Source organism: Brassica rapa, chromosome A02 (assembly GCF_000309985.2).
Source record: "Brassica rapa cultivar Chiifu-401-42 chromosome A02, CAAS_Brap_v3.01, whole genome shotgun sequence".
Lineage (NCBI taxonomy): Eukaryota > Viridiplantae > Streptophyta > Magnoliopsida > Brassicales > Brassicaceae > Brassica > Brassica rapa.
In genome coordinates, this window is record NC_024796.2 from 16,179,049 (window position 1) to 16,236,856 (window position 57,808).

The window sequence follows — 57,808 nt, forward strand, 5'->3', positions numbered from 1 at the left end:
AGTTGCACCGTAGTATCACGCTGCCTTGCCAGTCGTTCTTAGATGCACTTGCGCTCGGTGTAAAAGGATTTGCATCCTGGTTGGAGATGTATGACCTTTGATTCGGATGACTTGTAAGACTTTCTTCTTCTGCTTTATAAAGATGAGACGTTGCCCCCATGGTGAGGATAGGCCGGGGTTGGCCGAAAGTTTGATGGAGAAGCCGGGAACGTCGGCATAAAGGGTGATGCTTCTGATCATACCCCAGGTGCTTGTGCGGTTCTGTAGCTATACTCGGCCTCAGCTCAGGCATGGCTCTCTAGTTCCACGAATCGTGTGGAGGAGTGTATGGGTCAGTACCCAGGAATTCTGAGAGGGAGAATCTTGGCGAGGCTAAGGATCAGGAGGACGAAGAGGTTGAATAAGACCCGGAGGCCGAAACTGAAGATCCTCATGCTTGATTCTACTGGCCTTGCTTGTGCCTCTCGAGCTTGTAAAGGTTGTAATGGACTTTCGGGAGGGTCTCCATGCCGGTCTCCTTGTTGCGTTTAGCATACTTGATGCTCTTTGAGGTGTTGATGTTGTAGTTGTAGCTTCTTGCCTCGTCTCAGGATTGTACCTTGACTTTTGGTAGGTGGGACGTTCAGCATGTTTGTCTTGATGCCTGGAGATAACCTAGTTGATTCTTGGTGCCGGAGTAGATCTCTTGGAGTTTTTGTTTGAGGCGAGCAGTAATTTCCACGCCGACTAAGGAAGGTGGATTACTAGTTGAACTCTGCCATTGATTCTTGGCCACTTTCAACTATGTAGTACTTCAATCTGCCCCCGGCGGTAAGCCACAATCAATTATGGGATAACCTTGCGTTGTGCTCTCATGGAATCCGGGGGATCCTGGGCATGCTCTCCCAAAATCTGAAGGTTGAGAGGTACATTCTTCTGAAACGCATAGGTTCGAGGAATGATTCTTCTTAAACTGGAGGTTGTATAGATTTTCGTACAGGAACCCGGAGGCTGGATGGATTGTCGTCAAGGAATCTGCTGGTTGTGTGGACCTTCAAGGGGACCTTCTCGTATATCCTTTCGACTCGAAGTCGTCTTCGCCGGGTAGACTCCTATTGATTCCTAGGTAGGCTTTTTGGAGCAGTGTCTTCCTTTGCGTCGTCCAGCTACCCTTTGAAAAGACTTAAAGACGAAACCATATGTGTTAGACTCGTGAACCCGGAGTATAGGGATGCTTCACATTCCACCTTCCATAGATAGGGTACTCATGAATTTTTCCCAAGAGATAGCAGATCTCTCTTATGGACCCGGAAATTCAATAGACGAATTATGGGATCAAATAGAACCGTGATATTGCTTCAGAATCCAGAGATGTTGTTGGGACCCAAAGGTCATTTCTGGAGTCTAGAGGCTGCCCTAGACCCGGAGAACGCATTTAGAACCCGGACGTCGCATTTAGAACCTGGAGGTTGAGTAAGGACCCTGAGATTGTTTGGGAACCCGGAGGTTCCTCTAGACCCTGAGGTCGTATTCAGGACCTAGGGGTCGTTTAGGGACCCGGAGGTCGTTTGGGAACCCGGAGGTCGTTTAGGAAACCGGAGGTTCCTCTAGACCATGAAGTCGTATTTAGGACCCGGAGGTCGTTTGGGAAACCGAAAGTTCCTCTAGACCCTGAGGTCGTATTTAGGACCCGTAGATCGTTTAGGGACCCGGAGGTCGTTTGGACACTTGGCCCTTCAGGTCCGCGATATCCTCTTTAAGAACCGACAAACCATCGGTGGAAAATCGCTCCCTATGATGCTAAATCTGAGAAACGGTCTACGCAGAACATAGACCTCAATCAAACTGCAGGAGTAAAGGAGAATGCAGAAATATGATAAACTTACCCGAAGAAGCCCGCCTTGAAGAACCTGTACCACCTCCGTGGGATCCTCTATAGGAAGGACAGTCCCATCTTGGGAGAACACCTTCAGGTTCAAGTTAGACAATGCCGTAGCCAAACTCCCTGTAGAGCGAGCAATATCAGTTGACTGCTGCACAGACCGAGTCGTCATACCACCGCTTTTGGGCTTCTTTCCCTAAAGAGACGAGGACGGCTCCTGCTTCACCACCGCGTACGCCGGCTACCGGTGATCTTCACTTCATCCCCAGAAACGGTCCTACTGCTAGACCTCTTCTTCAGGGACATCACCTTCGTCGCTTCCTGGTAGGCCTTAAAAGGATCGTTGGCCACACTTCCTGACATGTCTCCTGCATAGAAATAATTGTTGAGATCAAAATCGGTCACGATGGAATCAATGTCTAAAATTTACGTTTCTGTACAAAAGTTTTCTCGACACACTCTTGAAAAAAGTTCCTAAGCAAAAGACTCCAGAGAAATGGATCAAAGAACCAAACAAGCAGTCCAACTCGTTCGTTCGGACCTTTTGAGGTGCATAACTGCACAGACGCGCTAGATGTTTAGCTATGGATGAAGACCTTCCCACGGTTTGATTGAGCCCATCTTTTGACACAAGATAAAGCTTTGAGTTAGCTTTCCAATGCCACTGGTCTGAGGTCAATCAGAATCCTGTAGCAGAGGTTAAGCCCGTTTTATTAAAGACTGACCGATCACACCGTCCAAATCGCCCATTTGGCGAGTTGAACCAAACGAACCCATCCAACTCGGCAAATGGGCGAGTTTGACCGACCGAAGACGTCCAACTCGCCCATTTGCCGAGTTGGACCGAACATGCTGCCTTCATCCCATTCTCGTAACTCCCTCTTCTGTGATCAGATAAAACTGACTCTTGTTTCGTCTCGATTGGAGTCACCATTGGAACTTTACAGGTTGGAACCTGCAAGGAACTCGTTTTCTCGAAGGAAATTCAAATTTCTCGTATAAAACGGCAACGGTAAACTAAACACCTCGAACTGCCTACGCTATACGAGAAGTTCAGATGTTCTTCGGAATCTACGTCGTTTCGAAAATGCTCTTTCCATTAAATCGTGAAAATCGCTTATGTTCGAGAACGGCCCGAAAGGGTCCAAAACGCGGCAAACAACCCACTTGTGATCTTATGCGAAATCAGCCTGAATCGTTATGACGATTTATCTCTTTTTTGCAGGAGAAGATAAATGTCAAGTTTGGAGGATAAATGTGAAGTTTCCGAAGATAATCATGAAGATCAAAAAAATAATGGAAAATTTCTGCGAAGCGATAAACTCGGCCGAGGGCAGAAAAGGAAAGAGCAAACTGCCTCTTGGAGAATATATAAGGATGTCGAAGTTGGAGGCACAAGGAGACAATTCTTTTTACTCTTAAAACTCTCTACACTTAGAAATTTTAAGCATTATTCTCGATATGTTATGTTTCTCTTGTTCTACTATTTCAATCGAACTACGTTCGGCTTGATCTTCGAAAGGGTATGTAAGCAACCCTTCATAAGGTTCAGTCCGAAATCGAATCAAAACCTTTTTCGTGTCTTTTTCATCTTTTATTATTGAGCTGCAACTCAACTAGGTTTAAAGTTTTAGGTTGATAGAACTAATTTCAGTATATTAGCAATAATTTATTTTTATTTAAAATTTTGGTACGTAACCCAGTTTAGCTATTGTTTTAGGAATCTTACCCAAAATATTATCATTAAACCAAATTTAGCTATTATCTTATTTTACAAATACCTAAAACGAAGTATCATTAAAATTTTACGTGTCATAATATGATGAAAGCCATGTCAAAATTTTCACTAAACCATGTCGTTATTTTCTTGAAAGTAACTGTGGTGATAACTGATAACACATAAAAAAAAAATTAATTCACTTTACACATAATGGCTAGGAAATTTACTTTTCAATTTTAATAATATAGTATTATTTTGGATATAAGAATCATATATTATTTTGTTTTTAAATAAGTACATTTTGGAAAGAAGAGTTTTAAAGGCGGAATAAAAAATAAATTATTGACATTTTATAGATTATATAATACTAGGGCTGTTCAATATGGTAAAACCGAACCGTACCAAACCGAACCAAATCGAAATAGACAATATGGTTTGGTTTTGGTATATACCATATAAACCGAATGGATATAATTTTATAAAAACCGTAGGATTTGGATATGGTTTGGTATGTAACCGATTAAACCGAATAAACCGAACAAAACCGATTAAAAGTAGAAACATGTAAATATATATTTATTTTATACCAATACATGAAAATCTATTTGTTACATAAGTTAAATTTGTGTTAATAACTATTACCATAATTTTATAGTAATAAAAAACCATAATTTGTAAAACACTTGAACTATAATTAAATAACAATACATCGCAATTCAGACATCTTATTTTCTAAGTCTTTTTTTGATCTTTTTGATTTATTTTAGTCTTCACTAAATTAATATGAAGATTATAAATTTGATGGACAATAATTAATGGAAAATTTTTAATTGAAAAAGCATGACTTTAATGAACACTAAATATGAAAGAGTGGAAAAACTTTTATTTCATGTTTCTATTTTGTTTCATATTTTTATTTTCAAAATTTTAAGCTTTGATTTTAGTTATAAATTTGATTATTTTATTTTATGGTAGGAGTATTTTTACTTTTTTGTTCATTTATTTGAACATGTAATATATTTTTAATAAATTACTGTGTTGACAATATGACTCTAAAATTCATATAATATGATATCAAACAAAATAATTATGTTTTTTTGGTATAAAACCGAATAAACCGAAAACCGACGGTATATAAACCGAACCGAACCGAAGTAAATATGGATTTAGAATGGTAGTTATATTTTACTAACCGAAATACCAAAAACCGAGAAAAACCGAACCGAAACCGAACCGATATCCGGATTGAACACCCCTATATAATACATAAACTGGTATCGGGGTACCTTAATCTTGTCATCGATCGCACTTGGTTGAACGTGCAAACGCGTTTTAGAGGAAAACCCCGGACACCGAAATTCCGTTCATAAACGCGAATAGACTTTAGAACGTGCATGGACGAACCCACCACTCATTATCCATAACATATCTCACAGATCGCAAGTTACAAAAAAAAAAGGTATATATATATCACAGATCACGGTAGTATTTATAATGGCGGGTCACATGTAATTGATTTATTATCACCATGGTAGCATAATCTCACGAATATGCCCTCCAATAACATTCATTGTACATGATATCTTACGTGACATAATACGTAAACGTGCAAATTAATTTAATTAAAAACATTGGGAAATTTTTCAATAATTTGTTTATTAATTACTTAAATACAGAAGAGGTGGTAAAACCAGGGTTGGGTCTCTGAGCACAGTTTAGTTAAACATTAGCATTCGTCTCCATAATTTTTGTAAAAAATTTATATGTAAACATAGACCTGTAAATTACTGTTGGAACTTATTATTCTGGATCCATATCAGATCCGAGATCCGCTCCGGATCCGTTCAGATAACAGAATATCTCGAGTGCCCGGATAAAAATCTGGATAGTAAAATATCGGATATGTCTTATCTTGATCTTGATATCTTGATTTTTAAGTCCGGACATCTCGATTCAGATCAAGATTTTTTTTTAAATATTAAATAGTAAATTTTATTAATAATTATAGTTGATATATTAATATTTATGCATAAAATTTAGTCTTATATTATTATATTTAATTTTTATAATCATATATATTATAAAATTTGTATAAAATTTTGTACATATTTCGAATTTTAGTATTTTTTTACAGATCCAAAACTTGCAGATAATATAATATCTAAATAGATATATGAAACCCGGAAATCCGGAAGGCACTGATCTAGATACTAAAATTATGGATCCGTCCAATCCCTAGAGCAAAGTGGCATATAAAGTCCTTTTGATATATATCTCGTTAAAACTATCTCCAGATCCTACTCTGCTTTACATAAGTTACAAACTAGAATTATGAAAAAAGTATTTTTCATTAAATATTTAATAAATGTTTATGATTCTCAGAATTTCATATCTGTCTGCGATGTAAGGAATCATTTCTTAACTTTACTATCCAGCATATACCGACAGCGCAAAATACTCTGGCGGACAAACTGGCACGCGATGCTAGGACTTCGCCATCTGCTATGGTTTATGTTGATTTTGTTCCCCCGAAGTGGCTCTCGGACCAAGAACCTTCCTAGTTTCTTAGCCATTTGTTGTAAAAAAAAAAAAAAATTACTTGAACTCACAATATAACCACACTGGAGAATAATTAACATCAAACTCTCTCAATAGTGGTTAATATTTTTTTGTTCTATATAAATTAAAATTTTGATTAGTTTTGTTATTTGCATTTAAACTGTTTTTTCTCTTAGATATATAAATATATATCATTAAAATTATGTAAACATTATATATATATTTTGAAAATCAAATAGAAAAGTAAAGTAAAGTGTTAGATCGATTAAAAAATACTTAAATAAATATAACGAGAATATTTTGAAATCTCATGCATATATGTTTCACAAAAGAAATAAACTGTAACAATTAGTCAATATTTTGTTTTATTTGTTAATATGTTTTGAAGCTTCCCGTAATTTATATGTATAAAAATAAATAAAACATTACTATAAATCATATGTTTTTATTTTAACTTTGATTTTAGATATAAGAAACTTGATTAGTCCAGATATACATTTTATGGTATATTGAGTGATATATATTCCTTTGAATTGAAGTATACTATTTTTTATTCTTATTAAGCCAAATCGGATTGGTTTTATTTATCGCATTAGTTCAGTTTTTCATCTTAGATTTGTAAATATATTTTGTAATATTTATAATAATTCGATATATGTTGATTTTCTAAAATATAATAAAAAAAATAGATGATCAGTAAAAAGTTGCTTAAAATAAAATAATTGATAAAATTTTGAAAGCTCATGAACGCATATCGATTTTTGTAATAATTAAAATATTTTGTAAGCTCTAAGTAATATTATATAAGTGAACATAGATATTCATAAGGACCAATGTGTAAATACTAGAGAACACAATATATACCCTAGTTTGTACAATGTATAATAAATACACTACTGCTGTGTTAATAAAGATAATCTTAGCATCTATATTATTAAAACTGAAGTACACTTTAGTAATGTTTGGAAACATGAATAGTACTATAACTGAAAATTGTTTGGAAACGAAGATAGCAGTACTACATTAATTGTATTTCCATATTTCACTCATATTAATTATATTGCCTTAACAATATTTCACATCATTAATTATATTACCATAATAATAATAGTGTAGATTTTATTTAGTAGTTAATCAATATTAGTTTTGTGTCAATTATAAAATCAAAAAAGCAAAATAACTGAGTTTTGCATAAGGTTAAGCGTTTGTTTTAATTTGTTTTACTATAACATTTTTTTTTTCAATCAGTGGAAAATTACGTAGCCAAAAACATAATTCAAAAACATGTTTAGTGAATAAAATCATAACTTAAATCAAAATAATAAAAATGAATTACATTCATTGTCACTTAATTTTTCACTCAATATAATTGCTTACTAAATAAAAAAAACTCTTTCAGTTTCACTTAATTTAGCAAAACACATAAAAAATATCATTTATATTAGTTTATAAAATCAGTTAGGCATGAACACTAAATATCCACTTAGGTACGAGTCGTTCCTTTCGGGTATCGTTTTATTTTGTTTTAAAATTACTCACTCCTTGAATATTATAAATTTATGTGTAGGTTTTGAGTTGAATTCTTTTGAGTCTGGATGAGTTTGGTTCTGATGTATATGATCCTAAAATATCTAAATAACCAATGTATTTGAAACGGGTTTGGATATTTGTACCAAAAATAACCATATTATCTGATTCGATCCGGATCTTTTGAATACAATTAGTTATATTACGACATATATAAAATATAAAACACTAATTATGAAAAACAAATATTAATGTATAAAAATATAAGTATAGTTTTATTTTAGTAATTTCATTAATTATATTACTTTAACAATATATCACATCATTAATTATATTTACCGTAAAAGTAATAATGTAGATTTTTATTTATTAGTTAATCAATATTAACTTTGTGCAATTATAAAAAAAATAAAAATGTAAGATAACCGAGTTTTGCATATGGTTAATAGTTTGGTTTAATATGTTTTACTAAAACTTTCTTTTGTCTTAGTTCCAATTGGTGAAAAATTACATAGCAAAACACATAATTCAAAGGCATAGTTTATATGAACAAGATAATAATTTAAATCAAAATAATTAAAAAGTATTACATTTATTATCACTTAATGTTTCACTTCATATAACTATTTTATTAAATAAAAAATTCTTTCTATTTTTCTTATTTTTGCCAAATATATAGAAAGAGTTTCCTTTTTAATCTATTTGCAAAATCAGTTAAGTATGGACATTCGGATACTCATTGAGGTACAAGTTGTTTCTTTCGGGATTAATTTTTTTGGATTTTTAAATTAGGCGCCACTTGGATATTATAAATTTATGTATGATGCTTGAGTTGGATCCTCTCGGGTCTGAATGATTTTGATTTTGATGTGTAGAAATAGAAAAATATTTAATTAACCAATGTATCTGAAAAGAGTGTATATTTGTACCAAAAATAATCTTATTACCCGATTCAATCCAAATATTTTGAATACAATTAGTTATACGACGACACATCTTAAATATATAACACTAATGATAAAATAACAAATAATTTATAAAACCGTAAAAATTAACACCCGCACGGGCGTGCGGGTCAATCTCTAGTATTATCTTATATGGGAAATCAAAGCAGCGTCAACCTAAAATTAGACGTTATCCAAATTTTTTCTAAAAAATTCTTCTTCTTCTTGATTGAAACACAATGTCGAGCTCTTCTTAAACACCAGCCTTCACCAATGAGTCAGTTCTGGTTTCAACAATACCAACGTTACTCAGTGCGAATATGACAAATGTGACTAAACTCGCATCCTCAAATTTTCTCATGTGGAACTGTCAAGTACACACTTTACTTGATGGCTATGATCTCGCCCGCTACATCGACGGATCTACCATTGTTCCACCATCAACCATCACCATTGATGCAGGTGTGGTTCCTAATCTGGCGTTCAACCTATGGAAACGCCAAGACAATTTGATTTACAGCGGCCTCTTTGGCGCAATCACGACGTCGATCCAATCAATCCTATCGGCGACGACTACATTAACGGAGATCTAGGAGATCTAGACAACCCTCACATCGACCTACGCAAAACCTAGATGAGGTCATATCAAGCAGGTGAAACAGGAAATTGATAAATGTTCTAAAGGCACCAAGTCAATCAATGAGTTTTTGCAAAGCCTTACTATAAGGTTTGATCAACTTGCGATCTTAGGGAAACCAATGGATCATGAAGATCAAGTTGATAAAGCACTCGCTTGCCTCCCTGAAGAGTACAAAACAATGGTGGACCAGCTTGAGAGCAAAGATACAGCACCATCACTTGCCGAGCTCCACGAGAAGCGGATTAATCAAGAATCCAAACTCCAATCTGCAATCACTATGGTTCAGACTGCTCTCATCACTGCACACGACACCAACTACAGAGGATCAAACAACAAGTCGCATAACTCATGCCGAGGAGGATATCGAGGGATTCAGACTTGGTAACAACAGCAATTCAACTTGCCATCGAGTCAGAACTTGCAGTCCAAAACTCCATGCGGGTACCAAGGCCGATGTCAAATATTTGGCATCTTTGGCCATAGTGCACGACGATGCACTCAGCTCCAAACATCAGGTGAACAACACGCGACTCAGCATCAGTACGCACCCGCCTCTTTACCATGGCAACCACGAGCCAACTATGTTGCAGCATCTTCTTACAACATGACTTCCTGGCTCCTAGATAGTGGTGCTACCCACCATCTCATGTCTGACCTTAACAATCTAGCACTCCATCAACCATACCATGGTGAAGAGGAAGTCGTAGTGGCAGACGAGTCCACAATGTCGATAACACATATGGGTTTATGTCTATCCCAATATTATCTAAAACTCGCAAAATTGATAATGTCTTGTGTGCTTCTGCTGTCAACAAGAATTTGATCTATGTATACCATTTATGCAATGCTAATAAGGTGTTTGTTGAATTCTTTCCTGCTCATTTTCAGGTGAAGGGTCTAAGGTCGGGGGCTTGGCTCGCTCTGCGATCATACCTGACAACCAATAGCATATCCCATCTCACAACTCCACCTCATACACCAAAACACAACGCCCTATATGAACGAAAACATCGGCACATTGTCAAAACCGTCTTGTCATTGTTATCCACTGCAAATATGCCTTTGAAATTCTGGCCGCAAGCCTTCACCACCGCCGTCTTCCCTTTAATCGACTCACCACTCTAGTCCTCACAATCCAATCAACTTACCAGAAGCTATTCCAAACCATTCCCAACTACAGAAAGCTGAGAACCTTTGGCTTCCTTTCCTATCCTTGTCAACCGCCATATGCTCTCAACAAGCTTGAAAACGGGTCGATCCCGTGCATATTTGTCGGCTACTCTTTGTTGCAAAGTACATATCTATGCCTCGATCCAAATTAAAACCGTGTTTACATCATGCCATGTCAGGTTTAATGAGATAACCTTCCCCTACCATCATCTAAACCAACCATCTCCACCACCACCAACTGAAACCTCACACCAAACCTCAACCTATTAACCACACACAAACATACACCCGACACCATTAATCGTACAGCCGCTCCCGTTAGTTGGGAACAGCCTGGCCACGAGCTCTGAGTCTTCACCAACGGATGAGCATGCAACAACAACACCGCACAATGAGGCAACTGTTAATACAAACACTGTGACAAATACAAAGGTTACGCACCAAAAAAACCAACCAGCTTCTCCAACTCCAGAAAATACTGCAACAACTGTCTTGCCTCAAGCACAACCTCCGAGCCACTCCATGATAACGTGATCTAGCAACAACATTTTCAAACCGGTCAGCAAGTACAATCACATGGCTACACTGCAAGACGATCGCCACTGGATACCTACAACTTATGAAACATCCTTAAAAGAGCAACCATGCTTGCAGAGTTTAATTGGCAAGTCAAAAATCATACTTGGGATCTGGAGACTGTGTGTGAAAGTATGAATGTTGTCAGATGTCACTGGATTTTTACAATAAAGTATCGTCCTGATGGTAGTATTGATTGCTACAAAACGCGTCTTGTGGTGAAGGATTATCATCAGTAACAAGGAATGGATTTCACAGATACATTCAGTCCCGTTACCAAACCAATGACGATCAGGATTGTATTGGGTCTAGCAGTCAACAATCCTTGGCCAGTGAAACAAATTGACGTCAATACTGCATTTTTTCAAGGAGATCTGAAAGAAGAAGTCTTCATTCATCAACCTCTGGGTGTTGTTCATAATGATAATCCCACCAAAGTATGCCGCCTACAAAAAGCATTGTATGGCCTCAAACAAGCACTCAGAGCTTGGTATTCAGAACAACAAAAAAATTTTGTTTCTACTGGATTTCATAACTCCTTGTCTGACACGTCATTGTTCATCCTGAAGAACGGCAAGGACTTTGTCTATCGTCTGGTCTACGTTGACGATATACTCGTCATATGTACTTCAAAAACACTTGTGGAAAGCGTGCTCGATACCTTGGCTCGTAAATTCTCGATAACAGATACGAGTGATTTGACCTCTTTCCTCGGTATAGAAGCGATTCGAACGACTTAAGGAATGCATCTGATGAAGCTTAAATATGTCACTGATCTTCTCACGAAAACAAGAATGCTCCATGCTAAACCAGTCTCTACGCCGATGGTCTCCTCACCGAAACTCACATTTCACTCTGGTTCAAAGCTCCCAACCCTAGCGTGTACAGACAGATCGTCGGGATCCTCTGATATCTCTCTTTAACATCTCTTACGAAGTTAATAGACTTTCTCAGTTCATGCATCAGCCTACAACAGACCACTAGATCGCTGTCAAGCGTCTTCTCCGATAACTATTAGGTACACTAAGTCATGGCATTTTTCTTTGCAAACAAAACTAAGCGCCACTTCATGGATTCTCCGACGTAGACAGGACTGGTGACACTAATGACTACGTCTCCACCAACGGCGACATCAACTACGTCTTCACAGCGTATCTTAAGAGGTAACCTAGACTAAACCAGACTAAATCTATAAGGCGATCAAATCTCTCCGGCAACAGCGTCAAATTTGATCTCACTCAAATTACCCTAAGGAGTAAATTACTCTCTCAAATAAGAGGTTCAGTTGTAGTACTTCGGGATTGAATTCATAGGGAGCTAGGGAACCTAATAAATCTAATCATATTGGTTAAGCTAGATTGATTTTATGTTTAAATGTAAATAGCAGGTTTGTGAGCAAAGTAATTGCTCGATTGATTGATTGGGGTTTTGGTACTTAGATGAAAGTAGCTAGAATTAGGGCTTTTATTCAGGTAGTCAGGATTATAATCCTACAGATGTCTAATAAGTTGTATGCATGATATTATAGAGCTCAACACTTAATAACAAACCATTAGGCTTTCGCTTTCTAGGTTGTCTATTGACCAGTGTTGATCGATTATTCTATAGGAATATCGATCAATACACTTGTTGAAACGTCGACCGATTATTCGATTGGAATATCGATCGACGCTTTTGGTCAAGCGTTAATGCACGGATTGAATATGATCACTAAGATTCCTAGATTAGCTCTCGCCTTACTCTAGCAATCTTAGCTCAGTTAGGACGGATTCATGGTGAGATGCAAGCTATCGCTTATGTCTACAACTCCTAGGGCAAGTTATGGGTAACTAATCTAGAAACAAGCATTAATGACAATCCTAAAGATGAATATCACAACTTAGAAATCTATAGTTGGGGCTAATCCCTCATAACCTATTTAAACCCTAAATCTAACAAAGGAAACTACTCAGACATGGCTAAGCAATTCATAACAACATTAAGGTATAAAAACTGCATTATAGATAGATATCAATGGAGTTCCAATTACAAATCTCTTTGGATCTTCTCTTTAATCTATTAAAAATCCTGGAAAACCTTTGCTGTGAAATCAGTAAAATAGGAAAGCACACTTTGCCTCTAACATGTTGGCAAAGCTTATATAATTAGGTTAAAACTCGTCAAGGGTAATCTTGTAAATAGGTGAAGACTTGGGCTCTAAGTCGGCTGAGACCAAACGGGCTTTCTGCGCACTTCGCTGTCGATCGATGTCACGATTTGAACATCGATCGATTATTCCTCTTCAATGTCGACCGATGGTCGTGCTCGATAGTCATCTCGGGTGCTTACTCCAAATATCTCCAAAATACTCCAAATCATCACTTTTCTCCAAATCACTCATGATCCTATAAATATACAAAATTGACTTTATAATATAATAATAAGGAGTTAAAACACTTATAAACTATGGGTAAAAGTGGGTCAAATCCATGGTCTATCAGAGAGATTGAAGATGTAAGATGTCCGTCCTTAATTAGTCGCTGGCGTTGTTGCTGAAGCACACGTCGTGTTGAGTGGTGAAGACTATGTGGATTCAAGGTGTTGAGCTGGAGTTGTGTAGACTTGGAGAGAAAGAGACTATATTGGAGATATGAAAAGAGAAATAACTTGAGAGCAAGTTTATGACTTAAATGAAGAGAAATAAGTGCATTACAAGAAAAGAAAAGTTGCACTTAATGTTATGGAAAATGTTCATATCCATGTTGCATTGGAGACTAGGATTTCAAAAACGTGGAGAATAATATAAGATAGCTATAGTTCGTCTGTAGTGAGACAGAGACACAGAGGCTGATCTTATGAAGAGAGATAAGCTCTTGGAAGTGTTTTTGGATCGTGCTGAAGCAGTTGCCGAAGTACTTGATTGAAGAGAGACAGGTTTGGGTAGATTAGAAATCCTTCAGTAGCGTGTGTTAGGGTATTAACGCTAGAAGTGTAAAGCTGAATAAACAAGGCTTTGTAATAAATTGTTTAACAAGTTTTCTAATAAAGCCTAAGTGTTGCTTATAGTTGTTTTGTCTCTTAGTTTACTTTCTGCAGTACTATTGTAATGTCATCTTGCACTTACAAAATGGACCACGGTCGACCAAACGAGAACATTAGCTCTAGCGATTTGTCCAATCGCTAAAGGACTTGTTATTCCAATGTCACCTTTCTTGGGGTCCACGGCTGTAACGTAGACCGTGTAAACCAACCCAAACGTTATAACAATCTCGAATACGACTACGTCCACGGTGTGACTCCATAAGAGAACGAAAAAGCTGTTATCTCCATCCCATCAATACTTACCTTGAGCAATAAGTAAGCCACTACTACTCCGAGTAATTGAGCAATCCAGCAAAGGATAGCTCTTCACAACGTTATGCTTCCATCAATGAAAGCTCCAAATGTAACCGCAGGATTAACATGACCGCCTGAAACGTTTGTTCTTACAGAAACCGCCACGAACAATGCAAATGCATGAGACAAAAGTGCAGCCACTAGACCAGAAGGTGTGGCCGGTTAGCTTTCCATAAGACATACCGAAGCTTTGACCAGCGAAAACGAATATAACCATCGAGAAAAGCTCCGCGAATGCCGCTCTGATTGCATCTCGACAGCTAGCTTCTCCTGGCGAAATTATGTTGATAGCCACAGTAACAAAAATAAAATATTTTTTCTAGTTTTTCTTACTAAGTTTATATAGTTGAAGCGAGAGAGCCACGTGTATGCTGGAGAATTGTTCAGACACTGAGATTAGTGTTTTACGGTGGGCCCTCCATGATTAGAGAGATCGAACGGTGATTAACTAATCTAGACTTGTTAATAACTTCAATTACAATTGATTTAGAATTTAACCCGTTTTCTCGTTTTCTATAAATAAACATCATGGCTCGCAGTTGATGATCACGCGCTTTACTGTTCTTTCTTCTTACTTTCCGCAAGATTGTTCTGTTCTTTAAACGATTCCAAGGTGCGACTTTTTGTTTGCTTCTTAGATCTCAAACTTTATTGGTTCTTTTCGATCGTTAATGCTTTAGGTTGACGATGGTTGATGGATAGCAAAATGTGATAAGGTTTTGTTGATTAATCGTAGTAGAATCTTGATTTTGACGTTAGATCTTTGAGTCATATACATCATCACTGGTTAAGGATCATGACCTAATTTAGCGGTGAACTCAAAGAACTCGAGTCACAGAATCTTGATTTGTGTTCTTGAAATGCTATTGATTAGATGAGTGAAGAGGTCAAAGAGAATCAGTCTGGGAAGCTTCAGAAGCCAACTCCACGTTTAAACGAGAGGATCCTCTCATCTTTATCTAAGAGATCGGTTGCTGCTCATCCATGGCATGATCTTGAAATCGGTAATAAATCACTAATTACCTTTTGATTAAGAAAAAAATATATAAACATATTGTGTTTTGAGCCTGTCTGTCTTTTTAACTATAAATTATTTTTTGGGAAAATGAAAATTGTCTGCAGGACCTGGAGCTCCAGTGATTTTCAATGTGGTAAGTCTTATGCTTGATGATGTGATAATCCATTGATGGTAAGATCACAAAAGATAATCTGAAATGAATCATTTATGGTTTTTGAATGAAATCAGGTTGTTGAGATCTCAAAAGGTAGCAAGGTCAAATATGAACTTGACAAAAAGACAGGACTAATCAAGGTAAAAGAAAAAGAAGACAAAACCTGGAGTAAAAAGGAGATGATGATCTGGTAACAATTTGATTTGTCCTCTCAGGTTGATCGGATCCTTTATTCATCGGTTGTGTATCCTCATAACTACGGTTTTATTCCCCGCACATTATGCGAAGACAATGATCCGTTGGATGTGCTAGTCATCATGCAGGTTTTAAGTCTTATCTTCAGCACAAACACACACACAAAAATAAATAAACCATATGGATCAATATATTCTTAGTGAGATTGATTGATTCTGTGCATGCAGGAGCCTGTACTTCCAGGTTGTTTTCTGCGCGCCCGAGCTATTGGATTAATGCCCATGATTGATCAGGTAACATCCATATCTCTGTTTTATAAAATGTTAGGATCCTTTTGGTTATAATTTGTGTAGGCAATCTGAGTAACTCTTGAGTATTTTTTTGTTTTGTAAAAAAGGGCGAAAAAGATGACAAGATCATTGCGGTATGTGTTGATGATCCTGAGTATAAGCATTACACTGACATCAAAGAACTTCCTCCTCATCGTCTTACTGAAATCCGGCGATTCTTTGAAGATTGTATCCTTAATATTTTAATATATACAATCTTTAGTTTCTTCTCGTTAGGAAATAACCATTGCTTTTTTTCTGTGTAATCTTTAACCGAAAATCTTACAGACAAGAAGAATGAAAACAAGGAAGTTGCTGTAAATGATTTTCTACCGAATGGTCCTGCTGTTGAAGCTATACAGTACTCAATGTAACGTTTCTTATTATTTCCTTCGATGTTTTCTTATTTTATATTATCCTTTTGTTAAAATTATATATGTTTTGACCAAATTTGTTTTTGAAATCATCTAGGGACCTTTACGCTGAGTACATTCTTCACACCCTGAGAAGATAAGAAAAGGACTATTCCTGCCAACAAAAAAGCAAGAATTTGTCTGATATTTGAAATTTGAATAAAGCAGTGTTCATGAAACTGTTCTGATATTTTGTCTTTAAAGCTTCTTTGTTGTTGTTTTCTTCTGGGGATCTTTTGTCTGAAGATTAATCCCAATTGAGTTTTTTTTTTCTCTTATTTGTATTGGATCTTTTTTATCCCTTTAAAGTTTCGATTTCGTTCCAACAAAACCAGATCTTTTTTTATTTATAAAAATGAATGATCGCGATCACTTTAGTATAGTCCCGATTCTATTTCATTTCTTCTTAAACCAAATTCTAAACAGATTTGTAGAATCAGAAGAAATTGTCAGGTAGTGGGAAACTTTAGTGTAGCAGATAGTCGGATCTGCCGCCCACCCGAACAGGTCGAGGCCCAGTACAATAACACAGTTAGTACATAACTTTCCTCTAAGTAACTCCGGAGTGTGTTGTCAACATTTATCATCTACACCTTTTTATTTATCTGAAAGCGCAAATACAACTAGAAAAGCTTAAAATCTCATTAGGAAACACATTGATACACCCGACTCATCCATTGTCATAGCTTAAATATAGCTGTGATGTAGTGAACGTTTTTTTTTTTCTGAAAGCTGAAAAGGTGGCGAACGTTTAGCCTAAACTTTCCATCTCAAAGATAATGGATAGCAAATATAATTTGATTTATCATTGTTTTTTAGATTATTTAATATTTATATCTTGTAACATAAATAATATCATTTTAGAATTTCAATGCAATCTATATATATTTTAACCTTAGTAGTAATTAAAGTACTTTGTTTTGTAACTATAATTATCAATTTTTTAATTTTTTGGAATTTTTTTAATTAAAAAATGGATTTAATATTTTATGTGAGATTTGATAATTTATCCTTTCGTACTAATGATATTTTTCGCTATTTATATCATTCTCAAGAATCTTATCAAAAAATATTTGATGTGTTTTCTTTGACAGAAAAATGTTCCGTGTTGGTTTAATCATATAGGTTTTGGTTGGTTGATTTCAGTTTGGATCAGAACTAACGTAGATTTCATCGGGAAAATGGACATATATAATTGTTTTAAAAAAAACTTTTTGGCTATTTCAAGCATTAATTTTGCATGGACAACTTAAAACACCAAATTATGTTTGACTTATAATTTAAACTAGATTTTGACCCGCGCTTTCAAAGCGCGGATTTATTTTTTATTTTTTTAATTGACAAATATTTAGTAAATGTCATATTTTCATATATTTGTGTTTATTTTATAAAATACTTAAACTTTTTATCTTTATTTATCGTATTTTATTTTAAATGACTATTTATGTTTAAAAAATTAAACTTTATTTCTTTAATGAATTAAGTTGGTATAACTCTGATAAATTAATTTTATTATGTGGTAAATATTTTAATAAAAAAAATTATATACTTTTAATAAAGATTTATACTTTTCAATGAAAAAATTCAATTTTTTTTATGAATGATTAAATTATATTTTTAAAAAAAATTAAGAATTATTTGAAAAAAAAATTATTTAAACTTGGACTCAATGGCCCAAAGAAAAAAAAAGTGAGAATTAGATATGATTTCTTAATCGGCCCAAATGGCCCAAAAGAGATCTGATGTGGATTGAATCCGAAAAAAATTACCCAATATAGATGTGTTATTAATATTACTTGATTGCCCTTAATGAAACATGTAATGTTAGTAAAGAAAAAGGCATGTTAAGGTAAAAAGGACATGTTAAGGTAAAAAAAACAATATGATCCTGCTTTAATAGTATAAATTTCAAAATTTTGTTGATTAAGCCAAATTAAACATGTCCTTAAGTAAACTATTTTTACTTTAATTTATTCAATGGTTAACTAATTATACTCTAGTATTCAGAAGTGGAAGCACTACGATAGGTGATGGTATGCTCCAGCATTAAATATGTGAGAGCTTTGGAACGGATTGCAAAGATCTGATCGCCATGATTAAGGAGTCTCATGCTTGGCCAAGCTTTGCAAAAAGAATTAGAGAGGATAGAGACTTTAGAAATCTGCTTTCTAGACTTCAAGATCATTCATATTCCACGAGCGCAAAATCATATTTCAAGCTCTTCAGATAGGAATGCGAGGTCTTTCTATAGAGATCTTTATTTTATTGGTTGTTCTATTCCGGTCTGGTTATCAAGACAACCTCAAGTTTGAGTAATAGAATAGGTTTTCATTTTCCAAAAAAAAAACCTAATTATACATTGATCAAATAATATTTATATAAGTAATTAAATATACTTTAAATTATACAATATGTACATTTATTGTTTCCTAGTGTTTTGTTTGTTTTCTTCCGTCTCTATTTTAGCAAGACATTAGACTTATCATACCTTGTCTTGCCTGATATCAAAATGATTTTATGATGATATTTTTTTAAATTACTTATAATTAACTATATAAATTTTGGTTATCGAAACATTATTTTTACACATATGTTTTATAAATTAATGTATAATTAATTAATTATATAAACATTATTTGATCAGGGAAAACTTTCTTAATACTTATTAATGACTAATTAAATCTATTTTAAGTTATGTTAATCTAATTAATAGTGTGTCCAATTCGGCTCAATCAAAACAAGTTCAAGATTTAAAATGAGAGTAAAACAGAAAAATTGCTTAACCGTAGTTGTTAAAGACTAACTAAACTTGTTTTATGTTTTGTTAATCACTTTACAATGTTTCTAATTTGTCTCGGTCAACATAAGTTCAAGATTAAAAATGAAAGACAAACACAACTTGGTGCTTTAAACTATCTAAATGAAAGTTGGTGCTTTTAATGGCTAAAATTTTACAAGTTAGGCTTTTTATGATTATTTTCTCTTGTTCAAAATAAAGCTTACAAAACGACATTTTTAGTTTAACCATGGTTTCAAACAACTAATTAACTGTGTTCTTAAGTTCGGTTAGCTTACTTAACGGTATGTCTAATTTTGCTCTGTCAACAAAATTTGGGATTTAAAAAGAAAATCAAACACAACTTGGTGTATTAAGGCGTCTACACAAAAGCTGATGCTTTTAATGACTGAAAATTAAAAGTCAAAGTTTTTATGTTCATTTGTTTATTTCGTTGATTAGGTTTTACGAAATAACAAAATAAATTCAAATCAAAAACCAAAAACCAATGGACACCAGGGCTATTATGTGTCTATCAAAGACCCTAATCGAGATTAAAAAAATCTGCCCCCTTAGTTGTTAATTGTTGGGGATAATTAATCCATGAAACCATTCCTCTTGCTTCAGAGCAGGAAGTCGGCTTTCTTCTTCTGCCTCAAAGATTTCTGGCTCATGGGCCTGGGTTTTACGCCGGGGGGGGGGGGGGGGGTTGGGGTGTTTGCATATTTCAGGATATGTAAGGACCTAAATAATTTTCGACCAAGGACAACCTATAAAAGAAGGTTCAAATCTTGAAACAAGGAATCGACTATTCAAGACTTCGACTATAAATTTAGGCAGTTAGAACTAGGGTCCCTTAACAAATATGTTGTAGTCCCGACTCTCTTGATCAATAAAATCGATATTTGATCAATAAAATCGATATTTGATCCTTGAATCTTGTGTCTTTACTGCTCAATTCCTTTTTATGTAGTATCACAAAGATTATGCACAAATTTACCTTAACAATTTAGCACCAGAAGGAGGGGGAACTAGTATTACGCAAACATGAGGATGTATAGCAGAACGAGTAACCCAGATAATCATGTGGCACAGTAAAAATAACATATGCTTACAATAGCTATCCAAAAGGAATTTCAAGAAGCTACCATGTGAAAGGTTATCGGCTCAACTCGAACCAGACCCGCCATGCAGTGGTATATCACCTACCCTAAATACAAGTTCGTAGAACAGTTTGTGAGCAGCAAGAACCTAGAAAATCAGGCCAGGGATCTTTACGAGATCCTACAATATCTAGCTGAACCATTTCTAGATACATATAGAGCTTGACCAAATACCAGTGCAAAACCATGAAAGATGTATTGTTCCGGGCGTGGGCACATGTAAAATGAGAAGAAGATTTAGAGTATCCATCCAGACACTCCCATAAGAAGGAATGAGGGGTCACAAAGATTGAGAATAGCGACAAAGACAACGAACCCTATCAGAAGCCTGAGAAAGAAGCATGAGGCATGAATCGTGGTAGACACCACAATCAACCTACTGAAAAATCCAAAAGAATGCTAGTGTCAACATGGCCAAATATCTCCAAGCTCTCCATCTCGAAATAGGATTTGGTCAATGATTTTAATTATCTGGGTTACTCCTGCCTCAAGTGACCTCAGAAGATTAAAAGACCATAAACATTCTGGAATCCGAACATATAGTGTGAATTCCATAATGACCACGATCACAAAACAGAAGACTGTATCACACTGAAGATGGAAGTTAACTAACTATTAAAGAAACAATACCTCCTGAAATTCCTCTTTGACAAAGCCAAAAACATCTTTAACAATATAGACCTCAGAAGATTAAATGACCATAAACATTCTGGAATCGAAACATATGGTGTGAATTCCATAATGACCACGTTCACAAAACGGAAGACTGCATCTCACTAAAGATGGAAATTAACTAACTATTAAAGAAATAATACCTCCTGAAATTCCTCTTCGACAAAGCCAAAAACATCCTCCAAAATATAGAGGAGAATAACCAACTGGTCAGAACTACTCCTGCCTCACTACCTTGACACAATATGGTAATCGACATAATATCCGGTGACTCGGAGATAAGTGGCATCACACATGTAACTGCCAAGAAAAGTACCAGAAGTGCCAATAATGACCAAGAAACGGGGAAAACAAAATGCGTTCTCTTGGGAACCGTCAATATAAGCTTCACAGCAAAAGAGCAAGAGAAAGTTTTGGCTTCTCACCATAACACCCTGGTCGTGTCTCTCATGGTTGTGAATTTTTTTGGTGAATAGGATACTAGTGGACAACAGAAACTTCATAAACGTCATTTTCCCAATAGCCTACAACGACTTAGAATTGGAAAAAGATGTCCTGACCCGGGAAAATCACACCACTCATCGGGTACTGCAGCAAAGTAAACAAACAGTAAGAAAAGTTGTCTACAAATTTCATGGTGATCAACTGCACTTCATCCTATAATATGATAATATGGCTCCCCTAGATCTATGACATGAGAGTCGTCCCATCTACTCTCCACCACGTACCTAGTCAAATTTCCTACCCACATGGGGCATAAAGGAAATAAAAGGAGATCAGACTAATTTCTTCTCTTACTACCAGACAACTCTAAAAGGTAAAATTAAAGGTCTTGTAACAATTATGGCCAAGTATTATGTGGTGTATTATGTCAGCAAGTCACTCCTTCACCCAGTGACAACGATATAGTCACCTTAAAAATCTGGTCGAATGACAAAATCGGAGATCCTAGGAGATTAGTTTTAAATATTTTAATTGTTTTGTTATATATATTATTAAATTTATAACAAACAAAGAATAATACATAGTTTGGTGGTTTGTTCCCTTAGCAAACTAATTGTAGGTTGCGAGTTCGAGCGGGCTTCGGCTGACTTTTTGTTTATTTTTGCTTATTTTCATTAATGAACCTAAAATTTCAAAAGTATCCACATCTTCTACATCAGCCATTCCCTATCTGAAACCCTAAATTCCGTTCCCAAACCCTTTGCGCGATTTTGAAACTTTTTACATGTTTCTTCACGATTTTTAACAAATTCTTACAGAAGCAATTTGATTTCGTTTCCAAAACCCCAACAAAAATAAGATTTTTACATGTTAATGTGCAACACTACCGAATCACCTTATAAACTCGCCGCGGTTGGCCACCATAGAGCTTTTTTCGGCCGCCGAATCGGCTAGGCGGCCGAGTTCTACAAGAAGGTTAATACATATTTTCGTTAGTGTATGTATCTTACTCCCTTTATTTCAGTACTATAAATGGTGTTTAAAGAATTTCTTTTTGAAATATAGGGAATAATAAATAATTAATAACATGACTAGATACATAAATGCATAGTGACAACGTAATTATGGCATTTTTCTTTTTTTTTTTGGACAAAATTATAGCATCCCTTATATATTAATTGAGAAACATTAGAACATTATTTTGTAGTCACGTGTCACCACAAGGATGAAGTTCAGAATTCTTAGAAAAATAGGTTGGTTCATCTTAACTTATATTATATTTTTTTATCAAACTAACTATTAAATTGATAAATAGTGTACAAAATAATATTCTCTTACTTTTCTTAAATAAAAACTACGGAATTGCCTAATATGATTAACGTATATATGACAATTAATGATTATGAATAATAAATATTTGATAACATTTTTTGTAACTTACCTCTTTTTTTAATTTTATATTATTAAAGATATTAAAGATATTAAACAACCACATTAACCATATAATAAAAAAAAATTCTTATACGTTATATTTTTGAATCTTTAAAATGACTAAAAATTACTAAAATCGTTAAATGTCTCACACTAAATTTTTGTGATTAATGGTTTAACTTTTTTGGTAATACCAAGATACAAATGATCATAAATCGTATGAATATGAAATTTCATTTACTAGACATTTATATTATATATTAATATATTTTAAAATTAAACTATATATAATAATTTATAAATTTGTATTGAAAAAGTATTGAAACCTTAATATTTTAATTTGAAATTTGCATTCAAAAAAATCGCACATTAGAAATTTTGTCCATATCATTAAAATTTAGTTATATACCATATAAAATAAATAAATTATTATTTTTTATTTATTTACAAAAAAAGTATTGTCAATAAAAAATGTGTTGTTTTGATTTATGTGCTTATTCTAATTTAATTATATACATAATACATAAATGAATATAAATAAATAATCTATATATATATATTAAAAAAATATGTTTGCTTCGCTCATGTGCGTCCACGTCATCGCCACGTCATTAAGTCGTTTAACCTCAGGGCGACATGTCAGTGGTGGTGACCGAAACTCATCGTTTCATTAAGTCGCGAATCATGCTGGGCTTTAGTCAGTTGTTGCATATTGGGCTCTGGGTGTGATGCTCACTGCGGCCCGAAACCATAAAGCAATAATGCAGTAGACATTACAAACTTAATCAAATAAATATACATTGAAAGCGAAACTAAGTAAAAGATAGTAGACCATTGTTTCATATTACATTATTACTCTTAAAATGTAAATCAACAATATAAATAACCGTAAAAATACCTACAGTGACGATATTATTATAAATAAAAAATAATTAGAGATCTAGGACACCAGAATTTAAATAAATATCATAATAAAACAGGACATATGATGTGATAGTGAAGTACCCCTCCTTTTTTTTGGTGTGGGTGAAGTTACCACTAATCATGAAATAAAGTAATAAACATATAAAACATCACAATGAATAAATTAAGGAACACACAAGTAAAATCAATAGGATGACAAACAAAATGTTAAAATATTCAATAAGCTTGATAGAAAAAAATCTTTAAACATAACAAACTCGCGCTCGACCTCAAAATTTTATTTTCAACAAATTTGTTCATGTTTTGATATTTGGGTCTTTATTTAATCTACTTATTACTAATTTAACATTTATATCTACTTACTGGGCTGTTAAAACAGTGCTTCCTTCTAATGCCTCTATCTAGGCATGTTCATTCCGGATTTCGGTCAGATTTCGGTTCATTTTTTTAAGTTTTTTTGGTATTTTGGTTTATAAAAATTAACTACCATATTGAATTCATATCTAATTTGGTTTGTTTCGGTTTATATACTATCGGTTTTCGGTTTATTTGGTTTTATACAAAAACAATATAACTATATTTATCCTAGATAAAAATTAGTTTATATGATTAGAAATCAGATTCATTTAAACATAAAAATATATTCCTTACACTAACTTTAAAATATAATATTTTTTACTTTATAAATATATTTCTAGAACAAATATTTACCAATAAAAATCATGTTTTATTTAATTTGATGAAAATGAAAAAAAACAAACAATTTTTAACTTAAAACAAAATACCAGATTAGTCGAATGACTAAGACGGTTGAGAAAAATAGAAAACATAGTTATGCAACAATGGATCCAAATAATCAAAACAAAGACTTGCATGTATACCTTTCCTCTCTATACATAAATATATGAATTGTCAAAGACTAACCTTAACTTTATAATTGTCCTTACTTTATTTTTGGCAAGAACTGATGTAATGCCACTTCAAGGAAAAAAGAAAACTTAACTAATTATCAAAATATCACAGTTTATTTAGACTTTTAAAAAGTACATAATTTAACTACTATTTATATTTTTAACTAATAAAAATTATTAAAATAATTATTTATTCAAACTATTTTAATTATTTTTGAATATCCATCCCGCTCGTAAGGTGGACCGGCCCTAATAATATATAAAATTATGTTTATATATAACATTTACTCGGTGCAATTGATCTTCGTCTAGTTTTTCCTGTTTCACGTACCACGAAAATTTAATAATGCATTGCTTCCACGAAATTAATTCGTTACATCTTTCGATGACTATAAAAAGGTGGAAAATAATTAATAAAAAAAATCTCAATGGACCAAAAATATACCTTCAAGTTGAGCAACGTGTAAATAAAATAAATTATATAAGAAAATGTGTGAAGGAGAGGAAAAGCGTGGTGGTGCAAAATGAGTGAGGATCTTTTGCGACAAAGTATACAATGGGACGCAGTGGTCCACTGGTCCTCACCCTAAGCGTTTACTGATAAATTTTGTCATGGTAACAATAATACGGTTAGAAACAATATTTTGAAACCCGATACATTTGGTTGAACCGGTAAACCCGATGACCCGAATTTAATTTGGTTTGACTTTTATGAAAAATTATTATTTAAAAACTCAGTAAAATCTGTAAAACCCCACTAAAACCAAGATTCCGACAACTGGTCGAACCATTGGTTAAACTAATAAGTAATTTTAATTTATTTTTTATATTTCTTAATTATGTTATTAAATTTTTTTATTCAAGTTAAAATGTGAGATTTTCATATTTTACTAATATCTTTTTGTGTTGCCGGATATCGACTATGTATATCCTTCTTTTCTTTTTGATTTTTCGTAAATCTCATTTACACTATTTAATTTGTGATTTATTTGTGATTTTTTAAGATTTTGACGAAGATCTATGTCTTTTGAAAAAAAAATAAAGTGAACGATGATAAAGATAACCAAAATTAGTTGTTGTGATTTGGTTGGTATTAGTTTATTTTTGTTATCGATAATCTATTATTACATTTTAATATTTAACTTTTGTTTTTCTGGATTTAAACTTTAATTTTACTATTCACAATTCTCATTTAAATAATTATGTATTTCAATTATTGATATTTTTATTAGATGTCATAACGTCTAACTTCTTACAAAATAAATTAAATAGTCTGAACTATATTTTGATATTTTGAATGTTAAATGAAAATGAAAATAAGAAAAGTTAGGTGTTTTCTAAATATTCCTTAAACATAAAATATTAATTATATTTTTAATAGTTAATATGTTATTATTTAATTTATTTAATTAATTTATTGACCCATGGTTTGCCTGTGATCGACTCAGTAAGGCATCCGGTTCAATTCCCGGGAAGAGTTTCAAAATATTGGTTAGAAATTTTTCTACATGACACATGAGGTGCTAGAAATAAGAAAGAGAGAAGAAACTGATGAGGAAAAAAATATAACTTATTAGTAATATATAGCAGAATCCTGAATGCGTCATTGGAGTTCTTATTGTGTATTCAAACAATTTTATTTTGACAACAAACGACTACTCTATTACTCAAATTTGAGGTGGTTTGGGTAATCAGACCGGAATAGAACAATCAATGTAACAAAGTTCTATATGAAAAAAAACTCTCAATCTTATCTAAAAAATTCAAAATTCCATTATGTGACCTTGGGATATGAGATATTTTGAAGTCTGGAAAATATATATGCAGCATTTTTGTAGCCTACAATTTTGTTGCAAAACTTGGCTAAGCTTAAGGCTCCTTTAACTTCGCGATCAGATCCTCCAATTTGTTCCAAAGTGCTGACATGTCGAATGCTTTAGCATGCTCTCCATTGCACATTGAAGTGCTTCTACTTTCGAATGTAAAGCAGTCTCTCGCCTCCTTAAGTGTCACATTCCCATGAACTGAATCTTTCCAAGACAATCCTTCCAAACCCAACCACAAACTGTGATGTGGATTGGGGGTGACCATCTCATTTGCAATAAACCAGGCTTGACATTCACTTTCTGCATATCGGACTAGCTCCAAAGGATCTCTGTCAATCCTTCTAAAGAATTATCATTTTGAGCCTTACAGATATGTACCACACTTGCATAGCTGGAATGCATTCAAATATGTCATGAGTAACAATTTCTTCTGGTTCCCCACATCTTGGGTAATATTTATCGTATCTCATATTATGGCGGTTCAGGTTCTTCGTTACAGCCACATTTTATGTTATAGTTGCCACATAAGATGACATATCTTCTGAGGTATTTTTACTTTCCAAGAAAAGGTTTGCAGTTTGGTTATGCTGGGCTCCAGTACCTCCATTTCTTCCTCAGTCCTCAATAAGTTCCGAGCTACCCGTTCTAGATTTAACTGTGTACTGGCCATTCATAGTGTAGTTCCAGCAGAATGTATCTCGGCGATGAGTTGACCTTATGGTCAAACTCCTTATGAGAGGTATATCATCAGGGGTAACATAATCCTCTTGTATTTCAACATCCCATTCCTTCGATTTTTGATTAATAAGTTCGCTAACTCTCATGTTCTGGTGCAATACTGGAGCAGAAGGACAAGCCAGCCTAGCTGTGCAGTAAGGATCCAAGGGTCCTCCCACACCTTGACCTCATATCTCGAATGTATTTTCTGTTTGATCCCCAATAGATGTAGTTTTCGTGCTGCTGAAATACTGGTCCACACATAGGATGGACTGTTTACAGAGATTGCTCGTAAAGGCAAACTCATTATGTAGTATCTTCCCCTCAAAAATCGAGTCACTAACGAATCAGAATACAAAACTAGTCTCCATAGTTGTTTTTTAGAAAAACCAGGCTGAACTCATGGATCATACGGAAACCAATCATGTTCTCACTTTGTAAACAAAGATTTTTCCATTTTGTGGAGTGAATCTTTGGTGGATTTGAGCTCCACCAGAATTGTGCAATTGCACTTGCGAGGTTTTTACATATCTCCAGTGGTAGCAAAACACTATACATTACATATGTTTAAAGAGCTAGCAATATAAATTTGATTAAGACTTCCTTCGCTCTTTTTAATAGCCATTTTCCCGTCCATCCATTCACTTTGTGCATTATTTTTTCTTTGAGAAAAGCAAAGACCTTGCATTTGCAGCCGTTAATATCTTCTGAGATTCCTAAATATATGATTAGTGAAACAAATTCTGGCAAAAATATACCAACGTTTGCTCTCTTTCTTGTAACTTAATTTGCCTTTGAATCAATGACTTTACATATATTGATCATGGTGGTATACTAGAATCTGGAATTTTTTAGATCAAGTAAAACATTGCAATAAATCGGTTAATTTCAACCAATACATTGTGAATGATATAATTAGATTTTAAAAACTACAACTTTAAATTATTTTCTCATTCATTAAGTATGGTAAAATGGTGATCAATACAAATAGTTTTTATTAAATGTGTAAAATCAAAATTTGAAAATTTGAAAACTTGAAAACTTGAAAACTTAAATGTTAAATTTTAAGTAGGATGTAAACAAACTGAGTTTCTAACATGTTACTAACCAATATATATATATATACATCTAGTGATTTGTATTAGTGTTGTCCATTATATTACATTGGAGTTAAAATCCATATAATATAGTATATTGTTGAATTACTTTAATTGATAGTTGTATAAAATAAAGCTTAGCCTTAGATCTATAATTAAAAAGTACAATTCGTACACGGTAACCCTAAATCAACGTGACGTCAAAAAAAAAAAAAAAACCCTAAATCAACGCAAATACTGTAACTAACCACCTATAGTATCATAGCAGTAACATAACAGGCGGCATGGTCGGTGCACTATATACTGGATAAATTTATATGTCCATTATGCTCGGTCCAAGACAACAAGAGGTGTGATCACTTAACCATTAACGATTCGAATATTACAAACCAAATAACAAATCCACGCATGTGCAAATCCACGCTCCTTTCCATAGGTCTCTATATCTGCTTACCCTTAGTCTATGGATTTCACCATACAGTTAAAGGTTGGTGTGTTGATTTTTGAAAAGCTTGTGACCTTCACTATAAGAAAACACGCCGAATTCCGACGGAAGTTCCGACGGACTCCAATGCCGTCGGACGTTTGTGACGGATTTCCGACTGATTTCCGACGAAAACAAAAATTTTGAAGTCGATGGAATTCCGTCGGCCATTTCTGACAAATTTCCGAGAAAACATGGCTCGTCGGAATTTTCCGCCGACTTTCCAACGACATTCCGATAAAAAATATAACCGTTGTAGTCGTCGGAAATTCGTCGGAAAATACTGAATTCAAACGACATTCTGATTAACAGATATAACCGTTACCGTCGTCGGTATTCCGTCGGCATTTTCCGACGAATTTCCGACGAACCAAGTGACCGTTGCCGACAAATATATATGACCGTTTTATAGCCGTTTGAGATTGGAAAATACCTACGGAATTCCGACGGACTGCTTTACATCGTCGGAATTCCGTCAGAAAGTCGTCGTATGGCCGTAAGCAATTTCCTATAAATGCAACCCCTCCTCATTCAACTCATTCACACTTCATTATCTCTTCTTTCTCTTTAGTCATAACAATTCCGTGAAAATCATGTCTTCAGGAGCTTATTATCGTTCGTGGATGGATAAACCTCATTTGGATCCCAACACCAATTTGCTTACAGAAGAATACGTTCAAGGGATTGGAGAATTCATGAGGCTTGTTCAACAGCAACCGGATGCAAAAAGTGGTATGTTAAGATGTCCCTGCTCTACTTGCAATAATAATAAGGTTATAAAAGAATTTGATGTTTGGGCTCATTTATATATGAAAGGGTTTTCACGTAATTATAAAGTTTGGTACCTTCATGGGAAAACTAGTTATGAATATGGTAGTACTAGCGAACCTCAGCCTGTTAGTGAACTTCAGCCTGATATTAGGTTAGAAGAATCTAGAACAGATATAGATTATGGTGTAGGTACTGAGCAGATGGTACATGATCATTATAGAGGGGAAGAACCAAATCCCGAATCTAGGAGATTTTTTGACATGTTTTATGCAGGAAAACAACCTTTGTATCAAAATTGTAGAGATGGTCATTCAGCCTTATCATCTGCAACTAGATTAATGGGTATTAAGACAGACTATAATTTGGCTGAAGAATATATGGATGCGATTACTGATTTTGTCAAAGGTATTCTACCTGAGGATAACCTTGCATCGGGTTCATACTACGAGGTTCAGAAACTTGTTACCGGTCTTCAACTACCGTACGAAGTGATAGATGTATGTATTGACAACTGCATGATCTACTGGAGAGCGGATGAGACACGGAATGTATGGAAATTTTGTAGGAAACCTCGTTATCAGGAGAGAAGGGGAAGAGTTTCGATCCCGTTCAAAAGAATGTGGTATTTGCCTTTGACAGAAAGATTGAAGAGGTTGTATCAGTGTGAGCGCACAACAAAAGCAATGAGATGGCATGCAGAGCATTCCACAAATGGTGAGATTACACATCTTTCAGATACGAAGGCTTGGAAACATTTCCAGTCAACATATCCAGAATTTGCGGAAGAGAGAATAAATGTTTATCTTGGATTATCTACTGATGGTTTCAGCCCATTTGGAAAGCATGGAAGACAGTATTCTCTATGGCCAGTTATTGTGACACCGTACAACTTACCGCCGAGCTTGTGCATGCGACGAGAGTTTTTGTTTTTCTCAATTCTCGTCCCCGGGCCAGATCATCCTAAAATATCACTAGATATGTTTCTTCAACCACTGATATATGAGTTGCAACAACTATGGGTGCATGGTTTTGAGACATAAGATTTTTCGTGCAAAGAAAACTTTCAGATGCGGGCAGTACTTATGTGGACAATAAGTGACTTTCCAGCATATGGTATGTTATCTGGATGGACAACACATGGGAGGCTATCATGTCCATATTGTCAAGATGACACAAATGCTTTCCAACTAAAGAACGAAAGGAAAACGTCTTGGTTTGACTGTCACAGATGATTTCTACCACCTGATCATCCATACCGCAGGAGTAAGACTTCGTTTACGAAGAACAAGAAGGTGTTTGATGGTCCACCTGAGGAAGTTAGTGGGAAAGATTTGTTGAAGCAGTTTAGGGATTTTGATGCAGAAAGGACGCCAGATGTAGGTGGACATGAAAACATTCGAGTCAGTGCGGTTGGAGAGCTACATAACTGGCACAAAAAGAGTATTTTCTGGGATCTGTCATATTGAGAGAGTCATCTATTACGACATAATTTAGATATGCATATTGAGAAGAACTTCTTCGACAATCTGATGAACACAGCCCTTAACATCCAAGGTAAAACGAAGGATAATTTGAAGTCAAGGTTGGATTTAGTCGATATATGTGATCGTTCTGAACTTCACGTTGATGAGAACGGTACGGCCCCTTTTCCCATTTATCGGCTGGATGGTGCTAGAAAAGAAGAGTTCTTTGATTGCATTACAGATAACGTGAAATTTTCTGACGGATATGCATCAAATTTGGGGAACTGCGTTGATAGAAGCGAAGGAAAGTTTACTGCTTGAAGAGTCATGATTGTCATGTAATTATGCAGCGCGTCCTTCCGTTTGCTTTTTCAGCATTATTGCCACGTAATGTTCATGAAGCAATTGCAGGTATCTTATATTTTTACAATTTAATTTATTTTTATATTTAACAATTATGCTTATATAAACTTAATACTTATGAAAATTATGTTTTTTATCTATGTAGGGATAAGTGTTTTCTTCCGCGACTTATGCAACAGAGTAGTGACTGAAGAGGGTATTAATAATTTGAAGATAAACGCACCAGTCAGCATGTGCAACCTCGAGAAGATATTTCCTCCATCATTCTTTGATGTAATGGAACATCTTGCTATTCATCTCGCAAGAGAATTGGAACTTGGTGGTCCTGTGCAGTACAGATGGATGTATATTTTTGAGCGTTATATGCATCATCTGAAGAAGATGGTCAAAAATCAAAGCAGGGTGGAAGGATCTATAGTGGCACAGGTGATCAATGAAGAAACTGCAATCTTTGCTGAAAATTATTTTCCACCAGAAGTGCATACAAAACACCAAAGACCTGCTCGGCATGATGACAGAGGGGAGAGAGCAACATATCATGTTACTGTCCCAAGCATGTTCAAGGAAATAGGACGACTTAGTGGAAAATTCACAAAGCGCAGACTTACGGACACTGAGCACGCTCATTTGTAAACATATTTGCTCACCAACTGTGATCAAAGGTGTCGTTGATTTGGTGGAAGCTGAAATAGCATCTCAATCTCAGCCTCTCTCTGATGATGGTGATTCTACGGGAGCTTCAACCAACTTGTCCCTATTGCAAATAAATGAAATGGTTGAAAAGGTAATCTTTTTTATTAATATATATTTTTTATAATGTCGATTACTAACTTGTCCCTATTACTAACTTTAAATATTTTTGTAGGTGGTTCCTAAAAGGAAAGGAGGCCATTTAGTTGGGTTGGCCCGCCATACTTCTTCGTATCCGGCATCTTCTTCGCAAGCTCCGTATGCCGATCCCATGATTCTCGATGAGCTACATGACAAAGATGAACGGATTGGGGCATTGGAGGAGCAGAACACCACTATCCTTTCTGAGAATGCCACTATCCGTCAGAGAATGCCACTATCCTTGCTGAGCTGGCATCCCAGAAGAAGTTCAACGCCGAGATAATGCAGAAGCTAGATCGTTTGATGTCTTCGAGTTCTTAGTTTTTTTCTGTTTTTTAAAACTTTATGAATGTTTTTTTTCTATTTCGTTTTGCATGAATTTTAAACTTTCTGAATGTTTTTTTTCTATTTCGGTTTGTATGAATTTAAATTCTAAAATATTATTAGTTTTAAATTTCAGATTTTATTTATTTATTAATTAATTTTTAATATAAAAAATATAAAAATGCAAAATTAATTTGAATTTAAAATTGATATATTCCGACAAATTGAGGGCGTCAGACTATACCGACGAACTTTGTCCTCGGAAAATACCGACGGACAATGGTTCGTCGGACTTTTCCGAGGAACCTTTGTCCGTTGGTATATTCCGACGAACCGTTGTGCGTTGGTATTTTCCGAGGACTTCGGTCGTCGGTATTTTCCGACGAACCGTAGTCCGTCGGTATATAGTTTTTCCGATGAACTCTGGTCTCGTGTATCCGCATTGGAATATCGTCGGAAGTTCGTCAGAATGACGTTTCTCGGTATTCGTCAGAAAGTCGTCGGAAGGTCTAACGAAATTCCGACGAATTCTTTTTTTCCGACGAAATGATACCGACGAACTCGTTCGTCAGAAATTCGTCAGAATCGGTCTATTCCGACGAATTTCTGACGATTTAGGCCATCAGAATCCCCCTGTTTTCTTGTAGTGCTTATAACCATTACATAATTTTTTTTTTGTGTTTTGATCTCATTCACACCATGTTGTGAATCACTTTTCGATAGATTAATTATCGGAAAAAAATTTCAAAGTTAAATGTGTTTGAACTAGAGTAGTGAAAGAATTGGTAACCTAAGTGTTCATGATTTCTTGTGAATAATATGATTTCGTGTGAATAAGACCAAAGCAAGAAAAAGACCATGTAGTGACTGAATGATCTGTAAAAAAATTCCAAGCCTCTGAAAAGTTAAAGCATCGTCGTCGACTGAGTGGCCTAACCGGATGAGAGAGCAGGTGTGGAGCCCACTAGCGGGATGGTCTGGGAGTTACAACTGGTATCAGAATCGGACTTAGATGAGTTTATAATCATGTGTCTACGTGGACTCACACTAACACAGATGATGATCTTGAATAGCAACGAGGACACTACGTGCTGTGAGAGAGGTAATTGTAACATTTCCATTTGTAATATGTAGTAGTGTATGTTGAAAGGCTTAAAAGAATTAATTTAATTAGCTATGTCACCAAAGTGCATTTATCTTTTCGATCATATATCAAGAAAAAATTAGATGGCTAAGCGTGCTTGAGCTCGAAAATGATGGATCACTTATCAAAAAGTTATTTGTTCCATCTAAATGACGCTAAAACATAAAAAAAATCATGTGCTGATTGCAGAATTAGTAAACAATTTTTTTTAACGTACGGCTGTCGACTAGGTGGTGAGAGCCTACGGGCCGAAAGAAATGACATGGAGCCCCATTGACAGGGGCATTCAGTGTACAATATGTTTCTTATCAGAGACACTATGGAAAAGTGGAATGGTTGAACAAAATCTCAAATTTTAATTTTTTTTTTAAATGTGTAAACTAAAATGAAAACATTTAATTTTTATTATATTTATAACTTTAAGGTTTAATTTCAAATTAAAAAATTATATATATATATATATATATATATATGCAACTACTAAAATTTAAAACTATACCATCATTTCTTCAAATATACTATTGATATTTTCTAATAAGTTCAGAAATAATTTGAGACGTCATTGTTTATAACATATATACAGGCTTAGAGATAATAAAAAAATATTTCAAAACTGAATATTCCCACGTAACTGTGAAAAAATTTAAAATTGAAACATTTTTTTTTAGTTTTAACTGAAACACTTGTTGTATTGTACGTAGGGGTGGACAAAATATTTGTAAATTTTGATTTGATTTGTTATTCGTTTTGATTCGATCCAAAAAATCTGGATATCCTTAACACAATGAATCAAAGCAAATACTAAAATTCAATATCATTCAACGACGTAACAAATCACAAATACTAATATTTTCACAACAGGTATCCAATCTGTTATATACATATATATGTATATAATTATATATATTATATAATTTTATATCTCTATATAAGTTTTATAATATTTTTCTTCACAAGATTAATTATTTAGTTATTCAAGTTTTTAAGAGTATGTAGTTTTTAAAAGTTTTGTAATGAACTATTATTATTTATGTCAGATTTCTTGTTTTTTTAATTTTTGATTGTAATTTCATTTTTATGGATTGAATTGAATATCTGGTAAAAATAAGGATTTTCCAGATATCTGGTGTTTTGGATATCTAAGAATTCACAGATCAAATCAAATCAAAAATTAATTATCCATACTGAGTGGAGCGGATCACGGATATACGCTCTGTGCCACCCCTAATTGTACACCTACATAATCTTTATGCTGTAACTAAAATAGACACAGAAAAACACCTCATAACAATAATTTTTTTGTATAAAAGTATGTTTCTTATGATTTTCATATACTGTATATTACTGTAATTGCATGAAGACTGTAATCTTTTCACAAGTAAAAAAAAATGATTTGATTAATTATACTTCACATCTTTAAAATTTTGTATAGAAATTTCCAGATTAAGTGCTGCAAAATAAATAAATATAAAATATATTTTAATACATGTAAATGAAAACTAGAAAACCAAAAGATAAACTAAAAAATTTAATATTTGACTGCAATATACTTATTCTAAATATTCATGGATTTATTAAAATGGAAACTTTCATAAAGTATCTCAACTAAATTTTGCTACTCTCTAATATACAAACTTTTTTCGTTTAATACTTCAACTAATCATTGTATTTATTTTAATACACTAACTTTTAATACTTTATCATATTGATATTCAAACTATGCACATTTTAATCAAAATATCATTAAGTTTCAAACGAAATTCAAAGAATATCCAAAGTCCAAAACTATCTTTAAAAATCTTATTTTATTTTTATTTTAAGAAGAGATAAAAGAAACTAAATTATGGACAACTTTAAATTTTTAATTTAATTTTTAAATTTAAATTTTATTTTTTCTGAAACTTAAAACTAACTTATTTTTCATTCGGAATTTAGTTTTCTAATAATTAGAATTTCATCAAGTATTCAGTTACTTTTTAAAGAAAACTTAAATTAATAGAAACTTTTTAAGATTTGATTTTAAATATTATATATTTTTTAAATTTTGTCTGAAATTTATTAATGTTTTGATTAAAATAAATATAGTTTGAGTATTAAAATAAAAACTATTGAAGTATTAGATTAGATAGCAAAAAATATGAATATTATAGATCTTAACAAAATTTACTTGAAGGGAAATATTTTTATGGAGTTTTCTTATTAAAAACTTACATAATGTCATACATGCATTGATTTTTTTTTGTGCAAATACATGCATTGATTTGTACATATATTTCCTAATGTTAAAATGCTTTGATGTTGATGTATTGCAAAATTTCGGAGTTTGGACCACAAAACAATGGACACCCGTAGAAATCCATACCTACTTTCTATTTGAGTTTTGTAATAACCATAATCAGATAAATTAGTTATATTTTCTTACATAAAGATTAATTAACGATCTCGGCTCTAACTTTTTCTTCTACTGTGTTATTACTTGTATACCTACTGTGTTATTTTTACCTTAGTCTGCCATTTTTTCTAATAACATTGCATGTTTCATTAACGGTATACAAGTAATATTAATAACACATCTATATTGAGTCATTTTCGGATTTAGCACACATCAGATCTCTCTTGGACCATTTGGGCCGATTAAGAAATCAGATCCAATTCTCACATTTTTTTTTCCTTTGGGCCATTGAGTCCAAGTTCAAACAATTTTTTTCCAACTATTTTTAATTTTTCTTTTCTTTTCTTAATATAATTTAAGCATTCAAAAAAGAAAATTGAATTTTTTCATTGAAAAGCATAAATCTTTATTAAAAGTACATAATTTTTTTATTATAATATTAACTACATAATAAAATTAATTTATCAGAGTTACACCAACTTAATTCATTAGAGAAATAAAGTTTAATTTTGTAAACATAAATAGTCATTTAAAATGAAATACGATAAATAAAGATAAAAAGTTTAAGTCTTTTATAAAATAAAACATAAATATATGAAAATATCACATTTACTAAATATTTTTTAATATATATATTTATATATCTATTTCATATCATTTAAATTAAAATATACATCATATGAAAATACATACTTATATTTTGATATTTGCATTAACGATATATTGAAAAATTAATATTTTAATTTTGAAATCTTCATTGTTTTTTTTAAATGATTATAAATTATTGAAACTACTAAACATCCCACATTAAAAAAAATCGTTGGTGTAAAATTTTGTTACACAAATATGCAAATAATCATAAATATAGTAGAAACCTCATTTAATAAATATCCATATTAAAAGTATACTATATATCTATATTAATATCATTTAAATTTAATTATATATCATATACGGTAGATAAGATTGATTGTTTTGATTTATTTACCCTAAAATAATTGCGAATAAACAAAAATGATCGTTTCATTTATATGCACACGCTAATTTATTACATAATAGTAACTAATTTTTTTTTATAACTTCTCTTTCATTAACTTGATGATCGAATATGATCATAGTGTAACAAATGGGTAATACAGTTAGGTACATAGTGATGAAATACAAAAGAAACAATATTTGGATTCACGTTCTTTGCTAGGCCATCTGCAACTTGATTCCCATCTCTTCCAATCCACATGAATGATATGTCTTCAAACTTCTGTTTCCACCAGTTCACTTTTCGAATCCAGTTATATTCAGCAAAGTGAAGCACTTCATTGTTTAAAATTTTAATCATCTTACTACAGTCACTCTCAAACTGTACCTTCATGTATCTTTTACTCCAGCAGTTTTGCATTGCAATGATGAGAGCTTGTATTTCACTCTCGAATGCATTGTTAACATGATTCCCATTGGCTTGTCCCGCTCCTTTATAGGTTCCATTTGAATCTCTGATTACCCATCCCGCTTTACTTGTTTGTTGTTGAGCTGAATAAGAACCATCTACATTGCATTTGATCCATCCTTGAGGTGGTTTACGCCAGCCTCCTTGTGTGCTCCTCCCATTAGCGTTCCCATATATTGATCTGGTTTGATCATTATTATGTAAGCTCCATTCCTTACCATCAGCCTGAGCCTGTTGTAGAATTCTCTCCCAGTAAATACTTTTCTGTTGAAAGATAAGCACATTACGGCTTTTCCAAATCCTCCATAGGATCCAAATTGGTAAGTTTTGATAGTGGATAAGTCTTGTTGATGTTGAATATTGCAGACAAGCATCAATCTTCTCTTCAAAAGTAGCAGTATGGCTGTTGATGATGATGTTTGATATCCCAGATCTTCTCCATATTTTCTAAGCATACGGGCATTCGAAGAATAAATGTTTCTCTGTTTCTAAAGCAGAACAACAACGTCTACATTGCCCATCTCTAATAATATGTCTTCTCTGCAGACTAGAATCTGTTGCCAACGCCCTCGAAGTCATTTTCCAGAGAAAATGTTTAATCTTTGATGGAGTATTTGTTTTTCAAATCCTTTGTTTGATGTTCACATTTCCATAAATCTCATGTCTTCAATTATACCCTGGTAGATGTGTCGCAAGCCAATATCCAGATTTGACACTGTAAATACCATTATCATTATAACTCCACCCCATTAGATCCAGTTCTGCCTTTCCACTAATCTTCATTTGCAGTATTTTAGTGACGTCTTCTGGATGGACTTCATTTATAACTTTGTGCACATTCCAACTCCCTCCTCTTTCATTAAGAAACGTTTGCACCTTTACATCTGATATTTCACCATTTATTGAACGAGGTGGTGAAACTAGTAACTAGTTCTTTGTTATTTAGTATAATATACTTATTATTTTATTATTTCAAAACATGCAGAAAACATAAAATAAGTAATAAATATAAAATATTTATTCTGTAAAAGGTGTAGATCTTAACCTAAGTATGTATATCTTTTATAATTATAAATCTTAAACATTTTCTAAATTTCAGACCAAAACAAATAAGCGAAATGAGAGTAAACTCCAAAATCAATATTTATATCGAGCAATAACCAAAATGAAAAAGAGACATACTAAAAAAATATTGAAGGTACATCGGATTGGCACGTGAACGTAAATTTCACACGACTATAATTAACTTAAGTTTCTAAATTATGATATAAAACTGAGCTGACATAGTTTCATTGTAACCAAATAATAGACCTGAAATTCTTTAGCCTATACGTTAGAAACGTTTTTATGCGATAAGCGATTTTTTGACCTAAAACATTTTTTTAAATGGGATCAGCTCATTTATAAATATATTATGTAAGTAACAAAAAGTTAAAAAAAAATTAAGGGCCAAAATATTAATTCGATCAAGAATATAAATCTATTTTTTTATACAATATTTCTTAAATAATTTTTATACAAATTTACCATAGGTAAGGCGCATGTCTTATCCTAGTATATGTTATTAGGCATGAATGAGATAATTCATGTGACTTGTTCAGTTCTAGCAGGAAAGGTAATACTAATTACTAAAAAAAGTCAGAATAATACAATTTCCCTTTAATATAAGTATAATAACTAAGGGGTTGAAGAAAAATCTTAATAAGGTACACGTGGTTACCTTTTTGACAAATTTAGTAAGTAATACATATACTGTTTAAATTGAGATATTCGACTGCCACGTATTAACATTGTAGATACTAAAGAAAATAATACCAAACAAAAGAACTCTTATAAATGTTCAATTCTTTTTTGTTTTTGTCAGCAAATGTTCTATTCTAAATATCTAAATGAATTTATTGGTTATCACCCAGTAGATAAAACATGGTTATCACCTGAGTATTTTCTAATTTGAACTTGAAACAATCATTAAATATTTAAATTACTACCACATTTTTTGGGAGTATCTTAAATTAGAATAAAAAAATTTATAATTGCTTTAATTTAAATAATATCACGTTTATAATAAATATTACTACCACTTTTTTTACATTTTTAATTTATTATAAATGCAATATTATTTACAAATAAAAAATGTAGCAAAATTTATGTTCTCAGTGATACTAGAACAATTGTTTCCAAAGTTTTATTTGAATTAAAGATGTATATATTAAAGAATTCATTCCAAAATCTCATATAAAGTTCACTTGGACTCATTTCTATCTTGTGAATTTATCATTAAATGTTTTTCATGATTATATCAGATATTTTAATATACATTTATAAATTAACTATGTTTATATGGAGTCATGTTTATCTTATAATCTGATACTTATTATTTTCATAGTATTTTTTATTTATTATATATCTAAATGTTATAATTAATTATTCCACGCGTCAGAATATAAGTCAAATAATATCTAGTAAATTTATATTTCAAATTTACTTTATAGTGTATTATATGTTTATGCACACAAATTAGTTATAATATATGAGTAATCAATTTAATTAGCTAAAAACAACTGGCAAGAGGAAATCAGCAAACAAACATTATAAATACAAATTAAAAGATCTGATATGAATAAAGAGGGAAATAAATAAAAATACAATTTCTCCAAACAAAAAAAAAATATATATATATATATATATATATCAAAAGGAGAGCAAATATTCTAAGAACATTGATACACTTACCTTACCAATACACGATATATGTATAGATTTGTATATCTATATAAATAGCTAGAGTCACCCCAAGTCTATAGCTAAACTGAAAAGGACAAGAAGCTTTCACATGACCCGAGCCACACCATTCATGGGGCCCTTTTACTCTCTCTAGGAAGTGATCTTCAATCTATCATCGAGAAATTCTCTTAAACCACAATTTTTTCCAACACTTTAAAGCCATCTAGAGAGAGAAAGTGAGAGAAAATAAGAGAGATCTCCAATTTGAACTTGAGACACCATTGATTTCATTTTCAGCTTTATAAAATATTTTTGGAGTCAACGAAAATATCTAAGAAGAAGCAAACACAAAGAGTACGTCCGTCTTCTTCTTCTGGATTCTAGGGTTCTATTTGTTCGCTATTTTGATTTTCAATTCACTGATTTGATATATATCGAATTGTTTAATACCCGTTATTATTACAATTGTGGATATGGTTTTATTTGGTTTCTGATCAGTATTATCTCATGTATGTTAAAGGATTTTGTGTTGGGTCATCATCTTGTCAAGAAAATCACTCATCAGATCCATAGAAAAAGGTTGACTACTTTTTGAAAGATCTTGAATTGGTTCATCCTCTTGTCAAAAAGGTCGGGTACTTTTTGAAGATCTTGAACTGAATTTAGTCATCAATCTTCTCATTAACCCTTTCATAAAAGAAAGCTGGATACTTTTTCAAGATCTAAATATTGGGACATCGTCATTTCAAGAATCCATATAACAAAGTTTGATACTTTTGATAGATATGTCAACCAGGGCGAGCACTCACCAAGAACCAGCAGAGAACGGAGCTAGTGGTTCAGACAACAACAACAACAACTTCAACTCGGCGATGAGAGAGCCCATGTTCCAGAAAGTGCTTACACCAAGCGACGTCGGGAAACTAAACCGGCTCGTGATTCCAAAGCAACATGCAGAGAACTACTTCCCGTTAGAGGACAATCAAACCGGCACGCTGTTGGATTTCCAAGACAAAAACGGCAAGATGTGGAGGTTCCGTTACTCGTATTGGAACAGTAGCCAGAGCTACGTGATGACCAAAGGATGGAGCCGTTTCGTCAAAGAGAAGAAACTCAACAACGGAGACACCGTCTCGTTCCACCGTGGCTACGTCCCCGACGACAACGAACCGGAGCAACGAAGGAACATATTGTTCATCGACTGGAGGAATAGACCAGACACAAACCTCTTACACAACATTAATCATCATCACTACCCGATCTTGGGGCCTCCTCCTTATCCAACGGCTAGTTATTATCCTGTGACAGAATATTCCATGCCGCATTACGGGAGGTTTCCATCTTTATATCATAACCAGTTTCTAGGGTATGGTTATGGACCTTATGGTAAAACTGTTACTGGAGGGCGTTACTACGCCGGATCACCATTGGATCATCATCATCGGTGGAATCTTGGTAGATCTGAGCCGTTCTTTTATGACTCCTGTCCTGTTTTTCCAACGACGAGGTTGACTTCGTCCTTGGCGATGTTGCCGTCTTCTCCTCCTTCTCAGCCGCCGCAGGAGGGGACGGCCAAGAAGCTAAGGCTGTTTGGGTTCGATGTAGAGGAGTCTTCTTCTTCAGGGGAGGCACGTGCCGAAATGGGTGTTGCTGGGCACTCTTCTTCTTCTCCGGTTGTGATTAGAGATAATGAATCATCATGGAGGTCGCCACGTGGAGAAATGGGTGGATTGTCTTCTTCGGTTGTGAACTTAAGCGATGACGAAGACTATAAAAGGAAAGGGAAGTCTTTAGAATTTTAGACAGATAATTTCATTTATGTTCACCTCCATTTTCTCTAATTACCTTTTACTATTTCCTCCTTTTAAGTTAGTTCCAACATAAAAATCATAAGAAGCTAATTTGCAATTGGTGAATTACAATGTCGTGAGGAACTTAACCGGGCTCACATTATATGTATTGGTATTAAGATGTTTGGTTTCATAGTTGTTGAGCCCTAGTCACCATGTTGAAAACCCCCCACCTTTCAATATTCTATTAAGCTTTTGTTCCAAAAAACTAAAAAGTATTTTTATGACGCTAATATATAAATAAATTTATCATATTTATACCATCTCGGTTTTTTTATTACACAAACTCATATGATACATACCAATCCATAAATCAAAAGTGCTTAATTTTTCAGCTTGAATATATTTTTAATAATTTGAGCTGGATGTGGGAAGGATAAAAACGCTTATAAATTTTTGAAATTGTACTCTCTGTGCCTATCTCTAGCTAAGCTGACAAAGTTCCATGGTACATTCTAACCTAATGGAGAGTTCCAAAAGTTCTCTCTCTCTCTAACCCATATGGTCCAGTTTGTTTGGTACTGTTGTATTTGCTTGATTTAAAGAGAATTGTAGCTTATGGCAGAGGACAAAAAAAGGGAAGCTATGAAATGACAATTTCAAGTTACAATAATAAGTTTGAAGAAATAAACACAAAAGATGTGTATATCTTTCATCTTTCTTTTCTTTTACTTTACCCCAAAAAAGAAAACTTCTACTACCTCTCATTTACTTTGTTAGTTTCTTGTTTCGTTAATTGCTTGTAACCGTCAGTCTTTGCGACCGTACGTGTCAGGTCCTAATTACAAGTTAAAGATTATTTAAGTTAGGGATCTTGTTGATGTCATAAGACCAATATCATATGCAAATTATTGTAGATGCACTCATCATATGCTGGAATAGCCATGATAAAAGCAATAGAAAACAAAATTAGTTTGGGGTTGCAATTTTTTATATTAAAAATTATGATTTCAATGCGCGGATCTTCAAAATCAGGCTATGTTAGGACTAGCTTTCTTTAATCTAGTCGATCGTCAAATTTACTAGAAAACAAAGAATTATATAACAACTTTCGTATTAGCTTTACAAACTACTCGAAACTAAAGTTTTCAATGTTTCTCTCTTAGATCTTTTGGAACACTTCTCCATTATACCTATATTTATATAAACTTTAACATGTGGGATATGAAAAACACAAACATAACCTAAATAAAAACTTCCTTTTTCTATTTGTAGGTTTTCTTATTGTGTTTATCTTAACATATTAAACATCTAATAATATGTTAAGTTTCCACAAACTTGAAATTATCTAACATTCACCTCCTTAGTTCTAATTTGAATTAGGGAGATCAATTTCTTGAACTCCGATTAAGCTCCTCATTTGCTTGAACGTAATCCTTGCTAATGGTTTGGTAATGATGTCGGCCTTCTGCTGAACACCCAACACATGCTCCACTTTGATCTGTGCATTATCCACACACTCACGAATGAAGTGATACTTCTTGAGTACATGCTTACTCCTTCCATGGAAAATTGGATTCTTTGTTAGAGCAGTGGCTGATTTGTTGTCGATCCTAAGCTTGACCTTCTCGCCTTCTTTGCTTAGTATCTCACTCAACAATTCCTTGATCCATATAGCTTGCTTCGCTGCTTTTGTTGCTGCCATGAATTCTGCTTCGCATGATGACAATGCAACTGTTTGCTGCTTCTGCGATGTCCAAGTGATTAGTGATGAATCGTAGTAGAATGCATGTCCTGACGTGCTCCTCCCGTCATCGAGATCAATGTTGTGACTGCTGTCACTATAACCAACGACACTCCTTGACCCATCTCTCTTGAAGAACAGACCGAAGTTTGTTGTTCCTTTCACATACCACAATATGTGTTTGATGGCTTGTCTGTGAGAGTCTCTAGGATTGTGCATGTATTTGCTAAGAACACCTACTGCGTAACACATGTCGGGTCTTGTATGAAGCAGATACCTCAAATATCCTATGATTCTTCTGAACTTGGTAGCATCTATCTCTCATTCATCTTCAGCTTTTGAGATCTTCAAATTCGCCTCCATTAGAATTTGAGTTGCGTTACACATTTCCATCTTTGTGTCACACAAGATTCCTTGAGCATACCTCTCTTGCTTTAGTTCCTGTCACAAATAGATCATCAACGTAGATGACTATGATCAAGACGTCTCCTCCTTCAGTCTTGCGATACACTGATGGTTCCTTCGTGCACTTCTCAAATCTCATCTCCTTGAGAACCTGATCAAGCTTTACATTCCATGCTATTGGTGTCTGGCGTAACACATGCAACGTCTTGTGAAACACACAAACTCGATCTTCTTCTTTTTTCTTCTCAGAACCAGTCGGTCTATCTACAAACTCCCATATCTTGTTTCTTGTGATAAACTCCAACTCGTCTACCATAGCTTCAATCAAGTTTTCTTCGCAAACTAGATTGAACACATTTGAGGCAAACTCTCCTCCTCTATCGGTGCATACTAAATTGAACACAGCTGAGGAAACCTCTCCTCCTCTATCGATGCAACCTAGGTTGAACATAGATGAAGCAAACTCTCTTCCTCTATCGGTGTGAAATCTTTTAAACCGATAAAATGCCTAACGATTATCTGTTGGCATTGGTGGTGTGATTTGTCTACACAAATCTCCAAGCAATAATCCTAATGACTTTGATGTACGAACCATGGCCTTAGTTGGGAATGAGTCTCTAATTTGCTTCCCTGCAAGGCATGTGTCACACACGACTTCTCCGTGTGTTACACTTGGGAATGAGAGACATGTGTCACACACGGCTTTTATGTGTGTTACACTCGAGAATGAGTGTCTAATCTTCTTCTCTGCTAGACATGCGTCACACACGCTTTCTTCGTGTGTTACACACGACATTCCTACGACCATCTCCTTCCTTACCATGTTGTTCATCACTCCATAGCTTATATGTCCTAGTCGAGCATGCCACCCCCATGTAGCATCTACGTCCCTGACATGTAAACACTTCGAGTAGCTTATCTCCATAGGGGTCTTGTAGAGACAGTTTGGAGATCTTGTCACACGAACTAGCAACCTTCCATGTGAATCTGTGAGCGTTGAGTAGACATATTTTATGTTAGTCTCACATCCGTTCTCTGTTGCTTGCCCAAGACTCAATATATTGTGCTTCAGGTGGGATATGTAGTATATGTCTTTTAGTATCTTCTTCTCTCCAGTCTTGTACACAAAAGTAACCACACCCTTTCCTACAATGTCAACACACGATCTATCACCAAACTTCACCTTCCCTTTGGTGTTGAGATTCAAACTCGAAAAAAACTCCTTGTTTTCCATCATGTGATTACTCGCTCCATTATCCAAATAACAGACACTTGCATTGCCTTTGTCGATATCAAGATTCTTCGGAATCACCTTATCTTCGTTCAAAAACACCACCTCGTGTACATAGAGTGCATCGGCCTCTTCTGTCTCGTTTAAGTTGGTTTTTTTATTCTTCTTTGTCTTCTCAGGACAGACAGTTGCGTAGTGACCAGGCTTTACATATCTCCAACATATCAGCTTGAACGATTCTTGTTCGAGTTGTTATCTTTTGTGTGTGACGCAGGTTTTGGTTGTGTAACCTACCTTGACCTCTGCATCTACCGTTCCATCCTCTTCCTCTACCACGGGAATTCTCGTAGTCCCTCTAACTATGCTGTTCATTGTTCGAAAACATCAGCTTCCCTTGGTCTTCCTTCTGAGTTTTTTCTCCTACACGCTCCTCGCACGCCTTAAGCCTTCCAACTATATCCTCGAAACCCGTCGAGTTGAGGTCTAGGACTTGCTCAAGCGATGCTACGATCTGGATGTACGTGTGTCTATGTTTTCTCCCAACGAGGTTGCTTTAGATGATAGGCCCGTTATCTTCCCCGCAAAGTCATCGACGGTATCTGAATCATCCATCTTCAACCTATCAAACTCCGTCACGAATGTCTGAAGTCTCGCCACCCATAAATGATCAGCTCCTAGGTGTCGCAACTTGATGGTGTTCCAGATCTCTTTTGATGCAGTTTGTTCTCCCACCTGGAGAATCAAAGTCTCAGGAACAGATTGAAAAAAAAGAGCTATCGCAATATCGTTCTTCTTTTGATCATCTGAACCGGGTTCAATCGTGTCCCACACTTCATGAACACGAAGTAGAACCTTCATCCTCATCGACCAAACTGTGTAGTTTGTCGATGACAACATCGGACATTGGATGGATGTAGATCCAAAGTCCTTCGTGCGTGGAGCGCTAGTCACGTCCGCCATCTTGCTTACGCGATCTCTTGTTCACAAACACCAGGATCTTAAGCTACAACTTAAGCTTAGATCGAGTCTCCAACCTGGCGCTGATACCAATTCAAATCTCTTAGGAAACAAAGAATTATAAAAACAACTTTTCTTATTAGCTTTAGAAACTACTCAAAACTAAAGCTCTCAATGTTTCTCTCTTAGATCTTTTGGAACACCTCTCCATTAGACCTATATTTATATGAAAGACAATTCCCTTTAACATGTGAGATATGGAAAACACAAACCTAACCTAAATAAAAACTTCATTTTTCCCATTTCTAGGTTTCATTATTGTGTTTATCTTAACATTAAATATCTAATAATATGTTAAGTTTTCACAAGCTTGGAATTATCCAACATATCGCACAATGAGGGACATGTTGATCACTCATCCCTCTGTTTCGGTAAGGTATGTTTCGTTGTTACAATTGTATTTGCGTTTTATTGTTCCTTTCTTCTAGTATTTTTTCCTCTTTTCTCTTTTCTTTTTTCTTTTTTTTCTTCATTGTAATTAAGTTGCTTTGCAAAAAAAAAAAAAAAAAAAAAATTTGCTTTGCAACAATTCTGTAAAACTGAAATTTGGTATAAATGTAACATTTACAGAAAAAAAAAATGTACACAGGCTCACTACCAAATTTTATGACGAGTTATGAGATAGTATATTTTTTTTTAGAATAAGTACCAAGTTATGACATATAGTACATGCCTTGGTACACTCATTTATTAAACCTCGGAATGATTTTCATATTAAAAGAACTTCAAAATAATTTTACACTCATTTGTTGCAATTGCGACTATGCACTAAGGGTCTGACGGCTATGCACTAAAAGTTTTACTGGTTTCCCCTCTACCATCCACAAATGCAGCTTTTGCGGTTAGTAGTGGTTATTGGCATTTTACAATAATTACAAAAAATGTCACAAATCGCTTCAAACAGTACAAAACCTCTTAAATTAAAAGCTTTCCACTAGCATCTACGATTGCGGGTGAACAAATAAATTTAGAAATATTTTTTTTAATATTTCATTTTTAGTTTAAATTTTAAAACTTACAGATTATAAATAAAATTTATGTGCATTTTTTATTTTAATTTAAATTCATTAACAGTATCATAATTTATTTTATAAAACTTTAAACCAAAATTATTCACTATAATTTTTAAACGTTAATACATAAACGAAACAAAAAAATATCTTAAAATACTAAAAGTTCTAAATCCTCAAAAGAAAATATCTTGCAATATCTTATAATAGCTTTGATGGAAGTTAAAAGAATGGAAGGGATTCCATATGCGATATATCATATATGCGAGTGTTGTGAGAAGTCTGATTTACGCCATGATTGGTTCGAGACCAGACTTACCACACACAGTGGGAGTTGTTAGTAGGTTTATGTCTAAGCTATGGATAGATTATTGGATGAAATTTAAATGGATTTTGAGATATATGAGAAGTGAATCAAAGACTAATTTGAGGTCTGTTAAAATTTGAGAATGTGTAATTGAAGGGTTCTCACTTCCTGATAACATTACATATTTAGACATAAGAAGATCGATTAGTGGATATGTTTTCAATGTTCGGGGTAATACGGTTTTGTGGAAGTATAATCTACAATCACTTGTAGCTTTGTCGACTACTAAGGCAGAGTATATGGCACTATTGTCAGCAACCAAAGAAGCAATTTGGTTAAATGGTATTTGTGAAGAGTTGGGGTTTCAAACAGGCAGTGCTAAGCTACATTGCAATTCAAAGAGTGCTCTAGCCATAACAAAGAACAAAGTTTTTATGAGAGGACTAAACAGGTTACTACAAAGTTTCCTTTCATTTGCGACATTGTGGATCATGTGATATTTCTCTGCACAAGATTCACACAAGCAAAAATCCAGCAGACTTCCTAGCGAAAGTATTACCTGGTCCGAAGTTTCAACTATGCTCTGAACTGGTGAACATTTTTTGAAGGCAAGAACGGCTCTGTGTAACAACTGTTGTTGTGTTGATTACCTTGCAAAAGGAAAAGTAAGTGGGGTTAGACAATATCAATTGCAGAAGGTATTAGTCTAAACTTGCTATAAGTAAATCAACCTAAGCTTAGGGTGGAGTTGTTACCTGTGAGTTTAAAGAAAGGCGAAGGTCTCTGTTGGTACTCAGTTTGAGGTGAAATTTCTTCAGGTTCCTGAAACAGAAAGAATATCTCAGTCAGTAAGTGTTCTAGGTCAGTATGGGTGAATATCAGAGGCTCAATGGTAAACAGAAAGACAAGGTCAAATGATTACCTTATTGGGGCAGTTAATGGTAAAGCTTGAAGCTTATGGGGTCATATGATCAGATAAGGCTGGTTTGACTAAGATTGAGTACATGCCGAGAGGTCAGAAGGTCAGATTTTGGTTTGTCGGTTCAGATCGGGGACATATTAAGAGGTATGCATGTTGCAGTCGGTCAGTCTCTTCAAGACCTACAGAAAGGTTAGTCGGTTGAAATGATCAAGGAGTTTTAGTCTTAGAAACAGAGGTTATCGAAAGATAGAAGAAGAGTCAGAGAGTACATTGTAACTGCGGTTAGGTTTGGAAGAGTCAGAAGCTGGCTAAGAGGTGAGTGAGATAATCAGAGTTTCGCCGAAGTGAAAGCTTTGAAGAGTCGCCGCAAAGAGAAGAGAGAGTGACATTGAGCTAGGGTCTGGTAGAGAGAGAGAGAGAGAGAGAGAGAGAGAGAGAGAGAGAGAGAGAGAGAGAGAGAGAGAGAGAGAGAGAGAGAGAGAGAGAGAGAGAGTGTTTCAGAGTTATGTCTGAAAGCTGGAGGTTGTGGATCTAATTCAACCAAACTCCGGATGGGCTTGCGCCTGCCCAAATATTCCTTGCTTGCCAAGGCTCCAACCTGAAAGAAAAGGAAACCCCCAAGTCTCTGCCCAGGTTACGGATGATGATTTAAAGATACATTTTATCCAATGAGAAAAATTGATAAGTTTGTTATAACAGCATCATCAACTTGACAAGAAAAACCAACGAACTGATCAAGCACATAAAGAGAAAAAGAAAAAGACTTAGCTCAAGATCGGGAGAGTGAAACTCGACGGAATTACTATGGTGGAGATCAGTCAGAGATGACAACTCCGGGAGTGATTTACTGTCTTCATCTTTTAGATCTGAAGTTGAGTCATCTATTTTATGTTCTTGTGATAACTTACTCTGTTTTGGGAATCACCATTGTTATGACATTGAAGCTTTATCAAGCAATCGTGGAGTGATGTAGCGGAACCTTTTAAGGTTTGGGAATACTCTTCTCAGTGCTTTTTGTTAGAAGCTCTTTAGGGTTTTGAAATACTATTTCCCGTGCTATAAAGCTCGTTTATAAATCTTTTTCTTATTAAATCATCAAAAACTTAATACAACTCTAAGCAAAAGAAGCCTATTTTTATATGAAAACCAAATAATTTATAAACTATTAAAAATCTAATTAAGATAAATATCGAAATAATAATAAATTAGATAAACATGATATTTAGAATATATCCAAATATTTTCCCTGCAACATTCTATTTAGCCCTCAAATCTAAACCGTGGTCTTCAACTCAAAAACCTTCAATACTTAAAATCTCTACATGAAATCTTATTCTTTTGGGACTCTTCCACATGTAATATTGCTCAAATAAAAGAATATAAATCATACAACCTTTATTTCAGTAAACCATCTTTAGTGTAGTGGTTTACTTAGCAGTGTATTGAGTTAGGGGTTTAGGTTCGATTCATGGTGGCAGCCTATTTTTTCTTATTTTGCTTCTAGCCTTGTGAAAGTCAAGACCGGTGCTGTCTACACGTCTATGTAGCAGTTCTTGTACACTAGATCTAGATTACAAATGCTAATTTCACTTTTAACTTTAGTCACAAGAAAAGACCTGTTAGATATACACAGGTAAAGAAAAATTGAGTTTCACATATAGAAGTTCATACATACACACACACACAAGTATCTTACTATATATTAATTGAGAAGTCAATTTATTGACTTTTGTTTACATGTCAATCATATGTGAACTCTTACAAAATTGTTATAATTTGATTGGTCGATGATTTTTAATTTTTATTTATTTTATTTAGATCTAAAAAGAAAGGTAAGTCTATAACCAATTAATATCACTTGCCAAATAATTTACATACTATTACTAATAATGATTTATGGTAACTAATTGTTTAAATTGTTGAAAGAGAAATAAATTGATCATTTTTTATATTTATAAAATACATAAAATAATAACTAACAAACAGTTTATATAAATCAATATAATGATTTTGTATTCTTATTTAAAAGCATTATATTTTGTATAAATTATCATAATAATTATTAACATCTTCTAAAGTTCAATATTATATGCTTTAATAAATCATTTATAAAAAAAAATTATCAAATTATTTATCCTCGCTTATTGTATATTTTAAATTATTCTAAGAGTTTGTAAGTCATCTATAAGAGCTTATAAATTAATATATAAAATCTTTTTTAAATCTCATCGTACTACCCTACTATATATTAATTGAGAAGTCACTTATGAGATTTTTGTTTATGTGCCGGTCATTTATGAAATCTTAAAAAATTGTTATAAATTGAATGGTCAATAATTTTTAATTTTAATTTTTAATTATTTTAATTAGATTTAAAAGAAAAATATAAGTCTATAAACAGTTGATATCCCTTGGCAAAAATCTACATAATATTACAAATAATTATTTATGGTAACTATTTGTTGAAACTATAGAAAGAATAATAATTTTTGATCAATTTTTTATATATTTGTAAACTACATAAAATAAGAAACAATATTTTTTATTAAAATTGATATAATGATATTATATTCTTATATAAAGCCTTATATTTGTATATTTAATTAGATTTAAAAGACAAAAAATAAGTCTATAAAGAGTTAATATCACTTGGCAAAAATTTACATGATATTACAAATAATTATTTATAGTAACTATTTGTTGAAACTATAGAAAGAATAATAATGTTTGATCAATTTTTATATTTTAAAACTACAGAAAATAAGAAACAATTTTTTATTAAAATTGATATAATTATTTTATATTCTTATATAGAGCCTTATATTTGTATGTAATGTATTATAATAACTACTAATGTCTAATAAAATTCATACAAGCTTTATAAATCATTTATAAAAATTATAAATACATTTATAAAGGGGAAATTGTCAATAATAGCACCTTTTGAGTTTTTGTCTCAAAAATGACACTAGAAGGTGAAAGTGACAAAAATGACATTCATTAAAGGGTAAAATATCTCAAATTCTCTTGGTTTAAAATTAAATAAACAAACAAAAATAAATAAAAACAAATAAAATAAAAATAAAAAAATGAAACAAAGAATTTTTTTTCATAGTTTCAGATTATATGTTTTCAAATTCAAAATTTTTTATAATTTTTTTTTGAAACTTTTTTTTTCGAATTTGTTTTTTATTTTTTTTTTGAAATTTTATTTTTATAATTAAAAAATACTTTTTGAAACTGTTTTTAATTTTTTATTTTTAATTTTTTAGTATTTATTTTTTAATTCATAAAATTTTAAACCCTAATTCCAAAATCCCACCCCTTAACTCTAAACCCTAAGGTTTAGATTAATTAACTCAAGGGGTATAAATGTATATTTACCTCTTTAATGAAACATATTTTTGTGACTTTGAGCCTTAAGTGCTAGTTTGAGACAAAAACTTGGTTTGGTGCTATCCTAGTTTTTTTCTCTTTATAAAATTATTTATCTTAGCTTATCATATTTTTTAAATTATGATATGAGGTTATAAAATCTATTTTGAAATTTTATTTTATATTTAATGAAAAATCACTTAATTAATTTTTTTTGTTAATGATTTTCAAATGTCTTTATTTTATGAGTAAGAAAATCAGTTCAAAAACCAGTTTTATCATTATTCAAATGACCTAAATATATTGCACAAAATAATTTATGGTAATTAAATATGTTATTTAGATAATATATATAATGCTTCATAAAGTAATTTTTAGGAATCAAGTATTTCTAAACTATATAAAATATTTCAAAAGTTACAGTATTATATACCGTCAAAACTTAAGTAATTTTATTAAAAACTGAATCATGAATATTATATATAACTAATTTTAGTACAATTATCAAAAAGTATTTATCCTTTTAAAAAAATCATTCTTAGAATAATATTTAACAAAAAACACATAATGACAAAAAACATTTTAATTTGAAAAATAATAATAAATATACTATTACAAAACATTCAAACCCGCAAAATTGCGTGCATCCACCTAGTATATATTATTACACATTCAAAATAAAATAAAATTTCAGAAAAATCCAATTAAAAACGAGTGCTTCGATCCATTTGCTTTGCCTCTCCTTGCAATCAAACTTCATCAGCTGGTTCATTTTCTGAGGCTTCATAAAACCATATGATGTTGCCAATGACAGCCACCAAGAGGATGAGTCCTATGATCATGTTCATGAAATAGATATACGGTGCATTCTTGTGGTTTCTCTGTATTGCTTCCTCTGTAATAAACCAGCCCTTCTTCTCTGTCTTCATTATAGGTGATAATGTCTTGTCCATGGATGCATCATCATTGGCTTTAGACTTACCTTCTTTCACCTGAAAAGTATACAACAACATCATTACCTTTAAAAATTCATCAAATGTTAAAGAAAATAGCCCAAAAATCAACAAATGAGCAGCTCAAGACCTCTTGTTTTGATGGTATGGTGCGTCGTGTGAAACGAGACTCCCGGGCATTTCTATTAATAGAAGTTATTATATCTTTGGAAGAGCCTTTCCTCAACGACAGAATCTCGTCTACACTACCATCGCTATCACCTGGACTTGATGTTCCTCGGTAACTCTGGTCATATTAGAACATAAAGCAGTGAATACAGATTACTCCTATCAATGCTACAATATTGATTAAGAAAAAAAGTCAAATAATTTTACTGTTGCAGATATGGATTCAGCATCGCTATCACTGCAGCTATCATCAACAATGATCCCTGTCAAAGGTCTCTTTGGCCTGTGATTGCTTTGGTTCTCTCGCATTGTGAGTTCTTGATTGCGAAACACATCTTCGAAATTCCCTCCGTTATAATCCAGCAACCCATTCCAATAATCATCACCGTAAGGAGTTTGTGGGTAGTAATTGTTGTCTGTGAAACTCTTATTTGGATTGAACACATCATAAGGAGAGAGATCCACTTGTTGGTTCAGTGGGATTAATAAGTCATACATAGACATACCATCTTCTTGACCTTGCTGCTCAACCTGAACATGTCAAGAAACGGGTTAATGATAGTAATGAATAAATAAAAATCATTGTGAGAAGCTAGATGCACCTCAGGTGATGTGTTAATGAATTTGACAGGATTGGAATCAGACACCATAGAGCTACTTGGTTCATTCGAGCTATTACCATACAAACTGTCTCCGTCATCACCCTTGTACATTACTTGGCATATAACATAGGTCCTCTGACGCAAATAACAAAGTTACACACATATAAGTTCTTTGGAAGCAAGACAAAATTGAATACAAATCACTCAAGACAACTGGGCACAACTTCTGTAACCCTTTAACCATCAAATTGAGCTAAAGATAGCATCCAAAACAAGGGAAATCAGTGTCAAACAAGTAGTCCAGAGACTATAACCAAACTCCATATTTTGTGAAAGAAGGAAAATCCTAGATCACTAGTTGGAAACAATGAAGTAGTTGACAAAAAAGGAAAATAATAAAGTAATATATAAAAATTATAGGTTAATCCACTTATTGTCAATGATAAGTGATAACTCCAAAATTCATATTTACATATATCTATACATATATATATTAAGAAGATCATAACTAGAAGAAAATCAAAGAAAAATGAACCACAATCCCAATTCAACTAATACATAATTAAATCCCAAATTGAGCTTAAGGTGGCATCCAATACAAGAGAAATCACAGCCAAAAACTAGCTTAGAGACAGATGAATCAAATCCCATATTTCATTTTTTTTTTGGATCTGAAACCCATATTTTACTAGTGAAATATTTTTGGACTTGCACAAATAACGAAGTGACATATAAAAAACAATAAATTTAGTTTTTGTCAATTAGTTTTGAGTTGAAAAAACCTCAAATTTAATATATTCATATTAGAAGATCATGACTAAATTAGAAATTCAACTAATACATATAATCTTAAATTGAGGTAGTAGTAACATCACAGGGGAATTAAAGCCTCATCAAAAAGATGAGACAAAAATTGAATCAAAACCGATTTCCACAAAAGAAAGACTACATAAAAATAAAAACTGAAATAAAACAAACGAAAAAATAGTTGAGATAGCAAATCCAACTTTTGGGAGAAACAAATAAATAAAAACTCTTGAGGAAGTGTTACCTGATTAAGAGGCAAGGAAGTGATGTGATACTCGTGCAAGACCCAAGGAGTCCAAACTCCATTAGGAACCCTACCTTCATAGTACACAAGCGTCTTCTTAATACCAATCTCAACACCATTTCCTCTCCTATCCTTGATTTTTCTATCAACACCAGTAGCTTTCCAATACCCAGAAGGTGTAGTTCTCTTCGTTACATTCTTCTTCGCAGACGTGTACTCCTTGGGAGAGAAGAAGTACCATACAAGATCCTTCGATTCGAGCTTCGATAATGCTGCAACCAATGAAGAAATTAATAAATGATCGATGATGAAAGAGGGACTGAGAGAAATGAACTTACAAGGCAAAAACCATGGTTCGTAACGACAGATGTTAACCTCGCTAATGGCATGGTCGACGAGCCATGACTTACCAAGAATCTTGTTCTTGAGGTAATGGTTGATCAGTTCCTCCCCCGTAGGACTAAATCTATATCCCACCAGATTATTCTCCATTTTATGCAACTTGAACTAGTAGTTAAGTGAAGAGAAGAAATAAAGTTTATTTGCTTATTTATACACACATTAAATAATATTTTTGTTAAAATAATAAAATGACACGTTCTTTGTTATACTTATATGTGGGTCTAAACACTTGAAGCAGACAACACAAAGCGCACCAAACTAACAAACGATTCGAGGATAATGTTTTGTATTTTCCTCAACGTTGACAAAAGGAGTATTCCCACATGGATAGACTTGTTTATTGTTTGTTGGTGGAAACTGTAGCAACTTAGAAACTAAGGCGGTCTCTTTTTTTTTCTTTTGCAGCTTAGGAACTAAGGCGGGGTTTCTTTCTTGATCTTTTTTGGAAATATTCATTATGGTGTTATAGTCACCACCATTGACCATGACATAAATACATCTTTACTTTCTTTATGATTTTTGTAAACACTTCATCTTTACTTTCTATTATACGAATTTCTTATAATCGGAACATTCGTATTATTGAAAAAATTCAGTGAATTTAAATTATATTTACTTAATTAAAACTGATTAAAAAATATCTCAAAGATTTTGATATAAATCTTTCAAAATGTTTAGATTTACTAATTAATTATTAATATATTTTGTGATTGATTTATGTGAAAAAGATTTGATATTGATGGTCGTACTCCTAGCTAGATTATGTAATTACAAGCTTATAATAAAGTTGTACTAATCTGGGGTTTTTAATTCACTTTTTAATAAAATTATATTCTAGGCTTATAATAATTTGCTCTTTCCTCTGCAAAAAAATATAATTGATGAGAGATTACATATTTTTTTAAACATAATATTGTAATAATATTTTTTTAGTAAATTATACGCTTATCTAATAAATATGTGTTTATTGAATCTCTTTTTAAGATTATAGAAGAGTTTTCTCATTAAAAATCATTTTTTTCTATGAGAGATTTTTCTAAAGTCTGGCAATGATGATGGTTTAAGGTCAACTCCAACCGCATAGTAAAACGTGAAAATAGTGTGAGATGTGATGTTTCTTTTCTCGAGCCCAAGGGCATGATGTTTCTTCTCTCTAGCCCAAGGGCATATGAAATTGCGTTATGGTATGATTCTCTCAGTGAGTGCCATGTACTCAGCCTCAGTAGTTGAAAGACCCACAACATGCTGAAGAGTATACCTCCAACTAAAAGTGTTATCACCAACCTTGAAGACATAACCAGATATTGACCTTTTTCTGTCAAGATCTGCAGAGTAATCTGAGTCACAAAATTCCTCAATCTCAAACTTCTCAGATTTTGTAAAAGTGAGACAAACATCTGAAGATCCCTTCAGATATCTCAAGATCCATCTAACCGCAACCCAATGACATCTCCCTGGATTTTCCATGAACCTACTGACTAAACCGACCGCATACGCTAAATCCTCATCTTCCTCTTCCTCTTCTGATTCAATTTCTGATTCTGAACTTTTTGAAGCATTTCCACCTTGACCAGTAGAATCCCCACTTCCTTAAGCTTCTCCACCTTGACCGGTAGACTCATGAACTGAAGCACTTGTAGTTGGTCCTTGAATCAGATCAATGCTAAAAGTGACTTTCTTCTTTTTCTTAGAATTAGTCTCTTCCATCTGACCTTGATCTTTATACAGTTTTTCTTCATAAAAGACTACATTCTTGTTTATAGTACATCTTTCCTCTTCCGATAACCACACCCTGTAACCTTTAGTACCATGTGGGTAACCAACGAAGAATCCCTTAACAGCTCTTAGACCTAACTTGTCCTATGTTCTGTGTACATAAGCAACACAACCAAACCGCCTGAGATGACTGTAATCAACCTTTGACCATTGCCACACTTCCTCTGGAATCTGAAATCCCAAAGATGCACTAGGAGACCTGTTTATCAGATAAATCACAGTCGACGCTGCCTCAGCTCAGAACTTCTTCTCCATTCATGTTTTTGCCAACATACGCCTGACCTTATCCAATATTGTCATATTCATCCTCTCAGACACCCCATTCTGTTGCGGAGTATAAACGCAAGTCCTATGTCGTTTAATCCCTAAGTCTTGAAAAAGCTTATCCATCAGATTGTTGCAGAACTCTAATCAATTATCTGTCCTTGGACACTTTATCTTCTTTTTTGTTTCATTTTCCACAAGTACCTTCCACTCGGAAAAATTCCCAAACACTTCATCTTTACTCAATAAGAATATGATCCAGACCTTCCTTGAGTAATCATCAATGAATGTAAGAAAGTATCCACATCCATACAGACTTGGCTCGTTTGAAACCGAGCCCCATAGATCACTGTGAATGTATTCAAGAATACCCTTTGTAATGTGATTGCCCTCTGGAAAGCTTTGCTTG

General features: G+C 33.5%; 5 protein-coding genes, 1 long non-coding RNA gene and 1 pseudogene across 10 annotated transcripts; 3 read left to right on the top strand and 4 right to left on the bottom strand.

Moving 5' to 3' along the window:
- Positions 1 to 8,560: 8,560 nt before the first annotated feature.
- Positions 8,561 to 14,902, bottom strand: LOC117131964 (annotated as a pseudogene).
- On the top strand, positions 14,862 to 16,812 carry LOC103853341 (soluble inorganic pyrophosphatase 1). 2 transcript variants are annotated; one of them, XM_009130268.3, is made up of 9 exons: positions 14,862 to 14,985; positions 15,247 to 15,376; positions 15,495 to 15,523; positions 15,619 to 15,684; positions 15,760 to 15,867; positions 15,967 to 16,032; positions 16,137 to 16,257; positions 16,357 to 16,438; positions 16,540 to 16,812. In XM_009130268.3, the coding sequence occupies exons 2-9, from the start codon at positions 15,247 to 15,249 to the stop codon at positions 16,580 to 16,582; spliced, it is 645 nt and encodes a 214-aa protein (XP_009128516.1). In that variant the 5' UTR covers positions 14,862 to 14,985; the 3' UTR covers positions 16,583 to 16,812. The 2 variants fall into 2 exon arrangements, with proteins under 2 accessions (XP_009128516.1, XP_033141575.1); XM_033285684.1 differs by lacking the exon at positions 14,862 to 14,985 and adding an exon at positions 15,020 to 15,088.
- Positions 16,813 to 21,035: 4,223 nt separating this feature from the next.
- Positions 21,036 to 22,980, bottom strand: LOC117132155. The gene is made up of 2 exons (XR_004455656.1): positions 22,432 to 22,980; positions 21,036 to 22,014 (listed from the first exon to the last, which is right to left on the bottom strand). It is a non-coding gene; the product is annotated as an uncharacterized LOC117132155 (long non-coding RNA).
- A 377-nt stretch (positions 22,981 to 23,357) lies between these two features.
- On the top strand, positions 23,358 to 35,116 carry LOC117132120. Its single transcript, XM_033285709.1, has 2 exons — positions 23,358 to 31,571; positions 31,669 to 35,116. The coding sequence occupies exon 1, from the start codon at positions 29,520 to 29,522 to the stop codon at positions 30,735 to 30,737; it is 1,218 nt and encodes a 405-aa protein (XP_033141600.1). The 5' UTR covers positions 23,358 to 29,519; the 3' UTR covers positions 30,738 to 31,571; positions 31,669 to 35,116.
- A 2,984-nt stretch (positions 35,117 to 38,100) lies between these two features.
- LOC103853342 (B3 domain-containing transcription factor NGA4) lies at positions 38,101 to 51,875 on the top strand. 3 transcript variants are annotated; one of them, XM_009130269.2, is made up of 3 exons: positions 38,101 to 40,736; positions 40,903 to 41,012; positions 41,166 to 51,875. In XM_009130269.2, exon 3 carries the CDS (start codon positions 41,168 to 41,170, stop codon positions 42,182 to 42,184), a length of 1,017 nt encoding a protein of 338 aa, XP_009128517.2. In that variant the 5' UTR covers positions 38,101 to 40,736; positions 40,903 to 41,012; positions 41,166 to 41,167; the 3' UTR covers positions 42,185 to 51,875. The 3 variants fall into 3 exon arrangements, with proteins under 3 accessions (XP_009128517.2, XP_009128518.2, XP_009128519.2); XM_009130270.2 differs by having other exon boundaries at positions 40,903 to 40,961; XM_009130271.2 differs by lacking the exon at positions 40,903 to 41,012.
- On the bottom strand, positions 43,542 to 44,168 carry LOC117131965 (secreted RxLR effector protein 161-like). The gene has a single exon (XM_033285222.1). The coding sequence runs from the start codon at positions 44,166 to 44,168 to the stop codon at positions 43,542 to 43,544; it is 627 nt and encodes a 208-aa protein (XP_033141113.1).
- An 873-nt stretch (positions 51,876 to 52,748) lies between the features above and the next one.
- LOC103853343 (NAC domain-containing protein 69) lies at positions 52,749 to 55,688 on the bottom strand. Of its 2 annotated transcripts, none has more exons than XM_033285167.1 (6): positions 55,368 to 55,688; positions 54,958 to 55,229; positions 53,907 to 54,041; positions 53,512 to 53,835; positions 53,267 to 53,422; positions 52,749 to 53,175 (listed from the first exon to the last, which is right to left on the bottom strand). In XM_033285167.1, the coding sequence occupies exons 1-6, from the start codon at positions 55,447 to 55,449 to the stop codon at positions 52,933 to 52,935; spliced, it is 1,212 nt and encodes a 403-aa protein (XP_033141058.1). In that variant the 5' UTR covers positions 55,450 to 55,688; the 3' UTR covers positions 52,749 to 52,932. The 2 variants fall into 2 exon arrangements, with proteins under 2 accessions (XP_033141058.1, XP_033141057.1); XM_033285166.1 differs by having other exon boundaries at positions 55,296 to 55,688.
- Between the last annotated feature and the right edge of the window lie 2,120 nt (positions 55,689 to 57,808).

Coding starts and splice junctions, on each gene's coding strand:
- LOC103853341 (XM_009130268.3), top strand. CDS start 15,247: ATGAGTGAAGAGGTCAAAGAGAATCAGTCTGGGAAGCTTCAGAAGCCA. Junction 15,377..15,494: donor ATGGCATGATCTTGAAATCG/GTAATAAATCAC, acceptor AATTGTCTGCAG/GACCTGGAGCTCCAGTGATT. Junction 16,033..16,136: donor TAATGCCCATGATTGATCAG/GTAACATCCATA, acceptor TTTGTAAAAAAG/GGCGAAAAAGATGACAAGAT.
- LOC117132120 (XM_033285709.1), top strand. CDS start 29,520: ATGTCTTCAGGAGCTTATTATCGTTCGTGGATGGATAAACCTCATTTG.
- LOC103853342 (XM_009130269.2), top strand. CDS start 41,168: ATGTCAACCAGGGCGAGCACTCACCAAGAACCAGCAGAGAACGGAGCT.
- LOC117131965 (XM_033285222.1), bottom strand. CDS start 44,168: ATGTGTTACGCAGTAGGTGTTCTTAGCAAATACATGCACAATCCTAGA.
- LOC103853343 (XM_033285166.1), bottom strand. CDS start 55,449: ATGGAGAATAATCTGGTGGGATATAGATTTAGTCCTACGGGGGAGGAA. Junction 55,230..55,295: donor CGAACCATGGTTTTTGCCTT/GTAAGTTCATTT, acceptor CATTGGTTGCAG/CATTATCGAAGCTCGAATCG. Junction 53,423..53,511: donor CTGAATCCATATCTGCAACA/GTAAAATTATTT, acceptor TAATATGACCAG/AGTTACCGAGGAACATCAAG.